Raw genomic sequence first — 72,089 nt, 5'->3', positions numbered from 1 at the left:
AGCATACATCCACAGCAAAAGGACACATCTACAGAATCAAGAAAGCATGGAGTGTTTTCTCTTGTGAGGTTTGCACTTCTTGTTTGCTTTCTTTGTCTAAGCATATATGTGAATTTAGTTTTTGGTTTGTGAATGTTTACTTTATTTGTAAATGTTCTTTGCATACTAATTCTTGTTCTACATTTTGGCACGCCCGGTGGGACCCCACTATGGATCATTTAATCATCTATTTTCATCTATATGTCATTTTTCTAACCATCTAATGTTTGTTGTTGTTTGAGTGTGTTGTGAGGGTGTTTTGCTTGTTTTTGCAGGTTAAAGAACGCACTTAGGAAGAAGAAATACCATCTAAAAAATAAATAAAAAATCACGTTTTTTAGCTTTTTTGGCGTAGTTTTGGTGTCTGCAACCTGTTCTGTCTGCGAAAATTGACGTCTGCAAAAATCCGCGTCTACGCAAATCGATATCTGCAAAAATCCGCATCTGCAAAAATCGACGTCTGCAAAAATCGACGTCTGCAAAAATCCGCATCTATGAAAATCGTCGTCTGCGAAAATCCGCATCTGCACAAATCGGCGTCTCTGCTTGTCACTTGTGTTCTGTGCTGCAAATCTATTTTGTCCTCTTCGAATACTAGCGTCTCTGTATTTCAGCGTCTTCATATTTTGACAGACTGTCTTCTCTGCTTGCTTATGTTGCATTTCTGTTTTATTATTTCTGCACTTTGTAGCTAAAAAAAAAAAAAAAATTTTAAAAAAGAGTATAAATCAAAATTTGACTTTTAGTGGTTCCATAGGATTTAGACCATTTTAAGCATTTTTACGCGTAGAAAAAACAGCAAAAAAAGTTTTAAAAAAAATTTCCATAGTTAAGCTCTCATTTTTGAAGATTTTGGCTAACTAACTAAATTGCTTTTTTTTGTCTCATTGCAGGTTGGAGCACATATGGAACCACTAACCATGTTTCTTGCAGGTTTTCATGTTGCTAAAAAATGAACTTGAATGTTTAACCATTTGTCTTTGAATGCATGTTGCTAAAAAAATGAACTTGAATGGTTAAACACATTTTCCATTGAATGAATGTTGCTCAAAACACACTCTTGAATGTCATGGATTAAAATCAACTTTCCTTGGAATGCATGCTTAAAACAAAAAATCCAATATTGAATGTCAAGGATCAATTAACCATTACAATATCAAACACTTCATTTGGAGCTTCTAAAATTGAACAAAACAAATCTCTTTTTCACATGCAATCTAGGTAAAGTTTGATTTTTGGACATTTAAGAAACTTTGTTAAGTTAAAATACAAATTTACAAAAATCAATTTGAGTAGTTCCTTGGACTCACCTCTTTTCTAATCACCCATCAAATATTAACCATTGGTTGCAATCTCAGCGCCATTTATGGGGATGGGTCTACTTGAAAAAGGTGTTAAATGTTCCACAATCTAACTCACTCACTTGGTCTTTGAACGTTTGCTTTAACTTTATCAAAATTCTTAAATGGCCAAAACTCTAGATTAAATCGATCACACTTCAAGTTTGGGCACTAAAATTGAACAACAACTGATGTGGAGAGCCTCTGGGCGTGCGCTTGAAATCGAATCTCACACACTTTTGTTTTGGGCTTAAAACAAACTCACACTCAATCTTGAATGCCTTAAAGAAAATTAATCGATACTTGACGTGGAGGGCCTCCGGGTGCGCGAGTTTTCTTTTGTTGACCCTAACTCTTCTTATTGTTTGCATTCTTCAATCGATTTACTTTTGTTGGTGCTTCAAGTTGGAATTGAACATTTGTCTCTTAAACATGAGTGCTTGCAAAGTCTAGATTAGCACACATAAGAGTCAGTTGGTAAAAGAACAAGCGTGTTTTTTAGCCCAAGGTCATCCGAGTCTTCTCTCCCCTTGTCATCTTTTGAGGCCATCTTGGGTGCATAAGATTAAGATCCAAAACCTTGTTTCTTTTTAGGAGGCCTGCTTGGGGATTTCATCACCCCTTGGACGACCTCAACTCTAGCGTTCCGGCAGAGTATAAGAATCGAGAGGTGAATCGAAAGACACCTCTCTTGGGATCAAGATTTTGTCATTTGGGCTAAGCCTCAAGGAACTTTATACCCTTGAGAAGTGAAAGAGGAGAAGTGGGTTACCGTTCCTCTCGGCTGTGTGACATCCTTTTGGTCTCATCTACAGATTTGGGCCTCACGTACCTTGCGTATATCGAGGACTCCCTAGCTAAACCAATTGTCAGCCTTGCAGAAAACCATCTAGGATGTTAATGTGTTTGGAGTGACTGATCGAAACATTTGTAGAACATACACACTCCTTGGTGCAAGTATCACATTCTGAGAACCACAAACTTCTATCTGGGTGTTCCTATCTATTGCTTGTTTTTATTTTACTTGTTGAATGAATGTTTGCCAAACTTGGTCAATCCTAGCTTAGGGCACACTTAGCGTAGTCACTGCCTATTTTAGAAGTTGAACAAGTTGAAGCAAAACAACCAGAATCTCCCAAAGCCAAGAAAATTCAGGAATTTATGTCAGAAAAATCCAAACCCAAACAAAAGTTTCACAAGGTCAAACTCAAGCCATCTCTAGCATACCAAGAACTTTCAGCCAAGAGAAAAGAAATAACACCAAGCCCACGAATTGCCAAACTCCACAAAGCAGAGGACAAAGCTATCGACGAAGCACTTCAAGAGGCCTGGTTAGAACGTACCATCAAATTTAGCCAACATCCAGGAGTTAATCCTGCTTATGCCTTACCAACTAGGCATGATTTCTATGATTAGACACCCTTGTTTCTCCACATCTTCTTGGATAAGCTTCACTTTAGAGTCATCTTTGTAGAAAAGCCAGCCATCTTAGGTTATCCCCTTAAGCATTATTAGCTCATCCATCTCATTTAGAATCATACCATCTAGCTAGTAATCAAAAATCTCCACATCTAAGCTTTCAAAATTGTTGTCACCTTGCTAAAAGTTTGCCATTCCTAAAATCTTCCAAATCCACCAATCTCACCAAGGTTATCCCTTTGACAGAGCTTTGTCTAGGGTAATCTAGCTTTGTCACTTGTTATCCCTCATCACCTTGAGCTAAAGGTTGGGATTCGCAAGTGGTCAATCTCGTGTTCTTCCTAAAGGATCATCAATCTATCCTTAAGTTGACACAATCACCACCAAGCTTACACATAGGAAAGCAGACCTTTTGCACTTTGGCAACATATCTTTGAAGTTAGAATCCCTAACCCAATCCTCCTTAGGTTTTTTCATATAGCTTTGCCTCAACCTAGGAAATCATTTGCATAGAAAAGCCTTCCCCCTTTTACATCCATCAGCATTATTGCATCTCATCTCTAGGAGCATTTTTCATGCCACCCGTCACTCGCTTAGCCAAGAAGAAAGAAACAATGGAGCCCTATCGTTTGGATCGAACAGCCTCACCCCCCTTGAGCACTTAGCCATCTTTCAGCCCAGAGAAAGCTATGCCATCACCTACTAACATTGAAGCTTTCATGAACCAACCAGGAAATGCAGTATTGGTAAATGCCATTATAGACAAAAACAAAGAGACAATCATGGCTAATTTTTGAAGGGACAATGTAGGAACCTTTGACTTTGGAAGACCCCCTCCACTATCAGATCCATCTCACCCATTGTTTGGGCAGCTGCCACAACCTATAGGCTCTTATGATCCAAATTATCCCCAATATATTCTAAAAGAAGAGCCTCTAGCCAATCCATATGACCCAACAGACCCAAACATACCATCATCCACCCAAGTTGAAATCTCCATGCCGCAAGCCAACCCAGCCACCACCACTCCATCCTTGGTTCATACCTCTCCACTCCAAACCCCCTTTACTCAAAACACCTCACTGTTCACCCCCTTTACTATTGTTCCTGCTCCCCAACCCAGCCTTCCAAATCCACCCATCTCCCAAATCAGTGCTAGCATCTTTGGCCAACCTCAGCAATATACAACAAGGATGCCACCCATGGGGCCAAGTAATCAACCTTTCATCGCCCCCAGCTTGTTCACCACAGCCCAAAGTACAATCCCATTATTTCCATTAAGTCTTGGGAGCTCAATACCACCAGCCACAAATCCACAAGCTACTACCTTCACTCCACAAAGCTATCAAAACCCACAAGCTACTGCCAATCTTCTACCAAGCTCCCAAGTGACCCCAGCTCCCACCACCACTCTACCAAGCTTCCAAATCCAGCCACAAAGCTATCAAACCCCATCAGTTCCATTCCCAAGCTTTCAATTCCCACCACCTCCACCACCAACTAATCCATTACCTCCAATTACCAACTACTTTTCAATGCCACTTCTAGGAGGTAATCCACCACCCCAGCCAACCAACAATTATTTGCAGATACCATCCCAAATGGGGGCACAACCCACATATATTGGTCAAACCCCACAAGCCCTCTGATCCTTTCCCCAAGCCTCACAACCATCTTATACCTTACCTCCACAAAGCAATCCATTTATCCCATAGCCAGCTTATGTTCCTCAATCCCAACCTCAAATCCCATATCAACAACAAGCCTCGCAGCACATGCAGCAATATGCGCCACCTCCCCCTCAACAACCCGTCATCCACCATGCAGCTACCCAAACAATGTATAATCCCTATCAGCAAATCCCTCACAGCCATCCATATTCAGTGGCCCCATCCAACACATACCTACCTCAAGGCACTCCTACATTGGGGGCACCCCAACCATCACCTATCAATTTAGAGTGGGAGCAAATGAAGATAGCTCTGAAAGCCATCCAAGAAGGGAATGATCCAAAGACATTCAAGTTTGAGAATGTGTGTCCTTACCCATTTGACAGAGCCATTACCTGGACACCATTTCCCAAACACTTTGAGGTACCTAAATTTGACAAATTCAGAGGAAAAGGAGACCCTGTCACACATATCAAAGAATTTTACATGCATTTCCAGGACGTGGCATACAATGATGTCTTCCTCTTGCATCTTTTTCCCAAAAGCTTGGCTGGACCATCTCTTGAATGGTTTTATAGAATCCCCTATGGCACAATTAAAAACTTTGCTGAATTATCTGAGGCATTTGTAGCCCAATATGCCCATCTTGTTGAAACAGAGCTATCAATAGTTGATCTTGTCCACACCAAGCAAAAAGGTGGAGAAAGCCTTGCCGAATACCTGCAAAGATGGCAAACCCTTACCACCAGAACACCATGTGGTGAAAATGTTTATTGATAATGCACATCCCAGCTTGGCTCACCACATGACCATGAATTGTTTGTAGACCTATAAGGATATCAAAGAGAAAGGAATGATCCTTGAGCAAGGACTCATCAAAGATGGTGTTTTAAAGATTTACAAAGAGGCCAACCAAAATCAATCACATTCCAATGACAAGTCTAGGTATTGGAACAAAAACAAGCATGTTGCAACAGATGGGGTTACTGACACCAGACATGTGAATATCGTTGGTCCTTCTCAAAACCAGTCTAACCCACCATATCAAACAAACAACCAACAAGCTATCAATTACCAACAATGAAATAACCAAAGCTATCAAAACCACAATACAAGACCCAAATTTCAAGGGTCTAACAATCAAGCTAATGCCATCAATGTAGCTGCAGGGCAAAAGCCCAGATTCCAACCTGCACCTAGAAACTATACACCCCTTGGTGAACCATTGGATGTTATTTTTGAGAAATTGGCTAAGGAAAACCTCATCAAATTTCCTCCTACCCAGCAAATTGATCCAAGCCAATCCAAAGCTGCATGGTACAAGGACAATGAGTATTGCAAGTTCCATAGGGTAAACGGTCACACCACCCTCAGATGCATGAAACTGAAAGACTATGTGCAAGACGTCATTGATCGGAAGGAAATCACTATTGGTGCCCAAACCTCTCCCAATGCAGGCTTACAGATTTATCAAAATGCTTTTCCTCCACATAACAACCAAAATCCTGGAAAAGCACCTATCCAAAACAACACCAACAACCGCCAGCCAAACCAACAGCATGGGAAGAACAATGACCACACTTCATCCTATATAGACTATGGTAGCCTTATAGGTTGTATATCTGAGAAAGAGCCTTTTGTCAATGTTATCAATATCCAAGGACCAGACAATGACTGTGCGGTCACCACTCGAAGAGCGCGATTTAACATCGCAGGCCCACCAATTTCATCAACACCATCAGCTCCATCAAAAAGCCGGTACAATATCTTGGAACACCTTGGGAACATGCCAGCCCAAATATCCATTTTAAACCTTCTCCGCACTAGTCCTGTGTACAAAGACATCCTTGACAGTACTCTCATAGAATCCCGTGTCCCTTCTGATATCAATGCTACTGATTTTTGTAATCTTGTTGGACACCTTTCATCCTCATGTGCCCTATCTTTCAAACCCACTGACATACCCGTGGTTGAGCCAGATCACACCCTTCCACTTTGCATAGCCATCATGGTATCCAATTTTTCCATGAAAAGAGTAATGATAGATAATGGATCAGCCTTGAACATTTGCACCCTAAAATTCATAAAACAAGCTGGGTATACTGAGGCAGATATGATCAGTGAGGTTATCACCATCAAAGCTTATGACAACTTGGAAAGGACCACAGAAGGGACTATTTTTCTACCAATCAAGGTTGGGCCAATCATTCAAGAGACAGTTTTCCATGTTGTTGATCTAAACCTACCATTTAACATCCTCCTCGGTCGCCCATGGATTCATGCTATGAAGGCCGTTCCATCCACCTACCATCAGTGCATCAAATTTTCACATCAGGGCACTGAGGTAACCATCCATGCCGATCCAGAACCCTTTGCTTACTGCAATGTAGTTGAAGCTTCATATACAAACCATTGCCCTAGAATAGACATCAGCACAGCCATCACCAGCTCATCCCACACTTGTAATGATGCAGAAACCATCCTTGCCTCCACCCTATCTACTGTAAAGATCAACAACAAAGGTTGTGGAGAATATAGTCTATCAGATGCATTTGCTGTCGGAGCAATCCCACTTGATCCACATACCCATGGACGGCCAACATATCACAAAGCTAAGGAGATTTCACCTCCTTGATACAAACAGTTTGGCCCAACCACCTTTGTGTCCTCAAAAACCCCTCTTCATGAGGAGCTCACTCCAGATATCAACAATTGGCTACATAAGGATGCACCTCCAAGAAATCAAGCACGCCTTGATCACTTCAGCCAGAAGTATCCCCAACAACATAAGCTCATCACTAAAAAATGGAACTATCAAGGAGGTGGACTAGGACCAGAAGAAAGGGGCATGCAATGTCCCATCGAAGCACATAATTGGGAAATAAAGTCAGGTCTTGGCTTTGGCATACCCACAACTGGGGGCACCAACGAGAATGGTCACGCTTTTTTGAACATCCACCGCGACCTTGTCAAAATCGAAGACATTCCTGAGGAAGTTGAAAAGAGAGCCTACGATGATATCCCAGACCAAATCTTCCTAGGAGACTCTGTTCTCCAAGAACTATCCATCCATCTCATTGACCTACCACTTGCTCATCCACAACTCATAGATTGGGACCAACCAAGTGTCATACATATTGATGAGTTTGCATCAGAGGAAGTGCTTCTAAGATTCATGGGAGCCGAAACTCCTCATAAGAAGAAAAAGCCAGATTCTGCCTACATCTACAAGCTAGATCCCAAGGGGTATTTTGGAGAAAATCCCCAACCTATTTTTAATACACCCAAAACTGGAACTAAGGTAAATTTGGGACTAGCTAAGGCAGTGAAGAGAACCCCTCAGCAAGAAAATCCAGAGCCACAAGTAGAACATGAGGATTTAGTATTGCCTCCTCAAGATAATCGACCAGAGGTGTCTTCTATTCTAATAGAGGATACTAGAGAAGTCAACATTGGTTCTTCAGAGATCCCTAGAATTGTTCACATTGCTGCATCCCTATCACAAGACCAAGCTGACCTCCTCTTTGAGGTTTTACGAGAGAACATTGGCCGATTTGCATGGTCATATCAGGACATGCCAGGACTTGATCCAAAGCTTGTAGTTCATCATCTTGCAGTCGATCCAAAGATCAAGCCCGTCAGAAAAAAGCTTAGAAAAATGCACCCCAAGGTGGCATTACTAGTCAAAGCTGAACTAGAAAGAATGTTAGCTGCTAAGGTTATCCAACCTATCGACTACTCAAAATGGATCTCCAACATGGTCCCTGTCACTAAGCCTTCCTGTGACATCAAAATCTGCACTGATTTTAGAGATCTTAACAAAGCTTGTCCAAAGGATGATTTTCCCTTGCCCAACATAGATATGATTGTAGATCTTACAGCTGGACATGAAATTCTGTCCCTTATGGATGGATTTTCTGGGTATAATCAGATCAAGATTGCAGAAGAGGACCAGCATAAGACAGCATTCACTACCCCTTGGGGAACCTTTTGCTACACCATGATGCCTTTTGGCCTAAAGAATGTTGGGGCTACCTATCAAAGAGCTATGACAGCCATTTTCCATGATCTTATCCATAGCATTTTGGAAGATTATGTGGACGATATCCTAGTCAAATCTCACACCTTCATGGATCATCTTGCTGACCTAGAAAAAGTCTTTGATAGGTTGGCCCAATATCATCTCATGCTAAATCCCAAGAAGTGTGTCTTTGGGGTCACATCTGGCCAGCTTCTAGGCTTCATAGTTTCTAAACGGGGTATAGAGATCGACCCCAAAAAGGTCAAGGCTATCTTAAACATGCCTCCTCCCCAGACACTGCGACAGCTTTGCTCTCTTCAAGGAAAACTTCAATCTATCTGGCGCTTCATCTCCCAACTTGCAGATAAGTGTACACCATTTTCACACTTGCTAAAGAAGAATGAGAACTTCAAGTGGGATCTTTTATGTCAACGCAGCTTCGATCAGCTCAAGCAGTATCTCACCAATCCCCCTATCTTGGTTCCACCAGTTCCTGGTCATCCCTTGATCTTGTATATATCAGCAACACCTACTGCTCTAGGGGCACTTCTAGCACAACATGATGATTATAGCAGAGAGAGAGCCATCTACTATATCAGTAGAACCCTAGTTGGTTATGAACTCAATTACACTCCTATGGAAAAAGCTTGTTTGGCAGTTGTTTTCTCAACTCAAAAGCTTCGCCACTACATGCTAAGTCATACCATCCAACTAGTCTCTAAGATTGATCCTCTCAAGTATATGCTCTCTAGAACAGCACTCACAGGTCGGCTAGCAAAATGGGTTATGCTACTAAGTGAGTTTGACATCCAGTATGTGGACAGAAAGGCAATCAAAGGGCAAGCTATAGCAGATCACCTAGCTGATGCACCTCTGGTAGATGCATATCCTTTGCTCACAGAATTTCCAGACGAGCATATCTGCCTAATTGAAGAATAGCCCCCGTGGAAGCTTTATTTTGATGGCTCATACACCTCTCATGGATCAGGGGCAGGAATATTATTAGTTACACCTCAAGGAGATTACATTCCAAAAGCCTTCAAGCTACAATTCCCTAGCACCAACAATATAGCAGAATATGAAGCTCTTGTAGCAGGATTAAAGATAGCTGCAGAATGGAATATCACTGAGTTACAAGTCTTTGGTGATTCTCAGCTCATCATCAAACAAGTCTTAAATGAATATCAAACCAAAGATGAAAAGCTATTACCCTACAAAGAGCTAGTTGATCAACTGACGCAGCATTTTACAAAGCTTCATTTTACACAAGTGCCTCGAATGCAGAACAAGGCAGCAGATGCCATGGCCACTATCGGCTCGCTCTTGGAAATTACCCAAGAAGCTACGCAGTATGAGTTTTTAGTTGAGTAGCTCCTCACACCTGCCTATGCAAATGAGGATTCAAACCGTGTTTGTATCTTGGTTGGTCCCCAATCCCCTTGGTACCATGAAATTCACGCTTACCTTAACGATGGTATCATATCCCCTCACCTCACACGTACCCAACGCCAGAACCTCATCCAAAAATCATCTCGCTATGTTATCATAGCCAATACCCTATATCGTCGGGGTTATCACGATACTCTCTCTCGATGTTTAGATGAAAATGAGGCCGCGATGGCATTAAAAGAAGTACACTCCGAACTTTGCGGTGCCCAAATGAGTGGTATTGTCCTAGCACAACAAATCCTTAGAGCAAGCTACTATTGGCCTACCATTGAAGAAGATTCTTGTGACTTTGTCAGAAAGTGTCTCCCATGTCAGCAGCATGCAAATCTTGTGCACGCTCCAGCACAGGATCTACAACCTATTGCACCACCTTGGCCTTTTGCTTGTTGGGGCCTTGATCTAGTTGGAACTATCACACCTCTCTCATCTGATGGACATAAATGGATAATAACAGCTACAGACTATTTCACTAAGTGGGTGGAAGCAGTCCCCCTAGTCTCAGCTACAGGAGTTCAAGTCTCCAAGTTCATCTTGTACCACATTGTTTGCCGCTTCGGCATCCCATCCACCATCTTCACTGACCATGGAGGTAACTTTAAAAATCTCAACATGGAAGAATTATGCACTTCCCTCTGCATCCATCACCGCTTTTCTAGCCCATATTTCCCACAAGGTAACGGCCAGGCAGAGGCAACTAATAAAACCCTCCTCAAAATCCTAAAGAAAGTTGTCAATGATTTCGGCCGTGATTGGCACCTTCAAATAAATCTGGCTCTATGGGCCTATCGAACTTCTTTCCATACATCCACAGGCACAACTCCATACTCCCTAGTCTATGGTGCCGAAGCGGTATTACCTATAGAAGTTGAACTTCCCTCACTACGCATATCTTTGCGAGGGAAAATCTCAGATGAAGAATACAGAGTAGCTCGACTCACCTAGCTAGATCTCTTAGACGAGAAGAGACAACAAGCCTATGACCATCTCACAGTCTATCAAACTCGTCTCAAAAGGAATTTCAACAAGAAGTTGCTCCCATGACACTTTCAGCCAGGTGACATGGTCCTCAAAGAAAATATGAAAGTCCAAGCAGATCGAGAAAAGAAAGGAAAGTTTGAACCTACATGGCTTGGTCCCTATGTGGTTACTGCCTCCTTTGGCTCCGGAGCCTATCAATTATCTACACCAGAAGGAGAAATCTTGAATGATCCCACTAACATCATTCATCTCAAGAAGTTCTATGCTTGAAGATCCTTGGTATACCCAGCTTTTGAAAAAATACAAAAAAAAATAGTAAAGAGAAATAAGTGTCCAATGGTGAAAACTTGACAATTCAAGTGCCTTGGATAGGTACCTTGGTGAAAACCTGGTAATTCAAGCGCCTTGTGTGCTAAAGACTAATCCATTATCTATCACTATCCTATCCCTCATCCATCCACCCACCATCCCATAAAACACCTGCTCGTTCCCTTGGTGTTCCAATCAAATATCCAAAATCTAATGGAGCTTGTCAATACCTCATGTACATCTTGTAAATCTTGTACCAAAGCTTGTATTATACCTTGTAAATCTTGTACCATACCTTGTATATATCTGAATCTTGTCCAAAGCTTGTACCATATTCCAGCTTGTAAATAATCTTGTATCCTAGCCTGTATCCTATCACATGCACACACAGAATCCCATTTTCCTTAAGCTTTTCACAAACCATCTACCTATCCACCTATAAATTATTATAGACATCCCATCCTTCACAAACATTTCCATCTCACAAAAAAAAAAAAAAACATGAACAAACTTGTACATTTGTAACATATCTTGGTCTATCAGCTTGTACATCCTCTTTAGCTTAGTATCATTGTATCTATCCGGCTTTCGTGTTAGTTCATCCTTGGTCAACATCTTGCACACATCGCACACCTTGGTTAGATATTCCAATGCATCCTTTAGCTAGATCTCCTGTCACCAAAGTGTTATCCTTCTTAGTTCAGCTTGCCAGATGCATCACTCATCCAGATCCATCAGCTTAGGTGCTCTCTGATAGATCCTTGCAGGATATAGCTTTCCTCATGTTTGATCTTGGTCCATTAGTACCTCGTCCTACCCATCTCGTTGGCAAACAGTTCTCTTTTGGATTTTCACTTTTTTTTGATTTGGGATCTTCCCTTTTGGGTCTTGAAATATCTTTTCCAAGCAATCTCCTTGTTCCCTCCTCAAGGTTGCCACGATCTTCCATATCATGGTATGCTGCGAATGGGGCAATTAGAGCGTAAGGTCTTGATCAGGTCTTTTGCTTGTTTTCTTTTTCTTCTTGTGGGTTACCTAGTGTCGTTTCCACGCTGCTTCCTCTAGGATTCATGTGTGATACTGGGGCAATCCTTGCGTGTTTTTTTTGAGTCAGTTCGTCAGTCCTCTGGACGGTTGGTGAAAGGCCTTGATGTTCTTGGTAACCTTGGCAATTAACCAACAGTCCTATAGCAAATCTAGTACTCAACTACATGGTGGTACTTCTCTTTGAAGTATCGCCCCGCTCAAAAAGCTTCAATGAATTCCCTTCATCTCCATTATCCCCCATCCATATCCTACATCTGTCGCTCCTACCCCAGCTTATGCATCAGTATCTCTTTGAATCACTCCTCACGCTTAGCTTTAGGTATCCACCATCCTAGTCCTAGGGATCTCCGAAACCCATCTTCCGCCAGTCTGACTCTTTGAAATCCTGTTGCATCAGCTTTATCATTCTATCATCCATCTCCCTACCATGGATTCCTTTTATAGCGCTCCGCTCCTCCATCTCCCCCCCCCAATCCTGGAAAGTCTTAAGCTTTCTTTACTATTGTACCTCTGATTTCCCTTTATCATTCTCCCGTAGTGAGAGTTTGAGCTAATTCAGCCCCTTCTCTTCGCCAACCTGCGTCTCAGCTTGTCTCAATTTCTTGTACTTTTCAAGAAGTCGTCGAGCCTCATTTCTCTCTCCGCCGCCTTCTTGAGGGGGCATCATCTAAGTCTAGTCTCTCCTCTTCTTATCCGAGACTGGGGCAACCTTGTTGCTAAAACATCTTCTTCGTGTCGTCTTCATTCAAACTTCTTTGAAATAGTGTTGTCTCAACACTATGTCAAAGAGGGGCAAAATGTAGACACCTAAATTTGATTACACTATTTTAGTAATCCTATTTAGTTATCTAAAAAGGCATTATTAATTAAATTTCTATTTAATTAATCCTTTGCCATCCCCTAGTTGATCAATTTAATTAATCATCTATAGTCCTAATTGATAAATCAAATAATCTATTATTTATCAATTAAATCCTATTCTTCTATCTAATTCCAAAAATCCCCATTTATTAAATAAATCTATTTGATAAATGAAATCCTCAAATTTAAAAACCCCTAACCTATCTCTAATCCTCCATTTAGCCTAATCCACCCCATCCACTCATACTAACCAAGCTTAGCCACTAACTCACCCACCCTCATTAATGCCATCCACTTGCACATCTCTAACATCCCTAATCTAATCCTAAACCCAAGCCTAATCCACCCCCTAATGTTGTCACATTCCTTAAACAAGTTTAAGACTTTCCTAATCCAAACCAAAGTCTCCCCTCAAAAAACTCAACCACTAAGTCATGAGTGCTCTTACAAAACATAAAGGACTCTTACAAGCCCACTCATGACTCTTACACCCATCTTCCACACTCTTCCCTCTTCCACACTCATTCCTCTTACATCCCTCTTACATACTCAACCCCACTCATCATGCCTTTAACCAACCCTTTACCCTACCCTCTCACACTCATCCTCCTTGTGACAAGTGTCACCTTCCCATTGGTGCTAAACAAGCACAATCCATGTGCTTTCCTTTAAGTGCATCCTAGCCCTCCTTAAGCCTTCATCCATCCTTGCATCTAAGCCCTCCATCCCTCTACCCCTTAGCCTATAAATTGAATCCCATCCCAAGCCATTTCATCAACAATCTTTGAGCTAAAGTTACCATGCCCTTTTGAGAGCCAAAAGACATACCCATACCCTTATAATGCCAAATTGAGAGCTCACAAAGCTACCAATTTGCCATTACCCATCTCCATTGAAGCAACTTTTGAGCATCTTGAGCATACATCCACAGCGAAAGGACACATCTATAGAATCAAGAAAGCATGGAGTGTTTTCTCTTGTGAGGTTTGCACTTCTTGTTTGCTTTTTTTGTCTAAGCATATATGTGAATTTAGTTTTTGGTTTGTGAATGTTTACTTTATTTGTAAATGTTCTTTGCATACTAATTCTTGTTCTACAGACCTCACTTAACCTATCTCACTCAATGAAAGGTTACCTCACAATTTCACTCATTTTAGAACTCGTTTGATGTTTTTGGCTTTTGGTTTTTGAATATTTGAACAAGCACGCTGAACACACCAACAATCCTAATAAGGCTATCTCTAGGATGAACAAGGCTTATCTAGAGGGAGTCTTCGATATACACAAGGTACGTGAGGCCCAAATCTGTAGATGAAAGGAAATACTACCACACAGTCGGGGGGAGACAGTAACCAAAATCTCCTCGTTCACTTCTCAAAGGTATAAAGTTCTTTAGCGCTTAGCCAAGAGTGACAATATTCTACTTCCAAGAGAGGTGTCTTCGATTCACCCCTCGATTCTTATACTACGCCAGAACACGGGAGTTGAGGTCGTCCCAAGGGGTGATGAAATCTTCAAGTAGGCCTCCTAAAAATTAAAAAAAATAAAACCACTTATTTCTTGTGCACCCAAGATCGCCCAAAGGTGCGAGGGGAGAGAATACGTAAGTGGTCTTGGGGTTTAAAAGACACTTGTTTTTTCCCAATGAAGTTTTAAATTTTTTATCTAGTTGAAGACACTCGTGATTAAAACATGCAAGGTTCTTTCCAACTTGAAATAGCGCCAACGTAAATAAAAAAGCAAGTTCGTCAACAAGAAAGTAAAGCGAGTACGTGAAAGTAAAATGCTGAAAAGAAAAATGCAAGAAATAAAATCAATTTACCTTAGGGCATTCAAGAGTGTATGACTTCATTTTAAGCACCAAACCCAAATGTGATCTAGCCTAGGCATACATGTCCATTTTAAACACCAATTCCAAATATTGTCTAGCCTAGGCATACATGTCTATTATCCTTTAAAGCATTCAAGATGGTGTGAATTCTTTTTAAGCACCGAAACTAAAGGTGTCTTCTAGCCTACACATTCATGTCCCTTTTAAGCACCAAAGTCCAAATGTTTGCTACCCTACGCATTCATGTCAATTTTAAGCACCAAAGTCCAAATGTTTACTAATCTAGACATTCATGCATTCAACTGAAAATATTTAATCCATTCAAGTTCATTAGCCTTTAAGGTTTAAGTGATAAAAATCACTACAAATCTCCTTTAGTGATGAAAATCACTATTGATTTTTCTTTTATGTTTTTTAAGGTTACTTTTCTGCATGAAAACTGTTAGTTAAAACCTACAAGTCAATCAGTTAGCTAAAATTATTGTTAAAAATTAGACAATTCTATCAAAATGCGAAGATGCCAGAATACAAGCGCAGACACCAAAACACGCAGACGACGAAACTCGAAGATGCCAAACTGCGCAGATGCCAAAATAGGTAGACGACAAAACTCGAAGACGCCAAACTACACAGATGCTAAAATATGTAGACGATGAAACTCAAAGACGCCAAACTACGCAGATGCTGAAACTCACGGAGACACTGATCTGCGCAGACGTCGATCAGCAAAGATGCCAAACTACGCAGACGCTGAAACTCGCAGACGACAGGTGACAAAGCAATTTCAAATGCAGATGACAATGTGTAAATTGGAGATGCCAAAACTCGCAGACGACAAAATGGTTACAGCCCCCAACGCAGATGACAGATTAACTTCATAGATGACAGATTAACTTCGCAGACGACAAAACTAAAGACTTAGACGATAAAGTAAAATTCGAAGACGATAGATTATAAACGCAGACGATAGACTGCTAACAGAGACGAAAGAATGGAAACAGAGATGACAGAATGGAAATGGAGATGACAGAATGGTTTAGGTAGGAAAGCAAGAAAGTTTTGAACCATTGCAGAGACGCTAGAAGGCGAAGACGCTAGTCTGCGCAAACGCTAGTATGCGCAGACGATAATCAAAGACAACACTGCAGCCTTCAAAGACGCCAATGCGATGTTTTGCGACTGAACTAGGATTGTTTGCAAATTTTTAAAATGAAACTAGGGACATGTGTCCCACCGGGCGTGCCAAAATGTGTGCTAGAAAATGTGACCTGCAAAAAGCATGGGTTAACAAACAAACACTAGTTTAAAATCTTGAAATTGCATCAAAGACTTATCAAAATGAAAAGAACAAAATACCAACTAAATGTTTGCTTGAGTTTTGCAACCCTAAGTAATCAACAAATCCAACCTTCCAGCCACTTCTACAGCTCAACAAGGGCACCCATGAGAGGCCTTGTTGGTGTGTTAAGATGGGGGGAGTGTTTGATGTGCTCTCCCAAACACAACAATAAATGAATCTCTTGAGTGAGTGAGTGCAAGTGTGTATGCAAGTAAGGTATGAATCTAGACTAAATGAGATGAAGAACACCTCAAGAAATGGCTATGGAGAGAGCCATTCTTGAAGGCATTCAAAGGTGAAGATGATATGTAATGCAAGGATTAACTAAATGCTCAAACTATGATAAAAATGTAAGCTAAAATGAAGCTACAAATGCATGTAGAAACTAGATTAACCATGCACAATGTAAACTAAATCAACTACCAAATTCTTAGTATGAATCTACAAAATCACTATGAGACTCTACTAATGCAAACTCAAACTATCATAAAAGCTCAAACTATGAATGCAAACTCAAATCTCAAACCAACATGATAACAATGCAAAATAATAGGAGATGGAAATGCTTGAGACAAGCCCTCTATTTATAGGCTTGAGGGAGAGCTTGGTGAGGTGGCATCCATGTGGCATCCACATAGATGCCACAAGGGAGACACATGGGCTAGAGGACAAGTCATGCAAAAGTCAAAAAGAGTCTTTAATGATTGAGAGGCTCAAGGTGTGCTCACACATGTGTGAGCAACCTTGGGGGAGAAAGTGGGGGACAAATGTGTAAGAGGTGTAAGAGGGCATGGCTTCTCACACATGTGTGAGACACCTTGACTCTCATGCAAGAGGACAAGTGTGCAAGAGGCATGCAAGACATTAGGAATGAGAAATGTGTGAACATCTCTTACACATGTGTGAGGATTTTTCACACATGTGTGAGAACACACTTAGAATTAAGAAGAGATTTAACTAGGATGATTATGCAAAGCAAGCATGATTAAGGAAGTGGATAGGTTTAGCAAGGTGTGTTAGGTAGGCTAGTGAGGTTTAGGATTAAATTGAATGAGATTTAATTTAATCATGGGTTTAGATGAATTAATAGGATGTGAAGAATTTAAATAAGTAAAATTTATTTAAAAAGAAGAATGTGGAGGATCATGTGTTAAATTAATTTAACACATTAAGGCTAGGAGCATTTAAATTAAATTTAAATACTTAGAAGAATGAACTTATTTAATTAAAATAATTTAATTAAATAAGTAGAGGAATGTGAGCAATATAATTAATTAATTAATAATTAATTACAATGTCACAGGCGATATTAAAATTAATTACTATAGTATTTAGGGACGATTTTAAGCGTCTACAAGATGATCCCACAACCAACTCCTCTACTCAAGAGAGTCCCCTACATTTGCTACATCTAGGAGCAAGTCCCAGATCACATGTATTTGTTGCACCTCCTAATAACATAATTCATATTGAAACATGGGTCCCCATCATAGGGCCTCCTCTACTAGGTACCTCACATATGTAGTCACCTTGGTTCTCACACCCTGGTAGTTTCCAAACTACCTCCATATGCAACCAATAAAAACTGCTCCACCAACTCTAGATGTTTTCCTAATAGTGACCTACTATAGAACATGTAGGCTAACTTATCCTGTGCTCCCTCCCACTACTTGACCTTTTTTTTTAATGGGCATGTCACTATGGTAATATAATATAACCTCCTCCTTAAGTAGGTAATGCCTCTAACATGCATTTTCTTGGTGTACCTTGAGTACCTAAATATATAGGATCTCCCTTGCTGCCTTGGCTGAACCCTCAAGAAAATCATGACTATATTCTCTCATTCCCACACCTATACCACCACAACTCTTGTTGACTAACTCTTCCCCTTTCTATACACAATGTCATGTAGCTCTTTATGCATATCACATAGAAGAGATGGGGATCCAAGCTAGGCAATGAGGACATGATATTAGATCCATCACTAGATGGTGCCATCCATACTTAAAGCCCTTCTGGCTTTGATCTATGCCTAGTATGCATCCAATTAAATAGCATAAAATAATGACCATTGGAAATTTAGTGCTATAATATCTCAACATCAGATCCCAAAGGATGAATTAGTCAAGGATACTTTCATCATGAAACTCACACTCCATCGTGGTTATCCCCTATGTTGGAGTGTGATCAAAGTATACTTGCATCACAAAACATGGCCTATCTTAGTATCTATCATGGATATCTCATCAAAGGCACATATGTGAAAAGTGTGTAATGGAATATAGATATTTATAATGTATCCTCTACATGGAATCTATAGGATGTGATGCACATCCTCTAAGCAGTGGTCATCTCTCCAATTGAAAAAATGGAAGGTGTTATCCTTTAAATGTAATCTATTGACTAGAGTAGTCAAAACATCATGGTTTGCCCAGATGTGGGAAAAATGAAGTAAAGATACAAGGCACATAGTTGCCAACATGCACGAATCATAATCAATCAACTACCTCACTTAGTGTAGCTCGATAAGATAAGGACATCTCACCTGGACATCTAGAAACACTCTTTGTGACCAACATAGCGAGAAAAGTGTGTTCAAATATGTTAGGAATGTTATCAAGAAGCATCTAAAAACATTGAGGAATCACTTCTGATAGTAAGTCTAATGGGTAAGTCTAAAAAGCAATAAAGCAACCTAAAATAATTGTACAACATTTCACAGACTAGTAGGATATTATATGATCTTTTGTCTAAAGACATACAACATTTTGTGTTCATGTTATATTTTGCACCCAATCATACAACATGTGGGTTTTCTTCATATGACTTTCTAGACAACTAGTGTGCAACATCTTACAATTTTGAGAATCATCATAGTAGCTTCTACTAAGTGTGTACACCGTTCTACAATTTTGTTCAAAATTAGACCAAAATGGACTAAAAATCGTGAAAAATGTTTAAAATTAAAGCCAAAATGAGTTTAGTTTTCAATCACTTATTGTTGTGAGGTATTCTTATGGTCAGTTATGTAACCAACTCATCTCAAAATAGTGCTTGTGTACTAGGACCTACATATCTACTCTTGGAAGGCTCTAAACTCACAAAAATGACAAAGCAAGAAATGGTTTGAAAATGACCCTTGTGGATCTCTGATATAGGATTTTAGAAGAAGTTTTTAAAGTCTCATGTTTATGAAAAATTTGCACCCTAACCTAATTTTGATGTCCTTGATTTATTTTTTGAGATTGAAATTAAAATTCAAATTTATCTTGACCATTAGAATTGTGACTTAAAATTCTTTCTTTTGTGCATAGTTGGCTAAACCTTTTGAGCTAAATCTTTCAAATCTTTCATGGGAGAGATTTTTTCATCATCTCTTCATCATTTCAACCTCTTCAAATTCTTTTCTTCACCATTTCATCATGCATCTTATTTTTTTGACCTAATTCTAATGTTTCATCATCTCAGTCAAACTAGGATACATTCTTAATGGTCAAACTTGGTTCTATGTTTTCTGAATCTCTTATCACTCATCATGAACCTTGTCTTAGCTCTTCATATCTACCTTATTTCTATATGTCCTCCACCTCATTTTGATTTTGATCTTGAGTGGGTAGGATTACACTATCTTTAAATAATGCAAATTGATTCTACCATGTCTATCTACTATGCTTGGGGTAGATGCTTGATCTAATCTATTTACTCTTGGGAATATCAATTATTGTCACATTATAATAGTTGTAATAGTGTCTTATCTATCAATCTCTACTTCGGTGTTCATTTTTTTCTTCAAACTATGCATTGAAATTGTCTTTCTACCTTGCTAACATTTGTTCACTACTAGTTTAAGGTTAGTTATCCCAATACGCTTTGTTCACTACTAGTTCATATTCATATATCTTATCAACCTGACATCATAATTCTTTGACTTAATGTGTTCCTAAATCACTCACACATTATTCAAAGAGTGACAAATTTAATCAGCCAAAAATGGTCTAGTAAAATATAAGACCACTTTTCAACATTTATAATCTCTATACTAGACTACATCTTCTGCTTAATTAATTTTGCATGACTTATCAATCATCTATCCTTGATCAAATCATCAATTAGTCATTTATCTAATTTTATCCCATGGTTTGACCACCTTATCCTATGTTTTTATTGAATTAGAACTTTGTCCATATTAATTTTTTAAAATCCCCTTTATCCTATATGTGCACATGAAAAAGGAATTTCTAATTTAAAAACAAGAAAAATATATTTTTTCTACACATTGAATGCACATTTTCCAAGGAGAGTGGAATCTCTTTTGCCTCTTAACCTCCTCCACTCATTCCTTTTCCTCTTAAATATAGCCATTGGTTTTGCCTCTTGAGAATCTTGACCACAAACTCAAAATGAGAATAATTCTCCATCCTTGATTTTTCCTCTTAACCTCTAACCATCAATTTCTTTTTAAAATGAGGATCTCTCTTCACTCCTTCATATCTTAAACTGATGTACAAGAATCAATCTTGGATTTTGAGGACCCTATGTTCTGCAAGGTTAGGGTTATGTTTGAGGCATATATGTGGACATTGTCCTATATTCACATAACATTTTGGATGGATCCTATCTAAGTTAGATCTCTTTTTTTGGTTTTTAGTAGTATGTTCTTTCTTTATTGGAAAAATGTTGGATATTATTTTTGTAATCTTGGATCTAGGGGAGTTATCTTATGTGATCTTACATCTAGATTATTAGAGGGCATGTGGACTTATGTCTAAGGTCACATAGTATTATTTTATCTTATGATTTGGTTATGTTTTTAAACTTGGGGTATATCCTAAGTTTTTATTTAATATAATCTACTAGGTCAACTTGTGGCTTGATTTGGTATAAGTAAAGGGTCTTGTATTTTCTAGAGAAATCAATACATAAGTATGGACTAAGAAAGAGCATCTTAAGGGATGATAGCTAGGAGATGGAAGTTTTCATATGAGGATTTAGTTGTATACTTCTCTATAATGGTTGTAAGCATGAAGGCCTTACAACTTGACATGTTGAATGTAAATCTTATGATTCTATTATGAGAATAAGTGTTATTTTGGATTTAAATCTTCATTTTATTGTTCATTTTCCATTATGTGGTTATTTTTTGGTAGCTAGGTCACTTATAAGGGGGTGCACCTAGCCTTGTACTACATTATGAGTTATCATATAGGCCACCTATAAGGGGGCACACCTAGCCTTGTACTACATTATGTGAAATCGTAGTAGATTTCAATCTTGTGATAGTTGTGTAGTGGATTGATTGCTTATGGAGCCCTAGGTCTCTTTGTTACAAGGTGATATATTATGATTCTAGCTCATAGTTGTAGAGGAATCGTAGATGGATTATTTTGGTTGTGAAACATTGATGTGAGAAGATAGATTTTTCCTTGAGTGAATAGATTGTAAAACTATGACAGGTTATGAAGATAGAAAGTAGATCACCAAGTTTGAGATAGTTAGAGTCTTTCAATCAGATCATCGATGTGAGGTAGTTGCATTTTGAGAGGAAACTAATGGATAATTTGGATTAGTTAAGATTCAATAAGAGGATGGAAGAGATAAGGCAATTTTGATTGAGTTGAATATTTGAATAAAAAGGAGATTCGTTTGGCTGATCAAAAGGACTATTCAAAGAAGAAGACAATTCACATATAAAGAAGAATTAGAGATTGCAAAAGTACATGATGAATTCATTGAAGATGATGAGGTATCTTTTGGTTTTGATGAGAATATGGATGTATATGACATGGAAATTGTAGAGCATCTTATTGTGAGAAACAAAATTGATGACGATGAGAGTTTCCCTCGCGTTGATGAGTTACATATTATTGTTGATGTGAATATGGTTTTAGATTCACATGTTGTTTCCTTTTATGTTTGGGGATTATATTTTTGTTTATTTAGACATAGATATACATGTTGATGATATGGATGTTAGTATAGATTTGGATTTACATGTTCTTGATGTGGATTTTATTATGATTGAAATGACTAATAATTTACATGTTTCTATTATTGTGGATTTAGATTTACATGTTATTAATTTGGTTTTATATTTTCCTGATGTGACTAACATAAATTTCATGTTTGAGGATGATATTATTGCTCTTTGTGATCAGTTGTAGAAATTATTGGTGAAGCATTGCATTATTCAATATGTTCCTATGAGTGAGCATGTTGATTGGACTATTGAGATTCATAAGATTTTGATGTTTAAAGGAATAAAGTAGAGAAGGTTGATTTGAATTTTATTCTCCTACCATTGATGGATTGGAAGCCTTTGGTAAAGATGAAGGTGAGTGTAGATATTTCTTTTGGCATCAAAGTGTGGGAAACTTTTCTATTTACCTCAGGAGTCTGATGCAATAGACTCAAGCTTGGATTTTGTGGACCCTATATTTTGTGAGCTTAGGATTATGTTTGAGGCATATATGTAGACCTTGTCCTATTTTTTCATAATGTTTGTATGGATCATGTTCAAGTTAGATCTCTTTTTGAGGTTTCTAGTAGCATGGTTTTCCTTTGTTGGATAGATGTTGGAGATTGATTTCACGATCTTCAATCTATGGGAGTTATCTCATGTGATCTTGGATCTAGATTGATGGATGGAATGTGGACCTATGTATAAGGTTATGTTTATAAACTTGGGACTATCCTTAGTGTTTATTTAATATAATCTATCAGGACAACTTGTGGCTTGATTTTCTATAAGTAAAGGATCTTGAGTTGTCAAGAGTAATCAATAGTTAACTGTGGAGTAGCTAGGAGTATCTTGAGGGATGATAGCTAGGAGATGGAAATTTGTATATGATAATTGAGTTGTATTCTTATTTTTAATGGTCATAACTAGGAAGGCCTTATAGCCTAACATATTTAATGTAAATCTTATGATTCTGTTATGAGAATAAGCATTGTTTTGATTATGAATCTTTGTGTTATTGTTCATTTTCCATTGTGTGGTTATTTACTGGGGGCTACGTCACTTCCATGGGGGCACTGCTAGCTCCTAATTTAATAGATTTAAAAATAACCAAGAAACCAAACCAATACATCTAAGGCTAGCAAATTCCTATGATGGATGCAGCCAATCTTGGGTCAACTATAAGGCTAGACCCTTCTTCTACTTCAAGCTTTGCAAAACTTAGGTGGGTGTACCTTAGATTCACTTATATGGTACTAGTGCTAAAACATACACTTGAATCTTGACAAAGCAGATTAAAACCCTAAATATCTTATGATACTTATGCAATAACATAGGAACGAAATAGCTACAAATCATAACCTATGAACCCATAAGGTAAGTGAGGGTTAATTCCTTTCAACCCACTACAAAACATGAAAAACTAAATAGATTTGATTAAAATGATTTGTGCAAATGACCTTAATCTCAATTTTTATGTGATTTAGTGATCAGTGCCTTATCCATTGCAACATAGATTCATTACCAATAGGATGACCTAACTTGATTGCCTTAAAATTAAGATTATCAACTAAAATCCCCAAACTCCATTCTTACTAGCATCCACTCCATACACCCAAAAACCCTATCAAATAATTGAAGCATTTACTTAACTCCTTGAATTGAAAGCAACAATAGATCTAACACACAACTCATCCAAGTTGTCTTAAATCAAATGAAATTTATTCATTCAGTCACAAAGTTAATAGCATATGAAGAATTAGGAGATAAAATAAGAGAATAGAGATAATTCATTGTAAATCACCTTTTGTATTTATCCTTGGAAAGACTAAATACATTAACTGGTAACACTAAATGAAACTCAAGATATATTACATGATCTATCATCAATTTACATTATCTCAGAGGAACAATACATTAAATGAACCTAGAAACCTACATAAGAATGGATGTGTGGCCTTCATAGATAGGGCTATGCTCAATAGATAGGAAGTAAAACCATCCAATAACCTAGTCTCACAGTAAAAATCGAAACCCTTACAATAGATGAGAAAAAGAAAGATATAGAAGAAGAATGGAATCCCAGATCTTATCTAGAAGTGACATGTGTCCACTTGAATCTCCATTCCTTGTTGTTTTAAAACCTTTCTCATCTTTCTACCCACAAGATGTGATTTGGTTTTCATCATTGTTTTGTAACAAACCTGAAATATCTTTTTCTCAATGATGAACAACCCTTCTGTTACTAAAATATCATAAAAGCATCATGAAATGTTGATAATGCTTTGATTCAACAAACTAGGAGGTGATAAAACTCATCCATAACTACATTTTATTGCCTTTATATTCACTTAGTTCACCATTTCACTAGGAATCAAATCTGAACTGCTTCAACTCAATTAAACTAAAAAGTGGGTACTTAAGACAAATCCTTACATAGCTGGAACTAGTGACCTCCTGTGCAAAAACAAACTCTAGAAACAGAAATTTTTTTTTCTCCTGATTCTGGCAATATATAATAGTGCTATATGGACTTACCAGAAACTCCTAGGATCTTGCTTTGAAAATCAAGCTCCTTATATGCTTTGATACTACACTTGGGCATATATTTGACCAGATTCTATAGTCTGAACTATTGAATTGAATCAAATTTTATTTAAAAGCTCCACTGCACATTTAGAAATGGGAAACAATTAAATATTAACTTTTTAAACTTGTTTGATTTTTTCCCTCCTTTTCTCCATCTGGTCAAACCTAGTTTGACCAGTCCTGCCACATCTCATTCTCTAATTGGTTGATTTATGTATAGTTACTTAACACTTTCCACTCGGGTGCCACATGTCACCATCTAATTTGTCCTCTATTTTTCCACATGGTAGCCACATCATTGCACCATGCCACTGGTCACCATGTCGCTATCCTAGTCAGCATCTTGCCACATCATCATGACATGGTGACCTCACAATAATTAGCACTTTCAAACACGTCAACACCCTGCTAGCACTACTATGTCACTATCATATCACTGCGCCACATCAACATGCCACATCATCATTAGCTATGTTGCATGATGGGTCAACATCTTTCTATGTCATTGTGGCATAATGATGATGTGGCATGTGTCATTTTTTGCCACGTCAACGCCTTGATTTGCTTGCCATGTCTGGAAGCCTCTGTCACATGTCAATTTCTAACTCGACCATCTTGGTCCATTTAGCTCCACGTCACTGTCACTTTTTAATTTGTAACTTGTCAAAAATCCATGTCATTTCTTTGTCAATGTATTAGTTCAAAATTATACCTTCTACATCCTCCGGCCAGCCAAGTGGGACCCATACAAGTTTGAGGCTCCAAGACCTTTATGTCTTTAAGACAATATGTTATAGTATGGTTTTGTACTTAAACAATATAATATAACCATGCCTATTCAACGTGGTATTAATCCCTCAAGGCTCTTTTGCTGTGAAGTGCGTGGCTCTACCATGAGGTGCCCTTCTTAGCCACAAAACACTACTCCTATGCATGGCATAGACTATTGTTATGCAACTACTCTATTCCTATCATCTCCCCCAACATCTTCCAATGGCTTATCTTCCTTTGTGTGGGGATCTTCTCACATGTTGCAGCTTCCTCTACCACTTTCGTGCATGACCTACAAGTCAACATTGTGAAGCTTTCATTTTTTCATTCTACCACCCGTTTGTCTTGCAGCGGAAAACTCTGCTCATGGATCTTGGGTGGAACTCTCCAATGTGTCCACTCTCTACCTTTTCCTTGACATGGGATGCAACTCCTCCAATGTCATGGGCTCCCTACCTTTTTCTTCAATGTCTTTAACATGGGTGTTCTACTCAAAATTTCTTCCTTTTTCCTTTATATGAGGTCCTCTAGCTTCCTCAACCATGTCATCCTTTCATGCAGTCTTTCCCTGCCATCTTGGAGCCATCTACAACATGGATGTTTTTGCACATGGATGGATGCTCTGCCTAAGCCACCTTTGGTTTTCCTTTTGAATAAATATACCCAATGATTTGATTTTTTTAATCCCCTCACTATATTAAGGGTTGGGTTGGTACTCTGGGGCAACCTGGGATCATATATATACAGGCTAAACATTCTCCTCTCAATGCAATCAAATCCCTATCACAATGATGCCCCCAAAGTGAAACTCATTGATACATTCATCAACTTAGAAAAATATTCATTATGACATGCATCATTGCTTCCCACACACCAAAATATTTAACGATAATAATCATTAAAACAACTTCTGATCAATCTTGCTCCCTAACAACTTATCAACTTGATGGAATCAATCGGGGCCCAAAGTGGGTATGGCTAAAAAAAATTGTTTTTAAACAACTGACATTGTGAACTAATTCATTAAATAATTGGTACTAATAAAAAAAAAATTGACCACTTGAAACATTGTTAAAACTCATTTCCACCTCTTTCTACAAATTATCAACATCATGCCAGGAGGTCCTCTAACTGGCCTTAAAAATTGATCCAAACACCTGACCAACCTCTAAAATCAAACCTACTAATTCTTTGTTTTTCATTCTTTCTTCCTACCAAATCTCATCTCATGAATAATTCTCAGTCAAAAGATATTGATTGTCAAAGTTGCCCTCTGAGAACTGCTGACAAGAAAACATGTCAGAAAACAATAAATCGTGTTTTATTTTGGCTTTGAAAATAAGGCAAACTAACACTTGAAGGCTTGAGAACTAGGTAAATAGTTCATTTCCATGAGGAGAATGTAATTTTGTGATTTGGACTCATGACGAATAATGAAATGCATTTTACAAGCATGTGAAATGGGCTACTCAGAATTGCAAGACTAGAAACATTAGTAGAAAAGTGTTTTTTGCAAATAGAATGGCCCTAGGAAAGTGTGCAAAGAGATTCTTCAAGGCTTACAAACTGGTACGCTTGAATTATTTTTGGATTAGAATGTAGTGGTATAAACCATTTTACCTCATCTATTATGGATTAAGAGTTATAACATCCTAAATAGGGATACCAAACAATCTACATTTTCTGAAACTAGTAAAAAGTCATAAATTGCATTTGGAATCTCATTTGAAAACTAATCAAATGGATTTGTCAAAAGCTCAAATCTGAAACATAGTAAGTGTGTGACCTCTATAATGAAATACAAAATGAAATTTCTTAGTAGGGTCAACTAGGTCAAAATTATATTCGGTCAAACAAGGCCTTCCAAAATTCAGGGCAATATGCATCAGCATGACAGAGATAAGTAACCAACTTTGGGGAATTGAAAACCTAGTCAAAACATATCAAAATGACTCAAAAATTTAAATGTATGTTTTTTGATATGCATACTAAACAATCCCAAATTTGCGAGTCATGAAACAATATTGGGTACAAGATATTTGAATGCAAACTAGGCCTCCTGTTGTTTGACACTTAGGCAAAAATGTAGAATTGAACACTACTCAAAACATAACTTTGCAAAATGACTCAGAATGATAGTTTATCATTATAGGATGCATAGATATGTTTAATGTAAGGTTTTAGGAACATAAAATACCTTATAGACCTTAAAATGACAGCAAGGTACATAAGCATGGAAATGCACATATAAGGCTTAAAGTGACTCAAAATTTGGAATTGTACTCAAAATGGGGAATGAAAATTTGAGTCCCATTAGGCACACTAGACCTTGTACTATGTCATATACTTTCATGCTATTTGTATGTTGTTTCACTTTCATTTGAATTCTTGAGCACTCACGTGCACTCTTTGATTATTGCACACTACTTTAGCATTTCTTTTGTTGCATTTAGCTTAAATCACATAGTCTAATTAGGATGATTTGTCATATTTCATTGTTAGAATATCCTTTTATTTATTGTATTTATATTAGCTTTACATTCCTTTTTCTTACACGGCATCATAGATTATCTCTTGCATCATCATGTTTACTCATATCTGCACTTGCATTCTCACTTGGAAATCCTTGGATATTAGCATCTCATTTCTCTTACTCCATTGAATCTTCCATCATTTAGTTCACATTGCAAGGTCAATTATCTTGGTTCACTTGAGAGCCAAAAACATAATATTGCTTTCATTTCTATTGTGTTACAAGTAGGAAGAGTATAAGTCACTTCTTGAAACTCTCTACTTCATCACCTCTGTGTAATGGTTTATAGAAGTGTAACCCATTTTTAGTATAAAATCGGGATAGGGACATGAACATGATCAAGGACACAAACCACATGTTTTTATACCCATGTCCACCCTTGCACTCCTGATTTGGTGTTCATATTCCAATTTACCACTAGAGATGGATCAACTCAAACAATCAATTGATAGATCTCTAAACCATTTATATAGAGATATTTGTTAGTAGATTTTGATGAGTCTTTGAGATCTAATTGACTAACTTAGAGAACAATTTCCATTCATTCCACAGTCTATTGATAGGATTGTTGTAGAGCTTAGATTAGAGGTCTTGAGTGGTGTGTCCTTAGAGCAGGTTCAAAGCCTAGTCCTTGAGGATATCATCAAATGATAGGTTTTCTCATATTATGAATGGAATACCAAAGTGAGGGCATATCATATTACACAATGCATTATGTCATAGATTACATGTATGATATACCTTCAATTTCTTGCAGTACATGATTGTTATCCTAATAATGACCTGATACCATTATATTTTTCCTAGTAGTAGGACATTGAGTTCCATTTAGGCCTCCACATCAACTATTTGGATATTTCATCATATTTTGTTCAGGGATGCGGTAGAGTTGTTGATCATGATGAGTATTGTAATGTTGATCAAGTTTCACCTATTCATTGATAATTAGTGGGTCATAAGACCTCTAAGACTGACACTAGTTATGGCTGCTACTACAAATAGAATTTTCCTTGCTTCTAAGAGGGAAGGCATTGATAGGATATGACACATTGCGGCTACAACCAACAACATTACTTCTGATACACTAGGTAGATATATTATAAGTAGATCTAGTTGATCCAAATCATCATCAGAGGCATCATTGATTACTATAGTACCACCACTAGTTGATGAGGATTATAGAGCTACATGTCTTCCTACTTTAGAAGATATACTTGGCCTCAATAAAGAGAACCAACATATGGATATGGCATTGCATTTTCTAGAGGATCTTTTACAAGAATATTCCTACATTGTAGATGTGTAGAGGATACCTTTATAGGATATTGCAAATGTAGTTAGACATTCATATGTCCCTATATTTCAAGAAATTCGTGACATACCATAATCATGCACATTAGAGTAAAAAACACTCCACACTCAACTTTGGCACTTAACATTGTACACAAAACTTTGGCACTCAATAATCATTATAATACTCAGATACACAACAATCTACTATAACTCTATGTGAGGCATACAATTTGGATATGTTTGTATTACTACTAATGGACTAGAAGTTCTTGATAATTAGTTGCAAGAGTTGATTTGGATTGGTGTTAGCACTAAGATAGGATCATATATAGATATTCTATTCCATTCTACTAATTCTACACCACTCTCATCTCAGCTACACTATAGAGGATTGAGACAATTTGAGATACAGTTTGTGTTGATGATACCATAGTGTGTGTAAGTGATGGGCCTCTTTCTCCTCAGACCCAGGTACATCTTTTAAATTTATTTTTACAATATCAAATATATACACAATTATATATTCATGTACTGATACTTGTAGATGAATAACATTTTTGTATGCACAATTAGCATTGCATACTTCCTCTAGTGCGGGCTCTAACTAGGGTGGGATGACAGACTTTATGAATGTGATACCTACTACTAGTGGGAGGATAGATCTGATGGATGCGATACCCACTAGTTCTCAAGTGATTTTTAAATAGACTTTTTAACTTTTGTACACATGTGCTTGAGTTAATGTATTTTTTACTTAGTTTTCATATATGTATATCTAACAAATTGTTGTACTAAATTTATAAGGGTTAGTTGATAGTTCACAGACACATGATGCTCATGAATCTCAGTTAAAGGGTCACTCTACTTGTATGCACCTAGATGACTCTCTAGTTTGTGACATGTGATATGTTTAGTTTATCATTGATATTCTTGAGACATATACATTTATGATTTGACATTTGTATGAATTTATGTACACATTTATGGTCCATTTATGATACATAACATATTTTATGGAAGTATTTAATGGGAAACAAGATACTAAGGGGGAGTGAATCAGAATCTCAAACTTTTACTTACAAAACCAAAATACTGATTTCATAGCTAATTCATCTCACATATTAGATATAACATCAAAACTATAATGCTAAATTGTAAATTAATACATCACATCTATGAAAAGATTCAACACATAATACAAATAATGTGGTTACCCAAAAACATTTCAATATGAAGGTAAAACTTGGGTGGGGATAAAACGCACAAATCTTCACTATTGCAACAATAAAGTTAACCTGTTAGGGTTACAATGTTTAACCATAATATATGATCTACACTATGAGAGGTATGCCCTATTAAAATCTATTAATACTATGAGGACTTACCTTGTTAAAGTATTTTACACTTACAATCAAGTAAGGACTCTATTAGAAGATTTACATAGACCTATTAAAATCACTCAATTATGAGATTTTCCCTAACTCTTTCTGTTAGAATTGATTTAGTACCTGACCCTCAATTTTCTCTACAAGTTAATTTTGGATCTCCTTTGTTCAATGTCTCAATCTGATCTCTTAACTGATATCTCCATTCTATCCTTCACTACTTGAATTTCTCTATCTAATCTCCTTTCAAACTTAGCCATTCTTGCTTTGTTTTATCCTTGTTCACTCCTTCACTTGCAAATTCACCCTTTCATATCATTTCATTCCTCTTCGTATTGATCTTAGCGTTAGAATCCTCTTTAAATAGATTATCTTTGAAAGTTTTGGATCATAATCAATGGTTCATAATTCACCTCTTTTATTGTTTCCCTTATGATTCTTTGATTGGTTGATTTTCTTTCCTCAGGGTCATTACCTTCTATAAAGATGTGTAAAATCCATCTTAACTATCTCTAAAATCATTAAATGTATATAGAAGTATGCCAAAATAGTTTACATAAGTGTCTATGTGATTACAAACTCATATGACAAAACTGGTTTTCACAGCATTTGAATGTTCTAATGTTCGATCATTACTAACATTCATGTTGGCACTCAGCTTCTACATGCTTGGTCTTTTCTATTTATTGGAAAAAAACTATATTCTAATTTACTCAATCTCAACTATAATAGCTTAGCTTATATATGCACTCAGTCTCAACTGGGGTGCTCGACAATCTCTGACTTGCTCAACATGTAATGCAAAATAAACAAGTCCTCAACCTTTACTAGATGACTTGATCGCAATGATGACCTTCCATCCTTGCCTAGTAAATGACTAAGTGTTTGGACACTAATAGGAAACTTAGGCATAGAGATCAACAATCTTCCCCTTTGACATTGGTGGCAAAAACACTTTGTCATGAATAATCATTTCATTAAAAAACACTCCCCCTAAGACTATAATCTGGATCTATAGTCTAAATGTACTAATGTTGTTCCATTTGATGTCTTTGACTCTAATGTCTGATATTTTCCCTAATTTCTTCTTTCATTTCCGCTTGGTTTCACTAATTTCCCCCTTGTTTTTGTCACATATGGATTGGAGTTTGTTGTGGCTAACTTATATTTCTAAAAAAAATCTCATGATTTGCCAAAAATTTCTGCAAATCCTTTATTCCATTGTTCCTTTACTTTCTCCAAAACTTGAATTAGAATTTCTAGCTCAGTAGCTAGATCAATTAGGCTTTCAGTATTGGAGAAATGTGTATCTTTCTTCATAATATTATGTGTTATAGAGACTTCCTTCTGAATAATTTCCAAATGTGGTAGATTTGGAATTGAATTAATATCAATTTATTTCTCATATCACTAACTCAAGTTGTGAGCTTGGCTAACCTCAGTTGTCCAAATGTTAGTTTATTAAATGAGGGTGAGCTCAAACTTGTATTCTTGCTCAATGAAATTGTACATGCCCTCATTTTAGCATGTATTACATCAATGGATCATTGGTTCTCCAATGTGAAGAACTCAACATCAAATAGCTTCATATACAAAGTATGAATAGTCTTCAAAATTGCTTCTACTTGTATGACTAAATTAGAAAGATTTTCTTGTCTATGTACAAGTTCTCAAGAGACTTTCTCTAATACTTTTTTCTCAAAATTTGTTTTTAGACTATTACATCAATTTATCATTGGTCTCTATATCTTTTGATTGAATTTTATCAATTATGTGGAATAAGTGATCCAAAATTTGATGTTGATTGTTCAAATTAGTTATTCCAAATGCATCTACAAAAATACCTTTAACAATATGTAATAGTTGTTGTTTTTTTATGCTCTCTCCTTGGTTGTTCTTACTTTTCCTTGTAGCTCAACAAAGTTTTTAACTCCTGCATTTGCTCAAATGTCAAATTGTTTAAGTCATACATGGACAAAATAATTACCTCATCTAGACTTATTAACTCATTTGCCATCTCTTTTGAATGAGTCATTATCTGAGATCATGAGGTTGTAGCACTTGGTTGTGATAAATACAATTGTTTAACCTTCTCAATTGATCTAGATACTTGTGGTTACTCCTCTTTCATAGATGTCACTTGTTAAGGTGTTATAGTCAATGATTCTAATGGCTTGGCACTCGACAACTGTATAAGAGCTTGTGTAGCTTCTTTCTCTTTTGTTTTCTCAGTCTCTTTTTATGACTCCTTTGCAATCTTCATCTTTGGCTACAATATAGGCATACAAGTAAATTATGGAAATACAATTATAGATTTACCTTGTTGCTCAACACTTGTATCTTTAGTAACTAATGTAACTTTACAACTATCAGTCTTTGCACTCTCAATCCTTGGATAATTTATGAATTGTGATAATATTAGATTGGTGTTGGGCAAAGATGTGTTAGGCTCAAAATTCTATAAGTCTTCTTCTATTAACACATTCTGATCATGTAGTAATGAATCAGAAATATCTTCCATGGTGATAAGATCTTGTTGTTCATACCCTTCCATAAATTGCCTCATTTCCTCAAAAATTTTGGCAACTTCATTTGCTTCATCTACTATGACTTCTCAATATCTTTCCTCTTCCTCTTCATCTTCTTTATTGACTAATGGATTAAGCAAATCAAATGCTTCTCTCTATACATTAATACTCTCTTGCTCAACTTCATGAGCATTATTCATCAAAATTTTATATGCCCTTTATTTTGATATGAAATTCTTTACAAAATCTTTTAGGGCAATAAACATTTGTGTCTTCCCTAAATCTGGTATTGTTTGTGCTAAAGTGGTCTCTTTGATCTATTGTTTAGTGGATAATACCCACTTCCACTTAGCATTAACCTTATTATATAAATTTTCTGGAATGCCTTTTCCCATCTCTATAGGTGTAGTCTTAAATTGTATCAACATTTGTATCAAAGAATTTTCAAGTTTTTCTTGATCTTCTTTATTTAGGGAATCAAAATTAATCTCTTTGAATCCTATCAAGCTTGCTTGTTTAGTGATTTCTTGCCATACCTTACCAACAATTAAGGGAGGTGGTCTTAGAACAATCTACAACTTACTCATATTGTCAAACTCAGTCCCTTCATCATCTTCTTTCTCCCCAGTCACAACCAATTTTCTCTTTGGCCTCTTAAGAATGCTCTCCTTAGGTGAATTAGCATGTTTTCTCTTCTCTTGACTTCCTTTTGTTTTCACAAATGGGAGTTGGGTTGTCTTTGATCTCATTATAATTTTTCTTTTAGGCACCTAGGGTGTAGCAAACATCTACACACCTTTCTTGAGATCAACTTTAACCTTGGGGTCTACAATTATCACTTTCTTTTGATTGGTTTCATTAGGCTCAGCAACATCTATCTCTATGTCTTTTCCTTCCTCGACTCTAGATATACATTCTAAACCTTCTTCTTCTTCTTCATCATCGTTGTCCTCAAGACTTTTCTTCTTTCTTTTATTTTCTTTCTTGGGCTCACTAGACTTTGTAATCATTTGATTCTTTACTATGTCATATGTGTCAAATGGCTTGGCATTTGTAAACTCATCTTCTGATAAGAGTGCAGTCACTTCTACTGTGACTTCATCAACATTAACTTCATAAGGCATAGGCCTTTACCATGCAATTCTTGGCAACACTACCTATTCATAACAAAATTTGTGTCTACCATGAAACATATCTCATCAAAATATCTATCTATAATAGGTTTAAGAATCCTCATTCAATTTTTCATTTTTCTTTGAATTGCTCAAAGAAATTATCCATGATTGCTTAAAATTTCTCTCCCAACTAACTTATCAGTTCATTTATCTATTCCAAATCTATTTTTTGCATATCCAACACTATAGTAAAAACTATAGGAAATGAATTATGTAAATAAAAGACTAACAAGGATCCAAACTTACATGATGTGTTCTTTTCTTTTCTAGTTGCTCCTAAATTCTCTATCAATTGTTGTAGTTGTAGCTTGTCAAGGTCATAAGTATGATCCTTTTTAACAATTTTGTAGTCTGGTTCTATTGCAACACATGGCACACTATTCAATTTGTTGGATTGGTAAAATTTGTGTTCTATCACATGTACTGTAAATTCAATCATAGGATCTTCAATCCCATCAATTGACATCCCTCATCCATTCCAATTTTCTTCGGTAGATTTTTCAATGTCATTCTTTACTATGCTTTGTATGCTCTTTGGTATGTCCAAGGTAAGGTATTCAATAACTTGACATATTATGGCCTTGTTAATTTTGATTGGGTCTCCTTCTAACCATATGTTCATATCATGAATATGACTTAGAACAATCTGTATCCATTCAACTTAAAAAAATTTAGGAAAACTTAGGGCATGTGTAAGTCCTTTGTTAGCAATGATATTGTATTCATCCTTCAATACACCATTGCTACATAGATTCTCATAAGCTTTTATTATCTCAAAATCTTTGATTTATCCTACTTTGCACATATAAAAGGATCTTACATCCCACATAGTCAAAACTCTAGATGGAATTGACAAGAGGTTGCCAATATCATCTTTAGTTTTCTCAAAATTCACATTGTTTCAGAAATTTAGTGGGGGACACTAGCCATTCCTCATAATTTGAGCATTGCTCACTTTCAACATATTACTTGTTGATACCATTTCAATCTAGGGTTCTTGAAAACAAATTCTTCTATGATAACTTCATAAAATAATTGACTCAGCAATTAAAGTAATACTTACTTTATCAAATTCATCAATGCTTCATTGTGATTTTCTTTCTTTTTCGCTAAATTTACCTTAATCACCTTTGAATCACTTATGAACTCTTAAATCACTTTGTAAATAGAAATTTATGCTCACACCTGATAAATATCTTCAATTTTACATTTTAGATATACAACAAATGTCCTTGTACTTGGTAGGTGTATGATAATTGGCTCGATCTCCATGCTTTCTTATAAACACTCAATTGTCATTTCCTTACTCAGCCAACACTAATTCATTTGATCAACACATCAACTCAGTCGATCACTTGTTCCATACTGCAATGTTGAGTCAATATAGACTAGATCACTGATGCTCGGTACTTCATGTAGTAAATGATTCTCTTTTACTTTCTTTTTTATAGATCTATTCTTGATGCATCTTTTCTTATGAAGATATGAACTTTTAGCACATCTATGTTAGGAAATTATGTAAGATATATCTTTATATATATAATTCCTACATTCCTTCTTCTCTTAGTTAATTGTGGTGTGATCACTTGATCCATTCAATGGGGCAATCTTAGCTTTTTTTAATCCACTACTTCTAGCTTCAACTATTTCCTTTCATGTTTTCTTTACCTCAACCTTTTATTTACCTTTTCCATTTTTATTTTTTGTTGTTGGTGCTCTAGTTCTACAGTTTCTACTAACATGTCTAACTTTGAGATAACTAAAACGAACTAGTTCTCCATTCAACCATTTCTTATAATTTCCTCTAAAATGTGTCTTAATGCAATTCTATGGAATATATTATAATCCCAATGGTAAGATTTGCCTTTTCTTGGTGCTTGTTTTTGTTTTTCAGATGTCCAAATAGATTTTTCCTTGGATCTATACTCATGAGCTCCTTGTCCATATTTTTGACAATTATAACAATATCCTTCAAATCTAGATGTAGTGACTGAATCAATTTTCTTTGATCTGCACTCATGTGGTTGATGTCCTACCTTCTTTCAATTAAAGCAATTACCAATAGACTTGGGTTTAAAAGTTTTCATACCATTCTTGCTTCTGCAAATGTTAGCTATATGTCCAAGTTTACCAAAATGATGGCATGTAGATTTATATTTCAATTTTGCATTTCTTTGTTCTCTACTCTTTGATGATTCTCCTTCTTTAGTAGACAAAAAGTGCTTGTTGTATCCCACTCTAGAAGTATCTCTTGTTGATCTAGGTGATCTAATGAGTTCTTCAAAGTATTTGATAGCTTCACTTGGTCTATTTATTCTTTCCAAAAGTTCATTTTTAGTCCTTAACTCATTTCTTAGTTGCTCATTTTGTGACCTTAAACTTGTAATATCCAAGTCCTTCATGTTTACTTCTTGAGTAGAAATTATCAATTGATTTATCATATCCAACTGATTGTTTATGATTTTTTGTACTTCAAGTGATCTTTCTTCAAGTTTGGTTGCCATCTACCTTTTATCTTCTTTAGCCATGATTTTTTCTTCATGTTTCTTCTTTTTCTCTATCACTTCATATAGTCTTATTGATTGATTTTATTGTTCTCTCTTGAGATCTTTTACTTATTTTCTCATAATGTTCTTCTCCAATAGTTCTGCTCTTGCTACATTGTTATCAGCAATCTTTCCACTGTCAAATAGTCCTTATGTGTCAACTTCCTAGTATTTTGTGTCATTTTGTTGAATTTCCAACTCTTTCCTTTTTTTCAAGGATTTTCTTAACTATTCTCTCACTCCTTCAAGTTGTTGCAATATGATATTGACTTCAATAATTTGGTTCTCAATGACTTTTCCCATTAGGTATTCCTCCATTTCCAAGATCTTATCCTCTCAATTTGTTAGGCTTCTTCTAAGGGAACTAATGCTATGATACCAATTGTTGGAAGGGTTTAATGGGAAATAAGATACTAAGAGGGAGTTGTGAATTAGAATCTTAAACTTTTACTTACAAAACCAAATTACTGATTTCACACCTAATTCATCTCATATCTTAGATCTAACATCAAATTTGTCTTCTATATGTTTGGTCTTTTCTATTTACTTGGAAAAAATTGTCTTCCAATTTACTCAGTCCCAACTATAATAGCTCGGCTTATATATGCACTCGGTCTCAATTGGGGTGCTCAATAATCTCTTAGTTGCTCAGCATGTAATGCAAAATAAGCAAGTCCTCAACCTTTAATAGATGACTCGATCGTAGTGATGACCTTCCATCCTTGCCTAGTAATTGAGTAAGTGTTTGGAAACTAATTGGTAACTTAGGCATAGATATCAAAAATATTTATATGATTTGATATATTATGACTTGTGATATATGTTTCTAGTTTATTGTTAGACATTATTGGTTCAATTTTATATGATTCAACATTATAGTACATATCAATAGTTAGGCACATGATTGATTCAATTTTAGATAATTCAATCTATTATAGTGCATGATTATGATTAGACATTATTGATTTGATTATGGATGATTGAACATTAGATAGTGCATGGTTAAAATATAGGTAAGCTTCCTAAAGATGAAATATAGGTAAGTGTTAAATATGATTAAAATTTAGGTATGTCCTAACTTGCATGATTAATTATTCTAGACATGATTAATGTATTTTTAGATGAATGCATATTATTTTAGTGCATGATCTCAAAATCTAGGCAAACCCTAAATATGAAATATTAATGTATGTATCTATAGGTTCTAAACATGAAATAAACATGTACATATCATTTATATTAAAGTAGATCAATTTCAAATATAAGATCTAAAATATGAAATATAAACGTGCATATGTAGATATGATATTAAAGTAGATCTCAAAATCTAGGTGAGTCCTAAATGTGAAATATCAATGTATGTATCTACATGAAATCAACATGGACATATCATTTATATTAAAGTATATCAATTTCAAAGATAAGATCTAAAATATGAAATATAAACATGTATATGTAGATATGATATTAAAGTAGATCTCAAAATCTAGGGAAGTCCTAGATATAAATTATCAATGTATGTATCTATAAGTCCTAAACATGAAATAAACACATATGATTTTTATTAAAGTGGATCAATTTCAAATATAAGATCTAAAATGTGAAATATAAATTTGCATATATAGATATGATATTAAAGTAGATCTCAAAATCTAGGCAAGTCTTAGATATGAAATACCAATGTATATATCTATAAGTCCTAAACATGAAACAACATGCACATATCATTTATATTAAAGTAGATAAATTTCAAAGATAACATCTAAAATGTGAAATATAAATGTCCATATGTAGATATGATATTAAAGTATATCTCAAAATCTAGGTAAGCTTTGGATATAAAATATCAATGTATTTATATGTCCTAAACATGAAACAAACATGAACATATCATTTATATTAAATTAGATCAATTTGAAAGATGAAATCTAAAATATGAGATATGAATGTGCATATGTAGATTTGATAGTAAAGTAGATCTCAAAATCTAGTCACGTCCTAAATATCAAATATCAATGTATGTATCTATAAGTATTAAATGTGAAACAAACATTCATGTATCATTTATATTAAAGTAGATCAATTTCAAATATAAGATCCAAAATATGAAATATAAATGTGCATATGTAGATATGTAGATATGATATTAAAGTAGATCTCAACATATAGGCAATTCCTAAATATGAAATATCAATGTGTATATCTATAAATCCTAAACATCAAAAAAACATGAACATACCATTTATATTAAAGTAGATCAATTTCAAATATAAGATCCAAAATATGAAATATAAATGTGCATATGTAGATATGTAGATATGATATTAAAGTAGATCTCAACATATAGGCAATTCCTAAATATGAAATATCAATGTGTATATCTATAAATCCTAAACATCAAAAAAACATGAACATACCATTTATATTAAAGTAGATCAATTTCAAATATAAGATCTAAAATATGAAATGTAAACGTGCATATGTAGATATTATATTAAAGTAGATCTCAAAAACAAGGCAAGCCCTAAATATGAAATATTAATGTATGAATCTATATGTCCTAAACATGAAATAAACATGCACATATCATTTATATTAAAGTAGATCAATTTGAAACATAAGATCTAAAATATAAAATATAAATATTCATATGTAAATATGATATTAGAGTAGATCTCAAAATCTAGGTGAATCCTAAAATATGAAATATCAATGTATGTATTTATAAGTCCTAAACATGAAATATCCAAAATTAATTTTATTTCTAGACTATCTCAAGTGGTTCCAAATGCTTATGGGAAAAATTTAGTTTTCTCTCATTGTCCTCACTATCTAGTCTCCATTTGTGACATCCATGTTAAGATTTAACTAGATGTAGATGTTAGAATCTGAAAAGATTGATAACCAGAAAACTAGTGCAAAGAATAGATATCTAAACTATGAATGAAAATGATACAAAATCAAAATAGCACCATATAGTTAGTCTCCAAGAGAGTAATGCAAATGCTAGAAGAAAAATAGTATTAAGAGAATGCAAAAGAAATTAATCACAAATACAAGACAAGTAGCATGCTTATATAGACTAGGAAGAGGGAGGAGGTGGCAACACTGACCAATAAGGAGAAACCATCTATCAGACTAAAAATAGAAAAGTATCTTCTTAAGATAGCTAATGGATGCTCACATGTAGGAAGGTGACACCTCATAACCACTTTCTAAATAAGACATGCTTTATTAACCTAAGCAAGATTATTAAAAGTGTAGGAAAAAACTAGCAATATAGGGAAAAATAAATAACCCACTAGAAAATTTTAAAAACTACACTAGCACACCCCCCCCCCCCCCCCCCCATAAGTGAAGCTTAGGTGGATGGATAAATTGGTCTCAGCATGTTAGGCTTGATGAGGTAGCCATGTACATAAAATTCCCCCAAAAGAGAGAGAAGAGACCCCCAAAAATAATCAAGATTTCGAGTGAGAGGAAGAGGCCCCCCCAAAAGATGAAGTAGCCCACACCCCCAACAGAGCTTGCAAATGAAGGAACTTTCTCTCAATGAAGGGTTTGGTTAAGCTATACCTTGAAGTAGACTTGTGATCCTGAGAATCACCTGCCCAATCTAAATATATGTAGCTCACCAAATCAAGCTCAATACCTATTGCATAGTGAATCCCATAACTATGAGAACCCTGAATGTAGTAAAGGATCTACTTGGTTTCTTTCCAATGTAGCTCATGAGGCTTCTACATGAATCAAGAGGCCATGCCTATAGCATATGAGATGTCAAGTATCGTATGAGTCAACTAAATGAGACTCCCAACATGTTGGAAATACAAGGTGTCATCAATGAGTGGACAAGAACAATAAGCCTCAAGTTTTACTCCAAAAAGGAAGGGAGTCAAAGTAGGTTTATAGTCAACCATATGAAACCTTGAGAGTAAATCTAGAGCATTCTTGGACTATGTGATGGTGATCACAGAAGGAGACTAAAAGATCTTAATCCTGAGAAAGTAATACAACAAGCCCAAGTCAGTCATCAAAAAACTATCTTGAGGGAAACTTTGACATCCTTAGTGGTGGGTGAAGAACTTCCTATGATCAACAAATCATCATCATACAAAACCAAAAATAGGAGTGAATCACTTTGTTGTAGAATGTAAACATAAGGATCAGAATAGCACAGAGTGAACCTAACTGATAGAAGAAAGGAGTCCATCTTGGCATACCAGGCCTAAGGAGCCTATTTGAGGCCATAGAGAGACTTTCAAAGATGGAACACAAGTGAAGAATCCTAAAGGAAAGCCTATGGTTTCTCAATGTAGATCTCCTCATAAAGGTCACCATGAAGAAAAACACTCTTCACATCCATCTGATGTACTTCCCAACGATTAGCTGCAGCAATGGCAAGAATAAGTCCAATGGAATTCATTCAAGCAACTAGTGCAAAAGTCTCAGAGTAGTCAATCCTAGGAACATGGGAGAATTCTTTGGCAACCAAGTGAGCCTTGTGTTTATCAACTGACCCATCTACTGCAAATTTTTTTTGATAGATCCACTTACATCGAACAAGTTTTCTTCCCTTAGGAAGAGGGAGAAGATCCCAAGTATGGTTCCTCGTCAAGGAATTGTACTCTTCCTACATAGTTGTATCCCACTCAGGAATACCATAAGCCTCATGAAAGGACTGTGGATTTGAGGCAATAGCAATGAAGACATGTGGAGCATCCTAGAATTGTGAACAAGTCTGTCTAGTGTCTAATGGATCCCCAACCCAATCACCAGCAGACTGCAAGGTTTGTCTAGCCCAAAGTGGACCAAAAGATAGAGAATCTAGAGGAGAATCATCAACCTATGAATTATGACTAGGAGAGGAAGGAGGTGATTCCTCTGGATCACTCTCTACATCAGAAGTGGAGGTAGAAGATAGCTCAGGTGAATCTAACTCATCAAAAGATATGTCATGTATTCCAAGTGACTCCACTATTAAAGTAGGACTTGGAGAAGTGATAGAAAGGGAGCTTGAAGGTCCCTCCTCAAATTGAACACTCCTCTCAATGAAAAACTCATGTGTAGTAGGGTGGAGCAACCGATAACCCTTCACACCATTAGGATAACCTACAAATATGCAAGGTCTGCTCTTTAGATCCAAGGCCTTGCATTTCTCTATAGGAATGTGGGCCCATGCAGGAGAGACAAAAACTTGAAAGTGCTTAACTGATGGTTTCCAACCATTCCAAGCTTGAAAAGGAGTGACTCCCTTCAAGGCTTAGTGAGAAACAAGGTTTTGGATATAACAAGCATAGTTAATGGCCTCTGCCCAATACTGTGGAGCAAGAGATCTAGAGTGAATCATATAGTTTGCCATTTCCTTCAAGGATATATTCTTTCATTCTACAAGACCATTCTACTAAGGATTGTATGGAATTGAATTTGTAAATCAATCACCCCTAAAGTGCAAAATCTTTCAAACCAATGGTTGACATATTCACCACTATTGTCTGTGCGCAAAACTTTGATGGTTTTCCCAGATTACTTCTCTACAAAAGTTTTGAAGTGCTAAAAATGATCAAATACCTCTGACTCCTATTTGAGAAAGTACACCCAAGTATATTGAGAAAATTCATCAATGAATGTGAGGACATAGTGGGCCTTGCTAAAAGAAGGATGTTGAAATGGACCAGCCAAATCACTGTGAACTAACTCTAGTATCTATGAAGCTCTCCATGCCTTAGTTTTGTCAAACTTTTCCTTAGGATGCTTACCAAGAATGCAACCTTGGTAAACATCACTTGAGAATTGAACTAAAGGCAACCCTGTGATCATGCTCTTCTTGTTGACCTGATGTAAGTAGCAGAAGTTAAGATGGCCAAATCACTCATGCCATAATTTACTCACATCATTAGAGTGAGTGAGAAAAATAGTCGAAGGAGGATCAGGAACAAAGTGAGAAAATAGATAGAGTCATGACGGATGATCTACTCTCCCAACTGCAACTATAGAATCATTGTGCAACTCACATATCTCCACTAAATAAGGAGTGAACTCAACTTTCTTGCCTAAACTTGTGTGAGTGATCTGGTATATCGATAGGAGATTAGTTGATAATGAGGGTACACAAAGAACATCATGAAATGTGTGATCCCCCACATCAACAAACCCTCTCCCACACACCTCAATAGGAGTTTCATCACCCACCAAAATAGAAGGCATGGTACACGGCTCCAAGGATGCAAGTTCTTGCTTAGATGAAGCTATGTGGTGTGAAGCACCTAAATTAAGAACCCAAGTGGATGGTGAGAAAGCAACTGCAACAAGGGCCTTGCCCTTTCCTTTCACTTTGTTGTTTTCTTTTGACTTGTTAGACCCTTCATTCAAACTTTATCTGATAGACTCAAGAACACTGATATTATTCTTCTCAAGAATGTGTGTCAAGTGATCAATTTGTTTCTTCAAACATTTATTTTCATCATGACCAGGTCTTTTACAATAGGCACATTGGACCTTTTCTTTCTTAGGCTTATCACCCTTGGAAGATGGTGTATCAATAGTTGCTTTTGAAGAAACTAGTATATGATCCGTCTTCTCCTTGCTATTCTTTTTTTCTTATCCTTACTATTGTTGTTACTACTTTTTCCTTTTGTTCATTTCTGCCTTGGTTGGCAGCCAAGGCATGTGACTTAGAGGACTTAGGAGTGCCCATATGGATTAGCTTGTCATGTTCTTGAGTGAGATTGATAGCAAAATCATCTAAATATGGCATGGTGAATTGAGTACCAAGTGCACCCTTAGTAGCATAGAAGGTAGAGACAAACATAGAACATTCTGAACTCAGCTTAGAGAGAATACTAAGAATCAATTGTTCATCTTGCTTTTCAATTCCACATTATTTTAACTGCAACCTTAGTGACTTCAATTTAGTGAAGAAATCCTAGATTGTGTTGAAATTTCCTGGACTTAAACTAATTAGTTCATTTTCCAACATATGACCCCCATGTTAGAATCTGAAAAGATTGATAACCCAGAAAACTAGTGCAAAGAATAGATATCTAAACTATGAATGCAAATGATACAAAATCAAAATAGCACCATAGAGTTAATCTCCAAGAGAGTAATGCAAATTCTAGAAGAAAAATATCATTAAGAAGATGCAAAAGAAATTGATCACAAATACAAGCTAGGTAGCATGCTTATATAGACTAGGAAGAGGGAGGAGGTGGCAACACCAACCAATGAGGAGCAACCATCTATCAAACTAAAGATAGTAGAGAATCTTCCTAAGATAGCTAATGGATGCTCACATGTAGGAAGGTGACACCTCACAACCACTTTCTAAATAAGACATGCTTTATTAACCTAAGCAAGATTATTAAAAGTGTAGGAATAACCTAGCAATATAGGGAAAAATAAATAACCCACTAGGAAATTAAAAAATTTACACTAACACCCCCCCCAAGTGAAGCTTAGGTGGATGGAGAAATGGGTCCTGGTAAGTCAGGCCTAATGAGGTAGCCATGTACATAAAATTCCCCCAAAAGAGAGAGAAGAGACCCCCAAAAATAATCAGGACTCCGAGTGAGAGGAAGAGCCCCCCCCCCCCCAAAAGATGAAGCATCCTACACCCTAGCAAAGCTAGCAAATTAAGGAACTTGCTCTCAGTGAAGGGTTTGTTGAAGATATCAGCAACCTTCTTGGAAGTCAAACAATAGAAAAGGTCAATAACATGACCATGGATGAGTTCCTGGATTTAGTGCATGTCGATCTCAATGTGTTTGGTTCGTTGATGATGGACTAGATTCTATAAGATCGAAATGGCAATCTGGTTGTCACAAAATATGACTAATGGTCATTTGATCTAGATACCAAACTCAATGAGAAGATGTTGAAGCCAAATGGCCTTTGTGGTAGCATTCATAGCCCCTCGATACCTAGCCTCAGTAGAAGATAGAGCAATAGCAGACTGCTTCTTGCTCAACCAACAAATAGGACCAAAACCAAGTGAGAAGTTGTAACCTATAGTAGACTTGCGATCCTAAGAATCACCTACCCAATCTAAATCTGTGTAGCCCACCAAATCAAGCTCAATACCTACTACATAGTGAATCCCATAACTATGAGAACCCTGAATGCAGTGAAGGATCCACTTGATTGCTTTCTAGTGCAGCTCATGAGGCTCCTGCATGAATCAAGAGACCATGCCTATAGCATATGAAATGTTAGGTCTCGTATGAGTCAAATAAATGAGACTCCCAACAATTTGGCAATACAAGGTGCCATCAACAAGTGGAGAAGAACAATGAGCCTCAAGTTTGACCCCAGAAAGGAAGGGAGTCAAAGCAGGCTTACATTCAGCCATATGAAACCTCGAGAGTAAATCTAGAGCATACTTGGACTATGTGATGGTGATCCCAAAAGGAGACTGAAAGATCTCAATCTTGAGAAAGTAATGCAAAAAGCCCAAGTCAATCATCAAGAAACTATCATAAAGGGTAACTTTGACAACCTTAATGGTGGGTGAAGAACTTCCTGTGATCAACAAGTCATCAACATACAAAACTAAAAATAGGAGTGAATCACCCTATTGTAGAATTTAGACATTAGGATCAGAATGGCACTAAGTGAACCCAACTAATAGAAGAAAGGAGTCCATCTTGGCAACCTAATTTGAAAAATAGTAGTCTAATGGAATAGTCTTTTGATGAAAAAAAAATAGCTTTATGTAAAATCAACAACTAATAAAATGGTTCCAAGTGGAAAATTATCACTAAGTGTTTGAAATTTTTGTGCTTTCCACTTTGCAAAAAAATACAATGAATATATGATTGAATCAAACTTTTAAATTTTTCCATAAATTCTACAATACTTATCTCCTCTTTTCATTACATACTTGTAACCCTTGTAATTTATCATTTTTGTGACATCAATATCTTCATTTTTTGAAGGAAAAGGGGCCAAATTAATACATGTTTCACATATTTCATTAATGCAATTTATTTGACCAAATTGATCATCTATTTTGTAACATAAAATAGATAAGATGAACTCACTTTGTCTACTAGGATGAGAACTTTAATAACCAAAAGTATCTTCTACAAACTTTCAATGAACTTGATAGTGGAGATCAAATCAAATATGATAACAAGTTTAAAACAATTTGTTTATCTTGCCATGATATGGCTTCAATATTTCAAATAATGTCTACCTAATCTTTATATTAGGATTTGAACCAAAAAATGAGACATACATTTTATTTTGTGTTGTGCCCAACCAATGTTTTGTATGATGTTCATAATGATTCACTCAAATCCTATGTTTGAGAACATCTCTAGTATTTGATGAAGGATGAGTATTATCGTTCTAAAATGAAATTACCAATTCTTGATTCCATCATCAATATTATCACAAAGATGATCTCTACACATAATTTCCCAATTTCTTTCCAAAATTCTATAATCCAAAACCATTCCCCTCTTGCAATATTTTGATATTGTTTTGCTACTAAAACCAATATGTGATGAAACTAAAGATATTTGTTTGTCAGGGTATAGTGCTACCAAAAATGGATGTCAACATAACTCTTCTTGTGATGGTCTTATGATTACTTTGAGTTTTATTCACTACATAGCTCAAAACTTTACTAACATTTCCAATAATATCACTTTACATGTTAGAAAAATTCTTCTTTTTTATGTTATGTCTATACCCAACAATTTCACAACTCTTGCAATTTGTTTCCTATAAGAACATGAGAAAGTACTTGGGCCTTTTCAAGTGTTTCCAAACCATAAAATTTACTTGTTATTTCTTTTACTATCCTATTCAAAGCTCTCTTCTTAGAAAGACTTAACCATCTAATATCAGCAAGTGATTTCAATTTGTCCACATCCATTGCAAATAAATAATCTAAATTTCTGTAAGTGATATTTTTCTTTACACTTTTAACTAGTCTTATGTGCTCATCCATACCAATTAGAGCAACTAATCTTGACCCTTCTCCAACTTCCATTGCTTGACATTTTGTATTGTTATATCCTAAACCTTTTCCAACATCTATTTACTCAACTTGTAATTTGATTGTACAAGCTACAGGCACAAAAATGAATGAAATTTAAAAATATGATTTAGAAATTTGAAAATAGACAAATATGAATTTATTGATACATACCTTATTTCTTTCAATAATTGATGCTAATGTTAATTCATGATGTCTATGTTCTACACCAGGTGACATGTTTCTTGCATATACTTTGTCTTTCTTTCATTCATCCCATCTCTTTCTTCATGAAGATTGTCAAATATAATTTACAAGTTTGTTTCCCTTCTCTTCTAAAATAGTGAATAAAAAGATTTTAAATTGCTTTTGAAACAAAAAAAACTCTTATATTTTATAAGCCTCCTTCCTATAAATCTTCAAAAATAATGAACTTGAAGAAGATTTCGAATTGACTTAAAAACAAAATAAATAATTCCTATTTGTATCCACTGCAAAATAACAAAAACCAAAAACCAAATGGCCAAGGGGGCTTCACTTGACAAAGCAAAAATCTACTAGAATTTGGCCAACAAGCTTCATTCGAAGCACCTCTAGGGCCACTAGATTTTCCCCTAAGGGCTTCATGCAAATTCTTCCTTCTTGGGACCTTTGTAGAATGATGCCTTTGCACAAAGGCTCCAAAAATGACATATTTATTGAAGTCCCCTAAATTTTTGTCAAAATTTTCCTTCCAAAGGTCTCAAACAATAGATAAATAGGTCCATATTTTGAAACTAAACATACAAGATTATCATACTCTAAACAAGCTTTCTAATGACTATACTTTTACTATAGATTGTGTTTATTGTGATGTTTTATTTTTATTTTTATTAAATATAGGTTGTCTGGCCATTTTTAAAATATTTGTTTGAAGCTTCTGGAAAAATATAAAATGAGAGATTTTTTTTTTTTTTGAAAAACATACATTACAAAGGTATTTGTGTTATCTTTATAGAAAAACAAGAAGCATTTTATATCAATTTATACAAATCAAATTATATTTGTCAAAAATAACCAATGTCTAAATTTTTGTTCGCGTCACTTTACCATTGAATAAAATCTACAATTTCTTAGCAAAATTGAAGAAAACATACTACAGTTGCTAGGTATCAATGTTACTATTTTAGACTTGAAAGAATTTTGTTATTATCATACTTCAAAAATATATATATGTTGATCAGAAGAGCCATCACTCTTTGAAGATTTTTATTTTGCATATAAACCACTTCTTGAAGGAGGAGGAAAAATGGACTTCAATCAATTTATTTTATTTTAAATATTGTTAGAAACTAGAAAGAAAATGCTAAAAAAATCATAGTCTACATCATCTTCAAATTCTTCATGGTTGTTTAGTAATATGTGTCTGAAAGTAAAGTTTTTCTTATAAAAAAAATTCAATCAGTAATATGTTACATTTAATAGAGCTACAAACCAATGAGGCCACAATCTGGGGGACTTCATCCCTAAAACCAACACTCAAGACCTACAAAAATGAAAGCTTAGTAGGGACACCAAGCCTAGGGAGCACAACTAACACACTCCACCATTGGTCTAACATAGGATCCATGAACACTCATAGCCCAACAATGATCTTGAGAGAAGACCACTATTATTTACATCTTAATTGACCTAAACACCAGTCAATGTGAACATCATATCATTGATGCCAACCCCTTATAACTCCCTGCCACCTTATCTATCCACTTTGGTAACCTCTTTATATCTCCCTTCACCCATAATGATTCATGCCTCCACCATGGAACGATCTCCTCTTTGCAAGTGGAAGAATTCAAACTTGGGATGTCGTAACAACATGGCTTGCAACACAAATGAATTTTTTGTTGTATTTTAGGTGTTAGAATTTACAAGTGGGAAGAATGCTTCTGAGAGGGGGGGTGAATCAGAAGTACCAAAATTTAAGCTAATAAAACTTTTAACTAAAATTAATACATCCATGAAACATTTATAAATAACATGAAAGTAAAGAAATGCATGAAAATAGACAACACAATATTTGATCACCCAGAAACCCTCCAAAATGAGAACGTAAAACTGGGGTGGGGATGACACTCACAACTTATCACTGTAGTTAACATGTAACTTGTCAAGGTTACAAAGTTTGACCATCAGCAGTGGTCTGGCCTGTGAAAGGTCAGTCCTGTTAAAGGCTCTAACACTCTATTAAAAGTGACCTATCTAAAGGATTTACAAACATTCACTTGGAATGTCACCTTTTTAAAGGATTTATAATATGGTTGTTAAACCAACCTATCTTCATAGGATTTTCATTCTCCTAATTCAATGGCTAGAAAATATAGTAGAATGTGATGACCTAATAACTTACAATCCTCAATTGCTGATTTTAGATCCTTGTTCTATCCAATCTTATCTGATCCTTCTTGATATGATATGACTCTGTTCGAAGTGCTAATGCTCTATTCTCACCAACTGATTCTACAATGATTTCCTTCTTCTAAGTCTTTTCACCCCTTTTACTTCCCTTTAAACTCTGCTATCATTCTCTCATGCATTCCATACAATCTCGTTCGTTACTAAATTATGGGGTTTTGACCTCCTTAAAAAGGTTTTGAGACTTAGGGTTAGGTATGAATCTATGATTGAAATTCATCCATCTTTCCCACTCAATTCTTTCCATTTCTCTAATTGGTTGCATGTTGATTTCATAGGGAATTAAAAAGATTCGATCTTATATTTAAATCCTTTGAGATTCATCTTGAGTCAACTCAAAAATAGTTTACATCTAAGTTTGTGAGGGCACAAACTCTTATGCTAATTCTATGTTACTCGGCACTTACTGATTACTGATGCTTAGCACATATAGGAATTCTGTCTTGCTCAACAGCTATAGAAATTATGTCTTGCTCAGCACCTATAGTTCTCTCGGCATCTAAATGACTTGGCATTGTCTATCTTCTTGGCATCTGTTGTAACTCGACACTTGATAAATTTTTGGCTCAACATATACTGTAACTCAGCATCTATATTATACTCCACATCAACTAAGAAAATTTCTTAAGTGTGTTGACACTCAATTGTCAAAACCAATCTGAGACCAGTAGTAGGGTCAACCCCTATTTTTTAAAAATATTTGTTTTATGTCAAAATTGGCCAAAAACTGGGAATTAGTATGCCAACAAAATCCACTATTATATCTAAATCATTAGCAATTTAGTTGGAAAATATAAAGTACATGAATATAGCACACAACTAATTCACTCCCCTTCTAAGTTTTCTATTGTCGATTGCTATTCTTAAAAAATTCTTATACTCCCCATTAACAATAACACTAGTGTATCATGTCCCTTTACTTTAAAGCTATTAAATGCCAAAGGATCAAATAATTTGTGCTTGTTCAATACTCTATACAAGTATAATTTTTTGCCATCTTTCCAATCAAATATACTCCCCATAGATTTGTTTTGAGGCCTCTTAGTCATGTTTAAATCACCCTAATATTCATAGGATTTCCTTCAACTAGAAGTTCCATTTCCAAACTCCACCTTTTCTATATAATCATTAGAAGTACGAATAAAATAAATCCTAACTTCCAACTCCTTAACCTTCAAAATGACTCAAACCAACCTGCTACAAGTTTAACAATGCTATCCAATATCAAATTTATTATATTTGGGTCCAACTATTACAACAAATCCTTTAGCTTAGGTGTGGTTGGTTGAGTAGTAATTTTCTCCCCTCTAAATGCACTTCACACTAATATTTATATTCAATTGTTTGGCTTAATTATTTGAAATAAGAGAATGCCAATATTATTGTTCATTCTTAGAAATCTCTCAATAATAGATTTTGTGTCTAGGGACTCAAATCTCCTTATATTCCATGATGTACATTTTGAATCCATCTAGAATTAGGAAGTGGCATCCATAGGGGCCTCAAAGATCTTGTAACACTTTGGATTTGTAACCTTTTAGGAACCATACCCTTTAGTTTATAAGCATGAGACCCAATGGGTCTTCCTAATTTCCTTTTGATCTTAAACTCTGATGTTTACTCTGCCCCTAGGAGACCTGCTAATCTTCTCTAGTTTATCTTCCTTTTAAAACTTGGTCTTTCTCTTTGCCTTTCTATAACTAATGTTCTCATTTCCTCCTTCATAATGATATCGTCTTAGATTCTATTCTAAGGTTTTATAACCCATTTGTTAACATATCCTCCCTCCTAGTCTACTTACTCAAGAATATCCATAAAATCTATACATTGTTTCCCTAATCCCACCTCATCATTTTTTCCCATGAGGATAATCTTATTGCTTTGGGTGGTGGGATAAATAGCATCAACCAAGGTCTTGTGAGGCTTGAAGGGGGGATAAAAACATGGATGAAAACCATCGATTAGTTGGAAAGATAACCATTACATCTAAGACATCATTAGGGTACTCATCCATATTATCAAGAGATGGGTTAGATTCAAGCATCTTTCTTTTTCTATCTCTACTCGTAGAGATCTCCAAATCTTTATTGATATTATAGACCACACTATAAAAAAATCATATCCTTGTTCTTGAGGCATGAGACTATTAGTTCCACAAAATTCATGATCTTGTATCACTTTGAATGGGATTATCAATGACCAACTCATCATTTATGATGTTTTCATTTGTCTTTCTTATTTCAAGCATCTTCCTTAGCTACTTAATAACAATATGTTGGGTGTTAAGAATTACATGCTTATAGAATTGATCTTGGCCAACAAAACCACAATAAATAGTTGTATTAGTAGGGGGTTCAGTACTCCAATAGTGAGCAATATTAGAGGCTCTGATGATGTTGTTCACAACTTGAGAGAGCTTGGCATAGCTAATGACCTCTTTGAGCACATTTTAGTTCTCAATAATATACTTTTCATTAAAGGCATGTTTAGAATTAGTGTGTTAGATAACTGAGAGGGGAGTAAATCATTTATATCCAGTTATCCTATGACCTTTTGAAATGATTTAGTGCCAATTCAAACTTCATAAACTTTCACAAAAATCACCTGGAAACTACATTCAACTTCTCAAAATAAATATGTCACAACTTTACTTCAAATTGTTATCTCATTGTTCTTTACTTTATTGAGCATCATAGTAATAACTTTAGCTTATACTAAGTTGCATCATTTAAAAAATAAGATGAAAATAAACTTTGCATCACATAAGCATTCACACATTTGACAAGGTTAGAGAATTTTACCCAAATATCATATAGACCTTATCACTCCTTGTCATCAGTAAAGAGTTATATTCTCTAAATGACTTATAAACATCATCAATCAATGTTACCATATAGGATTTCAAAGACTTGTTAGGTTTACTCAGTTAAGATATTTTATCTTCTACAATGCTAAGAAAGTAACAATAAAATGATCTACAAGGTTTAGCATTACCTTGCTTGTTCATATCCTTGCTTCACTCAATTTCTTCCTTCTGATCTCTTTACTAGTTGATTCAAACACTTCCACTTCCACTTTAAACCTCTTCTACTTTATCTTTTCACTTATGTTCTACTTGGTTCACCTTGTTCTTCTTCTTGATCAATTGCATTCTTATCAACGAACTATCAATGATCAACAACAACAAAAAATAGTCTTGTTCATCTCCTTAGATAGCTAACTTTTCCATTCCAGATCCTTCTAATTTTTTCTGCTTAATCACGATTATAGATCTCAAATTCAATGTATTTAGTCACTCAATAAATAGAACTTCCTTGAACTTTGTGCTCATCTCCATCTCCTTCATTAGATATTCATTACAATTCTCCAATTTTAGATATTGTAACTAACCTTGAATTTATTCCTTGATCTTCTTGAACATTATCAATTTTCACCAAAATTTAGCCTCTAATTAATCTTTCAAAACTTTTATTCTTCACTTGGTGAACATTGCAACTTTACTCAGTGAATACATTACTCGATTAACACTAGAATTACTAGGTTAATACTAAAATTTACCTTTTCTTTTCCAGGCACTCACTGACAATTGTAATTACTCGATTAATACTTTGTCTTTTCTTTCACCTAGTAACCAACTATGAACTTCATCACAATATTACATGATTTAAAAATACTCAAACCAATATTATATTTCCATAGTCCAATTCATTCAAGTACCTATTGAATACTAACACTTATCAACTCTTTCATCATCACACTTTCTTCAAATCCTCTTCATCAATCAAATGATATGGTACTCAACTAAATTAGCATAATGTCTAACCAAGGCTTGACATCAATGACAACATAACAACATAAAATAACAACATTATAAGTTGGTACTAACAATCTACCCCTTTGGCATTGATGGCAATATATAAAAATAAGATTTTACATTACAAAATATTATGCATAAGATAATAAAATGTATGTGTTGACAAAAATACAAATTTTCATCTCTTGAACTTTATTCAAATTCTTTGTAATAGATTTTAGCATCAAGTTTACTCTGTTTGTGTCTTCAACAACTTCATCTTCACAATTACTCACCCTTTGGGTATACTTCTCTTTCTAGTAGTCTTTACATCTTCTCCATGTCATATTTTCTACTTATTATTTCTCATCTTCAGTATCTTCTCCTTTTTAGCTCTTCTACCCCTAGATAACTTCTTTATCTTCTATGTTTATCTCCTCCTTTGACAACAATGCCAAAGGTAAATATAAGTTCCAATGTAAGACTTATAAAACCTTGTAGTAATACCTTATACTTTGTATGTAATGTTTACATTAGTTTCATTAAAATTACTTACACATCCTAAGGAAATAATTCCTAAAGAGTGAACTCTTGCATCAACTCCACAAAGATATATTTGATCATCTATGAATTGATGCAACATGCATATTTTCTTAGTGATTCTTGGATAGGGGAAGGACCCCTATCATACCTATTATATACTCAAAAGCATCCTTGGGAAATGGCTTAGTAAATATGTCTACAACTTTTTCTTTGGATTTCACATATTCAAGCCTCACTTGCTTCTCTTATACTTGCTCTAAAGTAGTGATACTTAATAGATATATGCTTGGTTCTTGCATGCATCACTCAATTTTTGGATATGTTTATTGCACTAGTATTATCATGATAAATAGTAATAGGATCAATTACTTATTTTTGCATTTCTTCCAACAATTGATCAATCCCAACAATATTTGAATAGTTAATTACAACAATAGCATACTTAGCTTCAATAGTAGATTGCGATATGCAAATTTTTTTCTTACTCAACCATATAATTAGTATTTCTCCTAAGCAGAAATCTCCACCACTTGTACTCTTCTTATCATCCACATTTCCAGCCTAATCAACATCACTACATACTTTAAGTGTGAAGTCACCATCTTGTTTGTACCACAATCCAAAATCTTTACTTCCTTTTAGATAGTTGAATGTGATGGGGACACAACCCAAGCACAGAATGGACACAACAGGAAAAGGGAAATTGTATTAACTATGAAAATAAGCTAGTACATTCAGTACAGAGAAAATAGAATTCATAACATGCCCTATGGGCTTACAATAACATAAATCTAGATATAATTTCTCCTTTTAGTAGCTCCTCTCAAACTCCACTCCGAACTGCCTTTTACAATGCCAGAAATGTCCTTAAATAGACCCCGAAGGGTTAAGGACTAGGAATACATTCTAGAACGTGCTAGTAGGCATCCACCGACCAAGTAGAAGGCTCCAAAAGCCACGTTAGAAGTTGGTACAAATCTAGAAGAATCCAAAAACGGTAACCAAACTTTCGGGAGGCATAACTTTTGAACTGTAGCTTCGATTGACGAATCGTTTACATTTTTGAAAAGCTCTCAAAGCGCTCTATAGCCCTATGGACGAGCTTTACTTGTCCCCCATTTTTTGGCCCTTTTTGAGGTCATTTAATGCCCCTAACCTGACTTTGAAGCATTCTTAGGAGGTCTCCAAAACTCAAAAAACTGTGATAACTTTCAAACCGTGGGGCCTTTTGACCTGATTCTTTTTCTGGAATGCTCTAAATTACAATTACAATCATCTAGCCAATTTACACCTCCTAGTTCACCAAAATGATGGCTCAATTATATACTCCTATTTTTTTGGCATTTATACATATCCCAAGGTGTTCAAATACTTTATCCTTGAACACTGATAGTGGAATTGTGAGAGTTGGAACCTTTATTTGACCCAAATGGTTATCCAGAAATGAAAACACATGAAACAGAAACTAAGTCTAAGTACATTTTTTTTTGGGTGACACAGGATTGCCCTTATACCTCTAGATGCTCCTTCATCAGACACCCAGGGTAGATTGAAAAGTGACCCTGTCACTTTATGAATGGTAGAGGAAATCCCAAATGGGAAACCTCAGCTACTAAAATCCAGGTTGAGTCCTATATCAGCCATCCTTTCCACTTGACCAAATACTCTTCATACTACCTGTTTCTGGTACTTCTACCCACACGATGATCTAGAATGTCTTCTATCTCCTCCTTCTTCGAAGCAAGAATTCGACATTGCTCTAACACCAGCTCCTCATCTGTACCATCATCATGATATTTTGTTAAGTCTGCAATGTTGAAAATAGGAGAAATGTGAACACCATATGGCAGCTCCACCTCATATGCATTTCCTGAGTCATGTTTCTTCATAATTTTGCAAGGGCCAAATTTCTTCATTTTCAGCTTGTTGTAAGTACCGGCAGGAAATCTTTCTTTTCGTAAGTGTACCATGACTAGATCCCCTACTTGAAATTCCTTATGTCTTCTCCTTTGATCAGCCCTAGCTTTATACTCTTGATTCATCTTGGTAATGTGTGCTTGAACCTCCTCATGTAGACGCTTGATATGTTCAGCAAATTCTTCAGCTTCAGCACTTGTCCTCTCCCCTTGCTCTATCTTCCTCAATTCTGGTGTAGTCCTTGGGGTACTTCCATATACAATTTGGAATGGTGATTTTCCAGTACTCTTATTTATAGAGTTATTGTAAGCAAACTCTACTTGTGGTAGAATCAAATCCCATCCCTTGGGCTTATCCCTAACTAAACATCTCAACAAATTGCCCAGACTTCTGTTTACCACTTCTGTTTGGTCGTCAATCTGTGGGTGATGTGTGGAACTAAAATTCAAGTCTATTCTCAACTTCTTCCACAATGTCCTCTAGAAATACCCCACAAATTTAGTATCTCTGTCAGAAACTATACTCCTTGGAAGACCATGTAGTCTTACCACCTCTCTGAAAAACAAGTCTGCAATATGGACAGCATCATGAGTTTTGTGGCATGGAATGAAATGTGCCATTTTGGAGAACCTATCAATCACCACAAATACTAAGTCATTACCGCGTTTTGTCCTTGGAAATCCAAGAATAAAATCCATACTTATGTCCTCCCATGGCCTTGATGGAACAGGAAATGGCTGATATAGTCCAGTATTGTGACTAAATCCCTTGGCAACTTGACAAACCTGGCAACTCTATACAAACTTCTTCACATCCTGTGAAATCTGAGGCCAAAAATAATGTTCTCTAACAATGGCAATGGTCTTATCTTGACCAAAATGTCCTGCCATCCCTCCACTGTGTTTCTCCTTAATCAGATTTTCCCTCATGGAACTCCTTGGAATGCACAATTGACTACCCTTGAACAACATGCCATCCTGAATCAAATAGTCTAACCACTTGGTTCTATCTACAACAACAGGCTCTTTACAAGCTTTCCATGCTTCAGCAAAATCAGGATCCTCAGGGTACAAATTCTTGAGTTCATCAAACCCAACTACTTCAACCTGCATTACTGTAAGCAACAACTATCTCCTACTTAGTGCATCTGCAACCCTGTTAGATTTTCCACTTCTATGCTTCAACACAAATGTATAACTCTGCAAGAACTCTACCCACTTCATATGCCTCTGATTCAATTTACCTTGGCTATTTAGGTATTGTAATGCTTGATGATCAGTATACAAAACAAATTCCTTTGGCAATAAATAATGCCTCCATTTCTTTAAGGCCTGAACTATTGCATAGAACTCTTGATCATAAACAGAATACTTCTTCTTTGCATCATTCAATTTTTCACTAAAATATGCAATAGGCTTACCTTCTTGGCTTAATACAGCCCCAATAGCGCTGCCACTAGCATCACAATCCACCTAGAACACTTTTCTAAAATCTGGAAGTGCCAATACAAGTTGTTCTATCACCTTCTTCTTTAGCAATTCAAAACTTCTCGCAGTTGCTGCAGTCCATTTGAACTCTTTTCTATTTCCTCTGATTGTGTCAATTAGGGGTGCACATATGCCACTAAAATCCTTAATAAACTTCCTGTAAAAACTAACCAGACCATGAAATGATCTTACCTCAGTAGCAGACCTTGGAGTAGGCCATTCCAAGATGGCTTTTACCTTCTCTGGATCCATTTTGAGACCTTCAGGTGATATAACAAACCCCAAATAGACTAACTCCCTTTTTGCAAAGATACACTTCTTCAAATTAATTAATAGATTCTCTTCCCTTAACCTTTCAAGGACACTACGAATATGCAATAAATGTTCTTCCAAAGTCTTTCTGAAAATTAAAATATCATCCAAATAGACAATAACAAATTTTCCCAAGAACTTCTTAAGTACCTCATTCATAAGCCGCATGAAGGTGCTTGGAGCGTTTGTCAATCCAAAGGGCATGACTAACCACTCATAAAGACCCTCCTTGGTCTTGAAGGCTGTTTTCCACTCATCTCCTTCTCGTATCTGTATCTGATGATAGCCACTCTTGAGATCTATCTTTGTGAAGTATTGAGCTCCACTCAAGCAGTCCATAAGATCATCCATCCTTGGCAAAGGCAACCGGTATTTGATGGTTATCCTATTTATAGCTCAAGAATCTATACACATCCTCCACTTTCCATCCTTCTTTGGTTCCAATACTATAGGTACTACACATGGACTTAGGCTCTCCCGAATCAAGCCCTTCCTCAACAGCTCCTGAACCTATCTACTTAGCTCCTTTATTTCAGTAGGAGTCATCCTGTGAGCAGACTTGTTAGGAAAACTTGCTCCTGGAATCAGATCTATCTGATGACTAATTTGCCTTACTGGTGGTAATCCTTCTGGAACATTATCAGAGATAATATCTCCAAATTCACCTAGTAAATCTAAAACTTCAAGTGGTATTTCACTACTACCTTCTTTATCTTTCCTAGGAATCAAAGCATAGCACATATGCTGATGTTTCATTCCATCTAAAAACTTCCTTCCATCAATAAGAAAAATCCTAGCACTGCTACATACCTTTTCACCTTCCTTTTTCATGGGCTTCAGTTTGTGGCGAACTCCATCCTTTGTTAGAGAATATGTGTTTGCATGACCATCATGTATTGCATGTCTATCAAATTGCCATGGTCTACCCAATAATAGATGGCAAACATCCATTGGAATAACATCACAGAGAACTTCATCATGGTAACTCCCAATTTTGAATTTCACGAGACATTGTTCACTTACTAGGACCTTATGATCATCTTTCACCCAACCAATCCGATAGGGCTGAGGATGTCTCTCCCTCTTGAGCTTCAGCTTAGAGACCATCTCTTCTGATACCAATTTATCAGTGCTACCACCATCAATGATCACGTCACAATATTTATCCTCACACTTTCATCTGGTACAGAACAAACTCCTCCTTTGTCCTGGTTCAATCTCACCACTTAGTAGGACCCTTTCATTCACCAAGGTCTCTCCTCTTTCTGCATCCTCTGAATGTGATGATTGTGCATCCTCATCCACATGAGCAACCCTAGCTTGGCCCTCAGCTCTCCTATCTGTCCTTCCTTGTCATTGAGGGCATTCAAAGGCATGATGACCTTCTTCATTACAATGAAAACAGGTACCATGGAAGCCTCCTCTTCCTTGTCCACGTCCTCTACCTCTTCCTCTCTGATTTCCAAAGTCTTGATCATAGGAGCAGTTGAAACCCTCATTCCTCTGGTTCCTACTAGTACCCACATCTTCATTTTTCTTTTGGGTTTCATTTAGACCTCCAGATGACCTACCGCTTCCCCTTTCTCCTTGACCATGCCCTCTTTGTCTCCCTTCAAACCTCTTATTCAACTTCTCTTCAACTCGTAGGGAATATTGGTATGCCTCTTCAACATTGGTCATTCTTACCAGATTTAAATCCTCCTGGATGCTAGGTCACAACCCACTGATATAACGAGAAACCTTCTCCTTATTTGCTTCTACATGCCCTACTCTAATCAAAAGTCGATAAAACTCCTCTATATATTCTTGGACTGATCTTCCTACTTGCTTTAGCCCATGCATCTTCTTAAACAAATCAAGCTTGTAGTCCACAGGAATGAACTACTTCTTCAATTTGTCCACCATGTGATCCCACCTTGTGATCTTCTCCTTTCCTCTTCTATTTCTTTCCAATTGTACCTCTTGCCACCAGATTTTGGCATGGCATTTCAGTTTGGCCTTTGCAAACTTAACCCTATCTGGGTCCCTAATATCCTCATACTCAAAGTATTTTTCCAGTTCATTGATCCAGTTGATTGACTCATCTGGTTTAGATTTCCTGAAAATACACCCACATCAATTGTAGGTCTTTTCCCAAATTTAGTAATGGCCCTAAAAAGCCTTTCCTCTACATGATTTAGAACTTCCCCGTCAAATTCCTCTTCTGGTCCAATTTCTTCTTCTTCATTGTCATCCTCACTTTCTTCACCTGCGACAACATTTATTCCTCTACGGAGCTCATCCTGCAATGCTTGTACCTACCTTTGGAGGGCTCTAACCTCCTCAGTATTAATAGCTTCGTCCCTTCCACCACACTCTCTTCGTGGAGGCATCTTCTTAACTCAAACCCACAACCACATAGTCCTGGTGCAAACTGCCTCACAGTCGGTGCTCTATCTACACACTCAAGAAAACCAGCTCTGATACCACTTGATGGGGACACAACCCAAGCACAGAATGGACAGAACAGGAAAAGAGAAATTATATTAACTATGAAAATAAGCTAGTACATTCAGTAAAGAGAGAATAGACTTCATAACATGCCCTATGGGCTTACAATAACATAAATCTGGAGATAATTTCTCCTTTTAGTACCTCCTCTCAAACTCCACTCCGAACTGCCTTTTACAATGCCAGAAATGTCCTTAAATAGACCCTAGAGGGTTAAGGACTAGGAATACATTCTATAAAGTGCTAGTAGGCATCCACCGACCAAGTAGAAGGCTCTAGAAGCCGCGTTAGAAGTTGGTGCAAATCTAGAAGAATCCAAAAATGGTAATCGAACTTTCGGGAGGCATAACTTTTGAATCGTAGCTCCGATTGATGAACCGTTTACATTTTTGGAAAGCTCTCAAAGCGCTCTATAGCCCCATGGATGAGCTTTGATCGTCCCCCATTTTTTGACCTTTTCAAGGTCATTTAATGCCCCTAACCTGACATTGAAGCAATCTTAGGAGGTCTCCAAAACCTGAAAAACTACGATAACTTTCAAACCATGGGGCCTTTTGACTTGATTCTTTTTCTAGAATGCTCTAAATTGAAATTACATTCATCTAGCCAATTTACACCTCCTAGTTCACCAAAATGATGGCTCAATTACATACTCCTTTTTTTTGACATTTACACGTATCCCAAGGTGTTCAAATACTCTATCCTAGAACACTGATAGTTGAATTGTGAGAGTTGGAACCTTTATTTGACCCAAATGGATATCCAGAAATGAAAACACATGAAATAGAAACTAAGTCTAAGTACTTTTTTTTTTTGGGTGACACAGGATTGCCCTTATACCTCTGGATGCTCCTGCATCAGAATGTCATTTTAACAATAGTCATATGTGTTTCCTTAGGGTTAGAAGAAAACCTTATGACTATTCCAATTGCATGTGCAATATCAAGTCAACTATGCATAACATATTGTAGCTTTCTAATCATAGATCTATATTATGTCTCATTGACTTCAATATTAGTATCCTCCTTAGATAATTTACACCCAGTCACCATAGGTGTACCGATTGGCCTTGACTCGTCCATCCTAAATGTTTTCAAGATCTCCTTAACATCCTTACATTGGGTCATATAAATAACATTTTTTATTTGATGAACTTGTAAGCTAATGAAAAAATTGATCTCACCAAACATAGATTTCAAATTCTTTGCTCATTTGATCAACAAATGATTTGCACAACAAATCATTCCCACCAAATATAATATCGTGCACAAATATTTCAATAAGAAACATTGTGTTTTTAGCTTCACTCTTCAACTATAGATTATGGTTTTCACTTGTTCTAACAAATCCAATCTTCATCAAATATGAAAGTAACCTTTCATACCATGCTCTTGGTGCTTGCTTTAGTCCATACAATACTTTTTTTAATTTATAAACTATATGCCTCTTATCTAGTTCAACAAATCCTTTAGATTTCTCTATGTAGACTTTCTCTTCAAGTATTCCATTCATAAATGTTTACTTAACATCCATTTTATATAATTTAAATCTCTTGTAAGTAGCATGAGACAATAAAGTTCAGACTCTTTCCCATCTTGCAACAAGGGCAAAAGTCTCACTATAGTCAATTCCTTCTTCTTGGGCATAACCTTTGCAAACTAATATGGCCTTGTTCCTCACAACTTCTTTCATTTAGTTTGTTTATAAAATCTACTTTTTCCAATCACATTCTTATCCGCTAGTCTCAGTACTAGTATCCATGTATTATTTTTCTCAATTTGATCAAGCTCTTCATTCATATCATTAATCTAGTCCTTATTTTCAATTGTATTTTTCATAATTCTTGGTTCAAATTCAATAATTAAACATGTACTATCCTTCAACTTACTTCTTGTCACGACTCCAAAACTTTTATCTCTGATGATTTATCCAGGTGATTGGTTCCTTCTCACATATTTTGGTAGCACAAGTTTAGTTTTTTGATTTCCAGCTTTATCTTCACTTGGTTGGGGCTCAGCATCCTACTCGAGTTGTTCTATCTATGACTTTGGTACTATAGGATGATACTCAATGCTCTATGTTGTTACTCGAACATTACACCAGGTACATCTTCATATATACAAACAAACTTGTTGTAATCATCTGATCCATTTTTACTCTCCTCATTATTATTGTTTGTAAACTCATCAATTATTACATTTTCATTTTCAATCATTGTGTCAGTAGCCTTGTTCAAACATTTATAGGCCCTTCTCTTATGAGAATAACCAAGGAAAATACCTTCATCACTTTTTGAATCAAAATTACCATTCCTTGCATCTTTATGGATGTAACAACTACTTTCAAATATCTTGAAATAACTCACATTAGGTGTGTGACCATACTGGAGTTCATTAGGTGTCTTGTTTGTTCCTTTCTTCTATTGAAATTAGTTGAGAGTGTAAATTGCAGTGCTAATTGATTCTCTCCAAAGCATTTCATAAATTCCTTTTTCAATCAACAGTATTCTTGCATAGTCAATAATCGATATGTGTTGGTAATATGTCCAATAAATCAAATAAGGTAAGTAACATGGTTGCCATTTATGGCAACATATTTGTTTTGCAAATTAGTCATGTTCATTGGAGAAGGAAAATTGTCTAAGTATCAAATAGCATCACAACAACATGATAGATTTGATGATAGTACAATATTCCCTTGGAATATTCTCTTATGTAGTTAACCGGGGATGCATGACATCATACTGATGACATATACCAATGTGCATGTTTGTACGATCAACCAAGTCCAAGTTGTGAAGGAATTAGTAATGCAGTAATGATACATCACAAAATAGAGCATATCAGCAAAATGTGTTAAACGACTTGATTTATTATTTGAACTACCATTTCTTAATAAGTTGACTCTAATGATGTTATGTGAGCTGACTAAGGAAGAATTTACCAATATGTTTGGTATAAGTAAAGAACTTCATTTGTGAAGTTAGATACAAGTAGTACAAAAAAGGGATATAATCAGTGATTGTGAACTTGATATGATCTTGTGAAATGAGAGTAACAAGTGAATGTGATATTATGACATATGATGCGAAGCATTGTTATGTGAGATTTGATGTAGATTGATATATGCACACTCACTCTTGTATGAAGAATTATTAGTTAGAAGATTTTTGAAGCACAACAAGTATCTTAGTATTGTATGTATACTTATTTTCTTGAAGATCTTATTGTATAGTTGCATGTTAGGGCAGTGGGATCTTCTTGCACACATTTGTATATGACCCACCAACTCCTAATAGGGTTGAGGCAACTCCTAATAGGGTTAAGGCTTCTAACAAGGCCTAGTCTCCTAACAGGGACTCGAGAGACCATACATTCTTCATAGACTCCTAACAGGGTCAATATCCTTAACCAGATCATATATATAGTGAATCATCTAGTGGGTTTCATCCCCACTAGGGTTTTCCCTGGCCAGGGTTTCCCTAGTTAACAAAATATGGTGTTATGATCTCTCTTTGTGTATGGTTGTTTATATTGTTCAGCATTATTGGTTTAATTTCTTATGCATGTGGTAAAGAAATTAATAATATCTAGTTGTGGGCAAAAATATTAAAAATACTAATTCATCCCCCACCTCTTAGTATTATCTATTTCTAACAATTGGTATTAGAGCTTGGTTATTTAGAAGAGGCTTAACAGCTTGAATAAGATCCCTATGGATATGGAAAATTTGAAGAAAAATCTTGAAGAAACACTTGAACAAATTGATCTCCTTACTGATGAAAGAGATGGCCTTAAGGATGGATACAAGGATGCAAAAGCCTACATTGGTGAATTAAAGGACAAAATAAATGACCTGAAGCAAAAAGAATCTAGTAAGAAAACTAGTGATGATGATATTGAAGATCTAAAGAAAGAAAAAGAGATCCGAAAACATGAGTTAAAGATAGTTGAACTTAAGCTGAGTCTTAAGAAAAATGGAGGAAACAATGACTCTAAAATTAAAACTGAAAATGCAGATACGAGATCCATGTTAAGTAAGGTAACATCTGAATTGGAATCTATCAAGATAGAGTATGCAGAATTAGAAAAATACAACACTATCATGAAAGGTGAGTTGGTACAAACCAAACAACTTGAGAAATTATATACCAGCAATGATAAGATTGAACAACAAATATGTGCACAAAGACCTAGTTATGACAAGACTAGACTTGGATTCTTTCTTGGATAATTTGCCAAGAAATCTATTGAGACAAAAGAATCTGATACTCCTAAAGTCAATAAAGATCTAAGTAAGATAGATAATACATGTAAGGACAAAGAGAATGTCACTCATTCTGAGAAAGATAAAGAATCTAATCATGATATGGACAACCAAAGAAAGGAATCTTATGCCTAGTGTGATGAACCTAAAGACAGTGAAGTCGATTGCAAAGATAAGTCCTCCAAACCTATTTCAAAGTTTTATTGTCCTAATTGTCATGGATATGGTCACTATGTAGTAGATTGTAAGAAACCTAAATTTGATAATAATAATGCAAATAGTAGGATATATAGGAACACTAACCATGCAGGAAACAAAAGAAGATCTCATTGTAATAAAAGTGGAGAAAGAAGACAAATTGTTTGCTACAGATGCAACAATCTTGGACACATTGTAAGGAATTATAGAGCACCTGACAACTAACTGAATGAACAAAAAAGAAATGTACCTATATGTCACCTATGCAATAACTTTGGACACATAGGGAGGTTTTGCAGAATGGATAGAAGAGACCTAAATAGGAATCAAAATTATAGAAGGAACAATAGAAGAAATGATATGAAGGAGCAGACAAATGAATTAAAGGAATCATTTATAAACGCAAAGGAACCAAGAAGCTCTCATACAGTTATAGAAGATGTATCTGACAAATCAATGAAGTCACTTATTGTTTGTGACTCGTCTTACCAAAATTAAGCATTCTTAGTGAAACAGAGTATCAGTTATTGATAACTAATGTTAGAGTAAGTATCAAAGGTTGCACAGTTGACAGTATGTAGTAGACATTGAGAGAATTCTACAGTGAAGTGCACATCACCTAATAAGATCAAGATAAGGATATGTAAGAAGAATAACCTCCCTATTGCATAGAGATAGTACATTGAACTAGTGGCAAACATGCATTTAATGCAAAGTACAAATTACAAAAAAATTGGATGCAAATTGATTTTCATACATCATTTGTTTATGTGAAGTTTGAATGTGAGATTGAAGTAATATTTGAAAAATTAAAGAAACCTGCAATTATGCAAAGTCACTAGAAACCCTAATACACAAAATTGAGGTATTTTTTAAATTGTTGAAGATAATATTTCAAAAATGGCAAGACAAGAAGACTATAATGTAAGCAATAGACCTAGGTACAATTTCAAGAAACACTCATTTGTTTCTTTGCTTGATGACCCTATTGGAGCATTTTTGCAAGTTCTAGAAAATGTTCTTCACGTCAAGAATATAAGAGGATATATTCATTACAAGATTGAAAGCATAGGTGATTCAGAGATTCATAAGGAATTGGAGAAAATGTGCACCAATGACTTGTCATTAAAACCTGAACATAGATACCTAGAATGACTTAACCTTGTTAACCATATGTTCTACATAGATTTTGACAATAATGAATGAACAAGGATAATCCTAAGTAGAGTACATGATAATTTTCTATGGTTGGGAGATTCTATCATATATATTGACAATGACCTAATTCACAATGTCACATGTTTGAGTAATGAAGGATACAATCTATTGAACATTAAGAATGTGTGCAAACTAGTTGAGATGAATCTCAATACATATTTTGATGGTAGAAACGTGAAATTCAACACGATTCAAGATGATGGTGTGAGACTCATTTGTAATATTTTGGGATATAAGTACAATCATGGATCTATGATAGATTCAATCCCTACAGGATTTCCTCGTGCAACTTACTTGGCAATAAGAGGTGAAGAGGTTAATATGTGTGACATTATCCTAACATAGTTATTAGATAACATATCTAGAATCAAGAAATCAAAAAGTGTAGTCTTTAGGTTTGAATCCCTATTAACACATATATTTTTCTATGCTACTAAAAAGTTCCTTGGAATCACAAATTGGTTAATCACTCGCACATATAGATCAAGATCTGAAACAGTTAGAGATAGTGATATTGACAGAATAATAAAGTCTTTCCAAGCTAAAATGAAGCAAAGGTATAGGATACCTCCTATGCTAGTAAAGAAGTATAAGGATGAATTATGTTTCATGGTTGAAACAAATTTCACTTGCATGGAAGCTATAGTTCCCCAGGTAAAGTTCATTGAACCTATGGGATATGAGATGAGTGAGGAATTGATTGAAGGGTATGCATAGATAATCCTTCATTCTAAAGTTGATTCTAAATGTCCTAGATGGGGGGACATATTCTAAGAAAATGAGAGAAGTCAAAACTAGTCAAATAATTAAGGATTCCAAGAAAAAGGTGGAAAAAGTGATTGATTCTATTTTGAAAGAATCTGGGATGACTAGGAAAGAATTTGATGAGGTAAAAGGGATAGCCATGGAAATGAAGGCCAGTGGTCAATCTGAGTTATTGACCCCTACACCCATTACAATGGTAGGACCTATTGAAGAGGTCACAGTTGCCTAGATAAGTGCATAGACACCTACTGTGCCTTATGCAATAGTGGTGCAACAACAACCTCTAAGGAATCTAGTGAAGACTAAAGAAGCATCAAGTACAAGGATGTCTATGAAGACCAAAACTACTCCTAAGAAGAGAGTAAAGTAGACTACAAGTGGTTCAAACAAGAAAAGAAGAACCTTGCAGATTAGTTCTTCTAATTCTAAAGAAGAAATTGGTGACAGACCAATTGAACTAGGACATTAGGAAGTGAAAACCTTAGCCGAGCGAAAAGCATGGAAGATAAAGCTAGAGAATCTTAACATGCAAATCATTAATGACAATAATTTTGTACAGTTGAATAAGTACTATGATTTATATAATAATATGGATAGAAGATAGTTAGAAAATGTAGTAGTTAGGAATATGATCCTGAAAGATAAAAGGTTTGACAGTATAAGAGGTCAGATACCTAAAGTTTTGTACAATATATTGCTAAATAGAAAGAGCAGAGTTGTAGAAGAAGATAAGCAAATAAGAATTAAAAAATTTATGTTCTATAAATAATGAGGAAGAAATAGTAGTTATTCTAAAAGGTATAGCACCTTTGTTAAGGAATAAAAAGAGATTCATTCTCCTCATGGGAGCAAACTATGAAGAATTTAATAAGGAAACACAAAAGGATATAGTCACATTTATGTCTACTATACCTAAAGAAAGGCACAACCAGAGAAGGCAAGCCAGACACTTGAGGAGTGTGCACACACAGAGGAAGAAATTCCTACTATAGACAATCCACCTCACATTTTTTAGAAACCAAATAGAACACATATTTCTAGTAATTCACCACATATCACCATTGGTAGTGAATCTATGCAAGTAGATAACACCAATGTGACAGTTGACAGAACTAAGGATCCATTCAAGGATTTTGGTGCCAATATTATTGGCAATATTGTGGATTATAGCAACTCATCTAATGAAGCAAAAGATCAGGATCTAAAGGAAGGAGATGCACCTTTTGCAAAGAAAATTAAGCCCAGCAGTGAAGTAGCTACTTCAAATGTACCCTTGACACTAGCAGCAGTAACACCATCCACACCACCTAGTCAAGTAGCAGTGGTCATAGCAACAGCAACTCAGTCAGATGAAGAAGATGAAGCACAAAATCTCATATCTTCTTTGAGAAAATTTCTTGAGAAGAAGAAATTAGTTAAGTCCATTGAAAAAACTTTGATTTCAGTATTAGATAGAATGTAAAAGACAGTGAACCCTGTTGAAACACCTACAAACATTCAACAACACACAACAATCTTGTGTAAAGCTTTTGATGATGAGTTCACAACACTCACTAATGTGGCTACAATTCAAGCATAAATAGAGCATGATGGTAAACTCCTTAATACCATGTGCACAAATATGAGGAATGACATAGAAACTTTGAATGTATGCATTAAGGCATCAAGACTAGGTAGTGAAGAAGGAAAACAAGTTTATGCTAAGTGCAACTTGGCATACATCAATCTTAAAAGTTTTGATGAGTAAATCAAAGAGAAGGTAACTGAGCTTCAAATGCTCACTGACAACTTTTTGAGACAAAATTAGAAATTAGTAAATATTGAGCATGCATTGCGAGCTATTCATGATAGCATCAAAGATTTACAAATAGAAAAGGAGAAAGCTTTGAAAAGATTTACTCTTTTGAGAGATCACTTATCTCCACAGGTAACACTGCTAGAAAATCAGTTGGAGGAATGCTTGTAGCAAAGTCCTCATATGAGAAATTTGTGGCAATAGATCTTAACACAATAGAGTTAGCCACATATGCCTTATGTGCACTAATTAGTATATCTAATGCACTGAAAGATAGTTGGAAGAAACACCTTGCACAGTTGAAGACCAACTTCAGTGATTTTTTTTCCAAGTTTTGATGTAGCTACCAGATTTTGATAGACTTTTTGTGACACCTTTATCATTGATGTCAAAGGGGGAGATATATGGAAAATTGTAACTAATTGCAAAAGGAAAATAAAGAAATTTATACATAGTAGTAAACTTTTATTGTAATTTTTAAGAGGGAATAAGAAGTTGTAATCAAAGTTATAACGGATGTAATTCTCTTAAAACATGAATACAATATTTTTTACTATGTTATGGTTATTTGTTTTGTTTGGTATGACAGCATGTTTGGGACTTAGCCAATTTTCCCAATATGTTGCCATCAATGCCAAAGGGGAAGATTGTTGGCAATATGTACAATCAATCAAATAAGGTAAGTAACATGGTTGTCATTTATGGCAACATTTTGTTTTGCACATTAGTTATGTTCATTGGTGAAGGAAAATTGTCTAAGTATCAGACATCACAGCAACATGATAGATTTGATGATAGTAGAACATTTTGTTTTGCACATTAGTTATGTTCATTGGTGAAGGAAAATTGTCTAAGTATCAGACATCACAGCAACATGATAGATTTGATGATAGTAGAACATTCCCTTGGAATATTCTCTTGCACAGTTATCCAAGGATGCATGACATCATACTAATGATGTATACTAGTGTGCATGTTTGTACGATCAACCAAATCCAAGTTGTGAAAGAATTTATAATGCAATAATGACATAGTGCAAAACAAAGCATATTAGCAGAATGTGTTAAACGACTTGATTTATTATTTGAATTACCATTTCCTAATAAGATGACTCTAATGATCTTATGTGAGCTAACTAAGGAAGAATTTACCAATATGTTTGGTATAAGTAAAGAACTTCATTTGCGAAATTAGATAGAAGCAGTAAAAAAAGAAGGTTATAATCAGTGATTGTGAACTTGATATGATCTTGTGAAATGAGAGTAATAAGTGAATGTGATATTATGACATATGATGTGAAGCATTGTTATGTGAGATATGATGCAGATTGATATGTGCGTAGTTACTCTTGTATGAAGAATTTTTAGTCAAAAGATTTGTGAAGCATAGCAAGTATCTTAGTATTGTATGTATATTTATTTTCTTGAAGATCTTATTGTATAGTTGCATGTTAGGGTAGTGAGCTCTTCTTTTAAACATCTGTATATGATCCACCAACTCCCAACAAGGTTGAAGCAACTTCTAATAGGGTTGAGGCTTCTAACAAGGCCTAGTCTCCTAATAGGGACTCAAGACACTATACATTCTTCGTATACTCCTAACAGGTTCAATATCCTTAATTGGATCCTTTATATAGTGAATCATCTAGTGGATTTCATCTCCACCATGGTTTTTCCTTGGCCAAGGTTTCCCTAGTTAACAAAATATGGTTTTATGATCTCTCTTTGTGTATGGTTGTTTATATAGTTCAGCATTATTGGTTTAATTTCTTATGCATGTGGTAAAGAAATTAATAATATCCAATTGTGGGCAAAAAGATTGAAAATACTAATTCACCCCCCCTCTCAATATTATATATTTCTAACAATATATTCCTTCAGCAATCTAATTATGTTGTGGTGTCTTCAATGTTGACAATTCTCTCTTAATACCATTCTCAACACAATATTTATCAAATTCAACATTAGCTCACCATCTTTATTAAATCTCAAACATTTAAATTGTTTGCTAATCTCTTTTTCAACTCTAGCTTTATACCATTTGAACATATCAAAAATATGTGATTTCAACTTCATGAACATGATAGTTATCATCATATAATAATCATCAACAAATAGTATGGCATATTTGTCACCATAATAAATTGTTAAAGTTGATGAAAGATCAACCCCACAACTCCCAAGAATCACCTACATGCAAATACATGTCACAAAAAAGAAGAAGCAAAAGCTATGGAGGTTTGAATTCCCACATCCATAGATGAGACATTCTTGATGAGCAAAAGATAAATTGGTATAATCAAAAGTGAATTAATTAATTATAAAGAGATTAATCCTTATAAAAGGAGAGCAAAACCCTAACAGGTTACTAACCTAGGTTGCATGATAATAATTAATAGAAGAATTAATTATTATATGCCCAAAGTTTAGCTTAAGTAAACTAAAGACAATAAGTAACTTAATAATTAAATCAATATGATTTAATTAATAAGAAAAAACTTTATTACCTTAACACCCCCCCTTAAGATAAACTTAGGGAGTAGCTGAAAACCTAAAAAATACTATTGAAAGTAAATTTGGGTCCCAACAACAAGGCCTGATGAGGTACCCAAACACAATCAAATTTTTGAAAAGAGGAGAAATAGAGAAAACCACATGGGAAAAACCCTAGTCCAAAAATAGATGAAAATAATGCTGAAAGAACTAGTGAAGGACTAAAGAAGCCTCCAAACTAGGAAATGTCCCAGAACATAGGAATAAAAGATGATCATGAAAAACACCACTGAAGCATGAAGCTACAAACACTGCCAAACTACTGATCTAAAGAGCCTCCACTATATAGAACATAACCAGGTAGAGAAGACTAAGTTTGAAGAGCTCACCAATTGAAGATGGAAGGTATACTCATCGCCTCCAAAAATAGGAATGAAAGAATGTTTATATGGTAAATGATCCATCTCATCGAAATGCATAGGTATCCAGCCACTACAATCACCTAGTACATATGATCAAATACTAAATACATAGCTCACTCCATCGAACCAAGAAAGATATAAAACCAACATAATCCCCCCTATAATGCTGAGAGGTAAGACATGAAGACTAAAACTGAATGCAATATCTTCTACATAAAGAAGAACCAGGAACATCAAGAGTGCAAAAGAAGTACAAACACCTATAATGGTATGTTTCATTGAGACATCATGAGGCTAATGTTGTGGAAGGAACACTCACTTGACAAAGGAAGATGGCAAATATGACCAACATGAAACCCCCCAAGGCACTTTATAATGTAGTGTAAGTACAACAAAACACAAAGATGTGCAAGATCCTAAAATAGAATAGAGCGATATCTTATCTTAGTACATTTGAAAAAATACTACAAACATACATTCAAAAAAGATCAAAAGAGACATCAGGCTGATACAAGAGATAATACAACCCATGAAAAATTATTTGAAGCAAAAAAATCAATCCTCGGACCTAAAACAACCAAGATATCCACTAGAATGCAAAAAAAAAAAAAAAAAAACTGAATGGGATATGTTTGGAGAAAAATCTAGAAAAACAATCAACATCACTAGAAAGATCTTTGAAATACCTTTCCACTGATATAAATAATTTCCAAATCAAAGATTAGATGCTCAAGATATGTCTCCCAGAGTGCAAAATAGAATCCCTAGTTTTGACTACACAAATACGAAACTAAACATCATCAAAAGTCCAAATAACCTAGTATATCACAACGGTCTTAGAAAGAGCTTTCTGACAATATAAGATTCATCAAAAAA

This window comes from Cupressus sempervirens, chromosome 9, assembly GCF_028749045.1.
Source record: "Cupressus sempervirens isolate cs-2001-9-10 chromosome 9, ASM2874904v1, whole genome shotgun sequence".
Taxonomy (NCBI): domain Eukaryota; kingdom Viridiplantae; phylum Streptophyta; class Pinopsida; order Cupressales; family Cupressaceae; genus Cupressus; species Cupressus sempervirens.
Note: the sequence above shows the minus strand (reverse complement) of the source record.